The sequence below is a fragment of the Amblyomma americanum genome, chromosome 5, assembly GCF_052857255.1.
Source record: "Amblyomma americanum isolate KBUSLIRL-KWMA chromosome 5, ASM5285725v1, whole genome shotgun sequence".
In the NCBI taxonomy this organism is placed as follows: Eukaryota; Metazoa; Arthropoda; class Arachnida; order Ixodida; family Ixodidae; genus Amblyomma; species Amblyomma americanum.
In genome coordinates, this window is record NC_135501.1 from 48,932,809 (window position 1) to 49,004,897 (window position 72,089).

At 46.4% G+C, this 72,089-nt stretch overlaps 1 protein-coding gene across 1 annotated transcript; it reads right to left on the minus strand.

Moving 5' to 3' along the window:
• Nucleotides 1-14,844: 14,844 nt before the first annotated feature.
• LOC144133847 (kunitz-type serine protease inhibitor 6-like) lies at nucleotides 14,845-36,179 on the minus strand. The gene is made up of 4 exons (XM_077666924.1): nucleotides 36,127-36,179; nucleotides 29,622-29,810; nucleotides 27,900-27,962; nucleotides 14,845-15,071 (listed from the first exon to the last, which is right to left on the minus strand). Exons 1-4 carry the CDS (start codon nucleotides 36,167-36,169, stop codon nucleotides 14,845-14,847), a joined length of 522 nt encoding a protein of 173 aa, XP_077523050.1. The 5' UTR covers nucleotides 36,170-36,179.
• Between the last annotated feature and the right edge of the window lie 35,910 nt (nucleotides 36,180-72,089).

The following is a 72,089-nucleotide window of genomic DNA, read 5'->3' on the forward strand; positions in this document are numbered from 1 at the left end:
TTGTGTGAATTTTCATTCCCCTTTCCGAGATAGTAACGCATAAAACATACATTCTAGATTTATTATTATTATATTTTCTAGTTGTGTTAAATATTTGTGTACGTTTTCATGCGAGCCTCTCCAGTTAGGTGAAACATTTTTCGCTCATTAAGCACTGCATATGCAAATTTTTTCTTTGTCAATTGTCACCTAAGCTGTCCCACAAGGGTCCGTGCTCGGCCCTCTTTTATTCCTCATCTACATTATTTAACTACCAAAAAATATTGAATGATCAGTCAGACTTTTTGCAGATGATTGTGTCGTCTACCGGGCAATAATGACTACTAAGGTTATAGCTGTAATTCAAGGTGATCCTAATGTTATTTCCGAATGGTGCTCGAAATTGAATATGACATTTAACACGACAAACTGTAAACTAATTTGTTTTTCATGCCGAAGAATTGTATGCCGTACCTCTTACTGCCTTAATCATGCTTCACTAAGATCAGTAAAATCTTATAAGTTCCTCGGCGTTTTTCTAACATTAATCCTAACCCGAAATAAACACATTATTTCTATTATTGGAAACGGAACACGCATGCTATGCTACATTAAACGCAATTTTTCTATGGCACCGCCATCCGTGAAACTAATTCTTATTAGAACACTTGTTCGCTCTAAACTTTAATACGCCTCATCAGTATTGGGCCCACATACAGACGGATTAACAGATGTCCTTGAAGCCGTCCAAAATCGCTCCGCACGTTTTATTCTTGGTGACTACAGTCGTTTGTCAAGCGTAACACTCATGAAAAAAAACTTTATCAATAGCACCCTTGCCGCTGCGCAGAAAATTTTCCCATATGTGCCTTTTCTTTAAGGTTTAGCCCACAATCCAGTTCTAAAAAATTCACTGGTCACGTCATCCACATATGTACCGTCGTGTATCGATAATCCGTGGAAAGCAAGCATCCCCCACTTCCGCACTACATCCTATTAATATTCATTCATTCCTGAAACAGCAACAGAGCGGAATCGTCTGCTTGCCGCGCTAGTACTTACAAACAATATATTGTAACATGCTTCCACAGAACCTCGACGGAAGAAGCAGAAGATGAAGGACTGACCCGCGGAGAAAGAGGAAGAAAAAGAGAGAGCTGAAGGACGCTGCTAGGCTTCCTGCTTCCATCCTGCTTCGACCGGTCCCCTCTTTGAATAAACCCCCGTGCGTGCAAAGCGCGTAACAGGTTGGTGAGAGGTGCCGGGTATCGACCACGGAGCATTCCATCTACCGAAGGAGCCGTAGACTCGCAGGCTTCCCACCACTGCCATCGGACATGCCTGGAGACGACAATGATGAGCAACCCGGGCTATCCACAGCGAACAACTGGCCACATTATCGAGAGCCCCGCACATTTTTTGGAAAACCTGAAGAGGACGTTGACGAGTGGCTGAAACACTACGAGCGGGTGAGCAAATACAATCGATGGAACGCTGCTACTAAACTGGCTAACGTTGTGTTTTTCCTTGCCGCCACTGCCCTTGACTGGTTCGACAATCATGAGGATACACTGAGTTCATGGGCTACCTTTACGATCGAGATAAAGAAAAATTTTGGGGATGAATCGGCAAAGAAGAAGCGTGCGGAACAGACATTGCTTCACCGCGCGCAAGTACCCGGAGAAACTTGCACGGCATACATCGAAGCCATCTTAAAGTTATGCAAGCTAGTTAACTCCAGAATGCTTGAAGAAGACAAAGTCGGCCACCTTCTAAAAGGAATTGCGGAAGATGTTTACAATTTCCTGATTAGCAAAGAGAGCCTGAGCACCACCACTGACGTTATAGAACATTGCAGAACATTTGAAGCTCTTAAGCTGCGTCGAATCACCCCTAAATTCGGAAGATTGGCCAATGTCACCTCTATAGCCAGTGTTGAAGCCAGTCCTCCAAATTCTATGGCTGATATGATTCGAGAGATTGTGCGCGAGGAATTGTCCAGATCCCGGGATACCTTCTGCCACACACAATATCTGCGGCACAGTTCTGCACCGGAGGAAGATGTTGCCGCCCTGTCGACTCCGTGGGCTCCACCCAACGGCACTTTGCCCATGGACGATCGGAACATTGCCCAACGTTATCGCCACCAGCCGACAGAAAGGAGGCCCACCTACCCAGAAGACGTGGTTCGTCAGCAGCGAGATCCTGGCTTCAGCCAACGTCGCGACTTTGTTCGCCAGGACTCTTATGGCGGTCGCTGGCGCTCTCAACCTTTGTGCTACCGGTGTGGCATTGCAGGGCATATCGCTAGATATTGCCGCCGTCGTTTCCCAACTTCTCAAGACTGCCAACCCCCGGCGAATACTTACGGGCAACTGCACCCCGCGCAGCAGAGACCCCCAACGTCCGCTTGGGACCCGTACCGTCCGAGCAATTTGCGGAGTTCATCACCCGCATCTGACCGCAGTGTGACGCCGCCACCTCAGCGCCAACGGCGGTCACCTTCTCCTCGACGTCGTGCATCCCCTCCGCCTCCGGGAAACTAGGAGGCGCGGCCGATGGAAGTGAGGCCGCCGGCGAGTCGATGACGTCCAATCTACCTCTGCCCGTGTTTATGTTGAAGAACAAACTGGAAGTGTTTATTGATGGTGTGAAAACAATGGCTCTTGTGGACACTGGTGCTACCGTATCCGTTATGAGTTTGAGGTTTAAGAATCGTTTAGGTAGGAAAGTGATGTTTAGTGGTGACCGTGCAGCGTTATTCCGTGGTGTCGGTGGTGAACCTTTGGTTCCACTTGGTGTGTGTGCTTCGGATGTTGTTATTGGTGGTCTAACGTTTAGAACAGAATTCGCAGTGCTACCACGGTCAACGCATGATGTGATTCTTGGGATTGATTTTCTGCAAGAGTGTGGTGCAACTTTAGACTGTCGTACGGGAGAAGTTGCTTTGAATTCTTCGTTACTTTCAGCTCTTGTGGATAACTCGACACCGGATTTTGGAGCATTTGCGGTGGAAGAAGATACTATTGTACCAGCTTTCTCTGCAGCATTCGTGCGGGTTTCCTCTATTCACAATCAGTGCGAATCTTTTGAAGCTGTGGTGGAGCCTACGACACTCGCCTGCTCTAAGAAGAGTATCGTCGTGCCTCGTTGCGTCGTTCCCGTGGTGAGAGGCCGTACCGAGCTGTGGACAGTGAACCACTCTGAAGAGCCAGCTGTGTTGCCCCGGGGCCTCAAACTCGCCCGTTTCGAGGAAGGTGTGTCAGGTTTCGTCGCGGCGTTAACCAACTCTGTCAGTGAGCAGCACGTGAAAAGAGATATGGAGACCCAAGTTAAGGCTATGATTAATCAGGCTCTTTCCCCAACCGAGCGTCGCACTCTAGTGGAACTCCTTCTGAAACACGTGTTCGTGTTCGACTTTGCCAAAGACGATTCAACACCACCGCCTACCAGTCGTATTCATCACACGATCAACACCGGCTCCGCACCTCCTATACGCCAGAAGCCCTATCGAGTCTCAGCCACTGAACGTAAGTTAATAGATGACCAAGTTCAAGAGATGCTAAAGCGAGGCATAATTCGAGAATCCTCCAGTCCTTGGGCGGCTCCAGTTATCCTTGTTAAGAAAAAAGATGGCACATGGAGGTTCTGTGTTGACTACCGTCGCTTAAATACGGCCACGAAGAAGGACGTCTACCCGCTTCCACGTGTAGATGACGCAATTGATTGTCTGCACTTCGCTTCATACTTTTCTTCTATTGATTTGAGATCCGGCTACTGGCAAATCCCCGTGCACGCTGCAGATAGGGAAAAAACGGCATTCATTACACCAGACGGACTTTACGAGTTCAACGTTATGCCTTTCGGATTATGTAATGCACCTGCAACATTCGAGCGGTTCATGGATACAATCCTGCGTGGCCTCAAGTGGCAAATTTGTTTATGTTATCTGGACGACGTTGTAATTTTTGGCAACACGTTTAGTGAGCACAACCACCGTCTGGATATTGTGCTTGATTGCATGGAACGAGCTGGCTTTATCCTCAATTCCAAGAAATGTCATTTTGGGAACCGTGAAACAATTGTTCTTGGTCATTTAGTTGATAAAGAAGGTGTTCGACCAGATCCAAAGAAAATTGAAGCTGTCAAAAGTTTTACGGTGCCTCAATCAGTGAAAGAGCTGCAGAGTTTTTTAGGGCTCTGCTCGTACTTTCGACGCTTTATAGCTAGGTTTGCGGACATCGCTTACCCACTCACGTGTTTGCTGCATAAAGATGCACCGTTCAATTGGACCAGCGAATGTGACGCAGCTTTCCGGCATCTGAAATTTCTTTTGACCTCGGGCCCCATCCTACGCCACTTCTGCCCATCTTGCCCAATTGAAGTGCACACTGATGCAAGTGGTATCGGTATCGGCGCCGTACTTATACAACGCCATGGTCACGATCAGCACGTGGTAGCATATGCCAGCCGTTCGTTGAGTAAGAGCGAAAGAAATTACACGGTTACTGAGCAAGAATGTCTCGCCGTTGTTTTCGCTGTACAGCGCTTCCGCTCCTATCTGTACGGGAATGCTTTCACCGTCGTGACCGACCACCACTCGCTTTGCTGGCTAGTGAGTCTTCGTGACCCCTGTGGCCGGCTTGCTCGATGGGCTTTGCGCCTACAAGAATTTAATTTCACTGTTGTGCATAAAAGCGGCCGTAAACACTCAGATGCCGATGGTCTTTCCCGTTTGCCGCTTCTAACGACTGAGGACGACGCAGACAACTTTGATGAATACTTGTCGTCACTTTCACAAGCCTTCCCCGATCTTCAAGTTTTTCGAACTGAGCAACGCAAGGACCAAACATTAACCTCTTTGTTTGATGCCGCTCAAGATTCTGTAAAGAATACTTTTTGCATTCGCGACGGTTTGCTTTATAAGAAGAATTTCGCTTCTGGAGGAGCACGCATGCTTCTTGTCGTACCCGAAAGCCTACGCATCACAGTTCTTGAAATGATGCACGACGACGCCACGTCTGGGCACTTGGGAGTGACACGCACACTCCACCGCACACAACAACGATTTTACTGGCCTAACATGCGTTCAACCATCCAGCACTATGTAGCCAGCTGTGTGCAATGCCAGCGCTTTAAGCTGCCGACTTCAAGTCCACCGGGCAAATTGCGGCCAATCACACCTCCAACAGCCCCGTTTGAGCAAGTTGGCATTGACCTCCTTGGACCTTTCCCACGATCCTCTAAAGGAAATCGATGGATTCTTGTGTGCGTAGACCACTTAACCCGTTATTGTGAGACAGCCGCGATACCAGTTGCTACTGCGTCTGAAGTATCTAACTTCTTACTTCGATTCGTCATTCTTCGGCACGGCCCTCCTGCAGTTCTCATTAGCGATCGTGGACGTCAATTTACAGCGGACGTTGTTGAAGAACTTCTCCGCCTCAGCAGCTGCAGTTTTCGCCACTCCACGCCATATCATCCCCAAACGAACGGTGTGGTAGAACGCACTAATCGTACGCTCACCACCATGCTTGCCATGTACGTCGCTGCAGATCATAAGGACTGGGATGGCGTACTCCCGTTCATCAATCATGCGTACAACACCGCGCAACATGAGACAACTGGCTACAGCCCCTTTTACCTGCTCTATGCTCGCTCGCCTCGCTGCGGCCTTGACACCATGCTACCATTTTTCATCCACGATGAACCTTCCCTTGCGACCACACTCTGCAGAGCTGAAGAAGCTCGCCAGCTTGCCCGCGTTCGAATTTTATCTTCGCAAGAGCGTTCCAAGAACCGCTACGACGTCCAACACCAAGAAGTTTCTTATGTTCCTGGTGACATTGTGTGGTTGTGGACCCCTCTACGCAAGCGTGGTCTGTGTCAGAAACTGCTATCCCACTACACTGGACCATTTGTTGTGTTGGAGTGCATAAGTGACGTTAATTACGTTATAGCACGACTAACTGCTAGTGGTCGACGGTCACGCCAATCTCAGGTGGTGCATGTAGCCCGCCTCAAGCGATTCCATCCCAGACGGTCTGTTTAACTCGCCCGACGGGCATCGTCTGCGAGGAGGGAAATGTAACGTGCTTCCACAGAACCTCGACGGAAGAAGCAGAAGATGAAGGACTGACCCGCGGAGAAAGAGGAAGAAAAAGAGAGAGCTGAAGGACGCTGCTAGGCTTCCTGCTTCCATCCTGCTTCGACCGGTCGCCTCTTTGAATAAACCCCCGTGCGTGCAAAGCGCGTAACAATATGTTTTCAAGAAAAACCTTTGCTTGCATTTTAACGCATAGAAGTTTCTTTTTTGTAAGTCCTTTAGTTTGCAAGTTTTCAGTTGTATTGTTGTTTGGTTTATGTGGTTTCATATTGTATTGTACTTTCTTTTCTGATTTTAACGACAAACATTGACGAGTGTTGCCACTAATTAGCTATATTTCCTATGCGATGTTAGGGTTTCTTGTTTAGTTTTGACATTGTTACCCCGTGTTACCGTGTGCTTTTCAGACTAGAATAATCTCCTGTTCACGCCTGTATTCAGTTTTGGCTGTTTCTTTCTTTAGTATATGTCGCTTTTGTTCTTCATTGTTTATCCCGCTTTCCCGGAATACTGTACCCCAACTTTAGCCTCTGTTACATTTAGTTGCACTCTTTGTTGCATCTCTTGCACTCTTTTGTACTGTATCATTCCCCTCTCTAATGCCCTCTGGGCCAATAAGGTAACAGAAATAAATAAAATAAATAAATACAAACAAACCGATTTTAGGTATACTTTGATGTGCAGCAATAGAGCGAAATTTTTCATTTATGGGTGAACAAAGCGTTTACGCACGCCATTCGGAAATTGCCGTTTTCTTGTGGTAAGGAAAGAGCTGATCAATGGGCCAGAAACTCGAAAACCAGCGAAGAGATTTGAAATTACGCCAGACAACGTGGTTAGCTAAAAATCTGATGTTTAAGCATAACGTTCGGAAACATTAAAACAGTGGAATGGAGTCAAGAAAACACATTACCATCGTTTTTTTTTGACGTTGCCTTAAGTGATTGCCGGTAGATGTTAAGCGAAATAGCCAATTCAATGATCTACGCATGGTTGACAGTGCCGCTAAACTGCCTCTGAACTTACCCAAACAGCTGCAATGGCATATGGATGGTTGGGCTGATTTGTGAACAAAAAGATGTGTGCTCCGCATCACGGTCTGGGTTAGAGCCTGTGGTGTGAATTCGGTTTCCCAAGTTGGTTTTCACTGTAAGCTGGTGACCAAAAGGAACAAACCGCAGCCCTGCGCCGCTAGAGTTCTACATTTTGACCTGAAAGTAGTGTACTTGCTCTTTTGACTCGTGGACGAGTCGTGCTTCGACGAAGGAGTGCGACTTCGCAGGGTGCGGTTCTTCGTGTGGTGTCATTGGCCGTGATCTCATTTCCCGCGCCGCTCTTTCTCTTTGAGCTGTCTTTCCTCTCCATTTTGTGCGGGGCAGTCAACTTGAACACCTTTTTGGGTGAACCTTGGCCGCCGCGGCTGCGCTCTGCTTTTCAATATCAGTGCAGATTAAAAGTCCATATGGCCTAAATTAATCCGGTGCCCTCCACTATAGCACCTCTTTAGGTCTCTCTTCGTTCATACTCTTCCCATCCCTTCTCTCTAGGCATGGTCGGGTGTGCACGGAGAACTTAAACAGTTGCTTTACTTTTCATTTCCTCAAAACCAATTCAATCTCTCTGCTTTTGTTGTTTCCTCTCTCTTGCGCTTGTATAAGGTCAATATTTTTGTTTAGAAGAAAGTTAAAGATGAAAGAGAGGAGGAGGCCCAGTAGTAGAGGGCGCCGGAATACTTTCCATTACCTTGCAATCTTTAGCGGGCACTGACATGATTAGTTTTCAGGAAAGGAACGGCGCGGAAACTGTCTCACTTTGTTTCCCGTTAAGGAAACGAAGAAGATGGGAGTGAAGGAAGAAAGAGAAAGAGGTTTCATACTTGAGGGCTCTGGAATATTTTCGAGCACCTGGTTTCCTTAAAGCTGCACTAAAGAAGAATCTACACTCCTCTTTTTACCGCAGAACCTCGATCTACACGTCCCAATTATTCTTAGAAAATTCGAATTGTTGTCCGGTGCGGCCAGTGTCTGTAATTTAAGTCGGATTAAACATACCGGCTCCCGCCTTTTCTTTTAACTAAACGCTGATGACAGGAGGGGTCGTGCACCTCTTTTGATCATTTTGCTTCCACTCCTTTTTTCCTCAGTGCCTACCTTAGGTGTTCACAGAGACGTGACCCAATTACTGTGCCGTTCCTTATCCTCAAAAACCGCTAAACACGCAAATAATTCAGTCAGGGCATGGTTGAGTTCACTGCCTATAAGTGAGATAGTTACTGCTCCACGTGCTTTTATGAAAAACCTTATTTCCCTATAGCTGCGAGGAATGGGCCTGTGATCTGGACGACGAGACATGAAATAGGGGGAAACGTGGCAGCCACCGCGGTGGCTCAGCGGTTAGGGCGCTCGGCTGTTGATTCGAAGTTCCCGAATTTGAACCCGACCTCGGCGGAAGCGTTTCGATGCAGGCGAAAGGCAAAGGCGCCCGTGTGCTGTGCGATGTCAATGCAGGTTAAAGACGCCCAGGTGGTCGAAATTATACCGGAGCCCTCCATTACGGCGCCTCTTTCTTCCTTTTTTCTTTTTCTCCCTTCTATTTCCTTTCCCTTACGGCGCGGTTCAGGCGTCCGTCGATATACGAGACAGATACTGCGCCAGTTTCTTTCCCCAAAAACAAATTTTCAATTTCCAATTTCAACTGGGCTGCTGGAGCTAGTAGTACCTATACACCTGCCAAATATATACAATAAGAATTGAAAAAGAATGGAATTGCGCGGGGCATGAATCGAGAAGAGATATTCGACGGCCCCTTATGTAGTGAACTCTATTTCATGCCAAGGAAAACGTAGCAGGGGCTGTTATTATCGGCGGTGCAGATAATATAAAACCCTATTGCAGAGATGCTGTGAGAGAGGGTTGCAGATAGATTCAAAGCACCTGGAGGTACTCATGCTGGGCTGACATCAAGAAAGTCAGAGTCGTTTTAGTGTTTTCTCTTCATTTAAATGCGAACGCCGCGGCTGAGATGTGCTTGCGCAAATTTAGGATCAGCAGCAAATAGCCAAGGCCATTTAGTAACCGTGGGAGGTCATCAAAGACTTTGAGCACATTTTCTTGAATTGAGTGAAGTTACATGGAGCTTGGTGGCGCTAATTGTAGATATATAAATGCCTTTTTCAGTAGATATAACTTGGCTGATCACTATCATGCGGCTGCCTCGTATAGGTAGTGGTTCACGGATCGATGCTCGTAACAAGAAGATTTTTTCTTCATAAGCGCAGCTTCTGAGGAAGCTTTGTAGCTTTTGTCAGTAGCCGCCCGGTTGAGTTCATTTGGAAGCTGGTCACTAAATACTATCCAATCGAAATGTACAAGGAACTGGCTATTTCTCCTTAAGCATATGATTAACTTCTTAGGCACCTCAACGGCTCAACGGCGCCTGCATTGAGTGCTGCGGAAATGAAACCCTGTTCTGTCATACGCAATTAGATGAAAACAAAATGCGAAAACAGCCTAGTGCATTACGACATTAATGTGCAGTGAAAGAATGCAAGCGGGTGAAAGTAATCGGGAGCCTGCCGCTTCAGCGCATCCAAGAGATCGCGGACAGGTTCGCGACGAAGAGCCCATGTATTACTGGCGTACTCGTGACACTCGTGTTCTTTGGGCAGATATTCATTTCGTAGTGGCGCGTTTATTATGTGTTCTCGGAGAGACCGAGCTGCTGTGACGGACGTTGCAGCTGTTCAGGAGTAGCCAGCACCAAGAGACTGGGGCAACTTCGTCTTCAGGCGCAGTTGGAGTCGGCGCATGCCGGGTGCGCAACCCGTCACAGTTGGTACACTACCATCTCACCCCGGTGAAAAAGGCTCCATCTTGGCGACTGATCGGGAAGAACGAACAGAGGAGTCGTAATACGGCTTAAGTCGGTTGACGAGGACGGTTTCGCGGCCCCGCCGACGCAAGTCAGCAGAGGGTGCAACGGGCTCAACGATGTAATTGACAGGAAAGGTTTGCTCGGGAACCAGGTAGGGACCATGATATCGAGCAAGCAATTCCCGCGAAACGCCAGGAGTTGTGGGCGGCGGCGGGATAGGATGTAGTGGCCTCGCAGGTATCGCGGTCATGTTTTTGCTGCCACTGGTTCTGCGTGGTAAAAGGGCGGGCAAGCTGACTGCATTCTTCGGCGTACGTGGCGGCGTTGGAAACTGGCGTAGATTCGGATATGTTGGGGTGGTAGCGAATAAGAGAGAGAAGGATGGATATAAAGGCAGGAAGGTAACTTAGGCGACGCTAAGTATCAATCGTGCAGAAGGGCTCGCGGCCGTAAAGCAAAACAAAGAGAGAGAATCCAGTGGTGGGTTGCGTTGCAGTGTAAAACGCGTCAGTGACGAAGGGAAGAACCTGGTGCCAATTGGTGTGGTCGGCCTTGGCGTACTATCGGGCCGGAATGAAACGCAAGCACGGTAACGCGTGGCTTTTGGTTAATTCTGGTACAGCGTGCGCCGTCTAGCAGCGTGCGCGATAAGCTGCTGACGTGTGCACTGGGTTTGTGGCTCTGTCCCTAGCCGCACTGTGTGGAGCCCTCGCTCGATTTGACACCAAATATCTGTGATGCAGAAAATTAGTAACAGACATCACGCCCAAGCGGCCGTCCATTGCACACCGATAACTGAGTGCATTCGGCAGTCGAAGCTTTGTCATCGCACAGGGAGATAACGTGGCCATCGAAAGGAAAGAAACCGCAACGCCATCCCGCTCGCCCGGACCACGGACATGGCGAGGTCGGTATCAAAGCGAAGCGGCTAGCGCCGTGCAGGCGCTAGATGAAGATTGTCATATTGCGGCAAATCGATCGAGGGCTCCCCACAGGGCGGCTAGAGACAGAGCCACAAACCCAGTGCACACGTCAGCAGCTTATCGCGGGCTCTGCTGGACAGCGCATGCTGTACCATAATTAACCAACGGCCACGTTTTCACGTGTTCGCGTTTCATTCCGGTGCGAGAGTACATGGCCAACATTTCCCTCAGGGCTCGGCTAAACCCTCTGTCTGTCCGTTAGTTTAACGGTGGTAAGTCGAAGGGGTTCGGTGGACACTCCTTGAAGAGGGCCTGAAGCTTAGGAAGGTCGAAAGAGCGGAAGCACTGCGGGAGGGCGACGAGTTGATCACGTTAAGAACGTCTTGGGGGTGCGGATTGGTCGCAACATCAGAAGAGCACGTCGACATCAAAGGAAGCGGCGGTATAAATAACAAGGTAGGGAAGGCAGCAATCAAATTCTTCACCACGCCCGAGGCATTCACCTAGGAGCACGGCTGGCGGACATGAAGATGGGCTTGAGGCGTACATTGCACTTTGTTCATTGTGGATCGTGAGAGGAGCAAAGCAAAACAGGGAGCAGGGATGGCGAGAAGCGGCTGCGGTAGGCGTGAAGAAAACATTTGAATCAGTGGCCCCCGCACAGGAGAGTGGTACGTGTGCAACAGAAAACGGATGAATGTCGGTATCAGCGCCAGCAAGAAATTTGGCAAACTGGGTAGGTACTATCGCGGTGTAAAGAAACGCGAACAACGCGACGCTTTACGCGCTACGCTGTTCAAATTTCTCTTCATCGCGCTCTTACTATTGTGGTAAGAAACAGACGTTAGAGTCGTCATGGAATGTATCATGGACGACTCCGACGACTTGTTGCTAACACCGAACTAATAAGTGATGAAAAGAATTGCAAACGTCGAAGCGTGTAGGCGCCGCGTTGTCCGCATTTCTTTGAGTCATCGCTGTAGATGCACAAGGGGGCGTCACAAAGCGCAGGAAAGGAAATTTCCGCTCTGGCGCAGTCAATAACGGCATGATCATTGGAAAGAAAGTAGCATCCCAGGATGATGTCGCGTGAGCAGTGAGACACAATAATAAACTAGATGGTGTACAAAGCATCTTGAATGAGAACACGGGACTTATGCGCGGCTGAGGGATGAATACTTTGTGTGACGGCGGTGTGGAGAAAAAAGTCAGAAAGCGGTGTGGTCACTTTACGGAGTCGACGGCATCGAGCTTCTTTGATGAGGCATACTGCAGCGCCCGTGTGGACGAAAGCGAGAAATGCGGCGCCTTCCAGGAACCCTCGATTACATTAGCGAGACGACACGGATGATTTTTTTTAAATTGCGCAAATATGCCCTTCGGCATTAGAGAGTTATATGCCCATGCGTAGGACGGTGTCGGCTATGAATGCCAACAAGGCCAGGTATTGGGGCCCATGGGTCCAGATTCGAGTGTCCGGTGGACGGCTGGGGTGCCAACCCTGAATGCCGAGGAGTTGGAAACAAGCGCAGTTCTTGCTAGTTCTTGTCCCCGGAACTGCCACTAATAGTCAGTGCCGTCAAGAGCGCTGTTTGAACTGCGCAGCATCGGAGAACGGGAATGACGACAAGGGGAAGGCGATCGGCGAGTGGCGTAAAATGGTTCGGCATCGTGGGGGTAGCAGCGCAGATCAGGTCTAGAGGGCGGAAGGCGCTGGCGGCAAAGCAGCGCGACATAGCCGGGCAGACCACAGGCACAGAAGATCGTTTGGTGGTTCGCAGTGCGCTAAGGGTTCGTAGGATGTGGGCGGGCTCTTGAGAACGGAGCATGAGACGGGGACTCGGAGGGCGGCAGAGGACGGAAAGAAGGATGGCTGCTAGGAATCAAGCGGTGGCCGAAGTCGTGGCCTGACCACCGCTTGGGCGTTCGTCAGGGGTGCTCTCACAGGCGGAAGCGCAGGGCTAGACAACAGCACATCAGCGACGTGGTGCTGCACGACACTGCGTATGGTAGGGACCAAGGACGAGTTTGAGTGAGGAACATGGCCGGTGGGGTCTTAAAAATGTGAAATGAGGGACAGCTGGCGATTACCTCCTCGCCAACGAAGGCTTTTACTTGGTGCAGAAGAAGGGGAGTCCTCAGCAGTAGGACAGCCCGGGGCCAGTGTGGAGAGGGTGTCGTCGGAGACACCGGAGCGCCGTGCAGAAGCGCTCTGCTTGTGGATGTCGTTGTTGCTCTGGCAAAGCTTAACGACCTCACTGCGGTAATATGATTCTTCATGAGGTGCACCTGAAATTCGTCGTCAGCAATGCCGTTGAGGATGTGATGAATCTTGTCCGCTTCGGGCATGGCGGGGTTGACATGTTTACAGAGATCAACGATGTCCTCAATGTAATGCCTGTTTCACATGCAAGCGAACCGCTCGCGAACTCCGCCGCGGCGGCGAGTACACCCTCTCTCAATCGGCGGAGAAAGCCCCAGCGGCTGGAGCGGCGAGGTTCGGGCAAGTCGGAAATTTTCGCGGCGGCGACGCGGCAGCACCGCATCTCAACCAATGACGGCCCGGCGTTGCCACGCGAGTTTGTACGCCGCACGTACGAACTTTTGTTTAAAAAATAAATTGTATAAAGTGCTGTTTAATGCCTAAAACGCAAGAATTCTATTTTTTAAAGAAACTGTGAAAATAAATTACAAAACAATGCTTTTATATTACGCTTTTTTGTGTTTGCAGGCCAACAATACCCGTTGCAGGCGCATATCTTTTGCCAGCAACGTTGGTTTTCGCAGCGGTGGGAAACGCGCAGCGGCGATGCATGTGAAACGAAAGCTCGCGAACCGCTCCGCAGCACCGCGCCGCTGTTCGCCCTGTTCGCCAATTCGCTTGCATGTGAACCGCCCTTAACTAGTGAAGGTCTCTTCGGTGTGTTGAGCATGGTCACTTAAATGTTGTTCGGCACGGAAATTGTGCCCTGCTGGGCAGCCGAACACTTACGCAAAACTCTTCTTAACTACGGGCTAGTTGGTAGGTCCGCCTCATGGCTGCGAGACCAGATGTTCGCGGCGCCCGTAAGGTAAAAGATGACGTTACTTAGCTTGACGGAGTCTGCTCACTTGTTGTAGCTGCTGACTCGTTCGTACGAAGACAGGCAGTCGTGAATATCTTGGTCGCCTGTGCCATTAAAGGAGGAAGGGTTATGCTGCCAGGTGACGCCAGAAAAAAGGACCATGTTGGAAATGGCCGCCGGTGTAATGGCAGCCTCGTCTGGCATGGCTGACGCAGGGGGCAACGTACGGCTCCGGAGCTGCGGGTTGGTACGGGGGAAGGGGTGCTCGGCACCTCCACCATTTGTAGGGGTGCGTTTATTGTGTCCTCGGAGAGACCGAGCCACTGTGACGGACCTTGCAGCGTATTCAGGCGTAGCCAGCTCCAAGAGAGCGGTTAAACTACTTAGTCTTCCGGCAGAACATAGTGTTTGGGGATGCCGGTTGAGGAACCTGTGAGGCGCATTACACTTTCAATAATGAAATAAATATAGCAACAACACCCTCAGGTGATTGAAAATGTGCGTAGTTATTGAAAGGAAACGTGATGAAATATATAAGAAATATTTTGTGTCCAAACGACAGGCTGCATTCGCTATGCCTGAAACAACTTGCCGTCATCTCTTCCCGCAATGCGGATGCGTCGAATACTCAACATGTCGTTTCAGAGCTATGCAGTTGCGTTAAGTGGCCCAGATTTTCGGTTTTGTCACCTTGTGCATTTATGAAAGAATTTATACCAGGACACTCAGTGCGCCATGCGTCAGCTTTTTAGTTATGAAACAAGGAAAATGTGGAGCAGGCTTACTCTCGACATCGGTCGATATGTTTACGCGTAAGACGGCTGTATTAGATATTTTCTTTTTCGCCTACGTTTTACCAGTTCCCAAACTTATATGGCATAAAAAATGGCACACTGCATTAGTCTTCTTTGTGCTCTTCTTGAAGCGGCATGGGACCTTCGGGCACTCGACCCCCGCAAACCTGCATGCAGTCACGTTGGGTTTCGAAGTTGTTGCCGTTGCTCTCGCAGCCACCGTAGGTGAACTGGCGGCAAGTCTTGCTGCTGGCGTCGTAGTAGAATCGGAGGAACCTCGCCTTGCAAGGGCCAGTGTATGGCGGCCGCGTGCATACACCTTCGCCGGATCCTGAAAGTCATGAATGTTTCCGTAATTTATTTGCATAAGTAAACAGTGAACTATGAGTAATCTTAGAAGTAAGCATTGAAGCATAACGTTTAGAAGTCATTGATGACTACGATTTTCGGACATCAATATGAATTGTGAGGCAACTTTGGAATATTGCAAGGTTTTGTAATAGAAGTCTTAAAACATTGGGTCACTCAAGCGATGTGCTGGTAATTATTTCGTTTAAAACTTGTCCATCGCTCGGATGAAGTAAATACTACAGCAGAACACGAATGGGGAAAGTTTCTGACAAAATTGAGACCGTTAATATAAAATATGCAAGCCTCACGAGCAAAGTTCTGCACATATACTGATAGTTATATCTTACAAAACACCAAAAATTTCGTTCAGAAAGAATTTCATATAAAAAATACGCACGGTAACAATATCTACGTATGACTTCGCTCATAAAAATATGACTAATACCAGCGACCAGCGGTAAATTCCAAGCTCCAATCAGGCGTCTATATAATCATCATCATCAATCCAGCTGTGTCCGCTGCTGAAAAAATATTCACATGGACACCCATTTACATTATATGTTGGCAATAAGTTAGCATTGGAAACTGTCGGTGTCTTTAGATCGAGTTCTTTGTTATTCTTTGACGGTTGTGCTTGCGGGTCCCTATATATCTGCCTGCACAAAAGGAAACATCACGTTTGGTCAGCTGGCAGATGGTTAGCTGTTTCCTTGCAGAAGATCTGAGGTGGCGACAGAGACGCAAAGCAACACCGAATTGTACGGTTGTCACTTCTGATTAGATATTATCACTTCGGATACTCTGATACTCATCATTATCATCATCAGCCTGACTACAACCACTGCAAGGCAAATGACTCTCCCATGTCTCTCCAAATAACGCTCTCCTTTGCCAGCTGCACCCACCGTGTGCCCGCAGACTTCTTAATCTCATTCTGCCACCTAACTTTCTACCACCCCGTACTACGCTTGCGTTCTATTAGAATCCGCTGCGTTACCCTGAAGGAACAGCGGTTACCTTGCCTACGTATTACATGCCCGGCCCATGCCCGTTTCTTCCTCTTGATTTCGACTAGGATGTCATTAATCCGCGTTTGTTCCCTAACCCACTCTGCCCGCTTCTGGTTTATTAACGTTACACCTATCATTTTTTCGCATAGCTCGCTGCGTTGTCGTTAACTTGAGCTGATCCCTTTCCGTAAGCGTGCACGTTTGGGCCCCGTAGGTGAGTACCGGTAATACACAGCTGTTGTATACTTTTCTCTGGAGGGATATTGATAAACTGCCATTCATAATCTGAGAGAATCTGCCATATGCACTCCACCCTGTTCTTATTCTTCTAGTTATTTCCCTCTCATGATCCGGATCAGCGGTCACTACCTGCTCTAAGTAGACTAAGGAATCCCTTGCACAGAAAGAACAAGCCCTACAGGAAGCGGCATCGATTGTCGGAACATTTGCTGCTAGTAGTGGCCTTCGCTGTGCACCGGAGAAGTCAGAAGTAATCAGGGTGCACGGTCAAAATTACAAAAACTCTGGACCAATAGATCTCTATGTAGAAGACCAACCGATTCGAGAGGTCTCGGTCATTTGAATTCTCGGGCTTTGGATTCAAAGTAACCTACGCGCTGGACATACCATAAAAACTCTCAAAACAACCACCCACCAAATTACACGTATGATTCGTCGTATAACACGCCACAAGAAAGGCATGCGCGAGGAAGACACTCTTCGTCTTGTACAGTCCTTGGTTATCTGCAGAATAGAATACGGCCTTCCTTATCATCATCTCACAAAGGGAGAACTTAAGCAGGCCGACACTGTCATTCGCAGCGCGTACAAAACAGCTATCGCCCTTCCTCCAAGCACCTTGACCGAACGTCTAATCGAGCTTGGAGTCCACAACACCTTTGAGGAGATCAGAGATGAGGTCTTAGCATCGCAGAGAGCCCGACTCCAACAGACCACCACCGGAAGAGCCATTCTTCAGCGCATTGGTACACCACGAGATCTACAAGAGCTCTGGCGACACACTTCCCTACCTGCAAGCATAAGAAGAGAAATCTCGGTGGCACCGCTCCCAAAACATATGCATCCAGAAATCCACAAAAGCAGACGGGAGGCTAGGGTCACTCATCTACGACGGCGTCTAGAGTCAGATCACAAAGCAGTCTATGTAGACGTGGCGGCGCACACTGAACCGAGCGTCTTTGTTGCAGTCGCCCTTGACCACAATTTTCAACTACTGACGAGTGTTTCACTCCGGACTGAGGATCCTGCCGCGGCGGAAGCCTCCGCCATCGCCCTTGCCATAAGCCATTGTGATCTGGCGGACAAATCAGCTCACATAATAACTGACTCGAAGTGAGCCTGTCAATATTACATTACAAGGAGAGTCCCAAAAATGACAGCGGCTCTACTTATACAGTCGGGCCTCTCACCTACACTTCAACGCCCCCATAACATTACTTGGACCCCGGGCCATTCAGGCGGCAAACGATCTAGCTTGTGAGCTAACAAACCGAGCGGATCCTTGCCCGTACCTCACCCCTCTACCATCAAACTATAGGGAACGGCTGGAGATGCTTAGATTAGATCGTAGAATATATCCCCCTCCCCATATTAAACTCACCACAGAAGAAGCCACATTTTGGAGGTGAATACAAACGAATACTTTCCCTAACCTGTACTTGTACAGCTTCATTCACCCTTCCAAATACATCCTCTTCTGTCCATGGTGCGGCGAAAAGCCTACGCTGTTTTACATTTCCTGGAATTGTCCCCAAAAACCACCTCATATAAAAACATTACAGACATCATACGAGCAGTGGGAGGCAGCCCTGACCAGCAATGGTCTGGAGGACCAGTGTCGCATCATCAGACTGGTCCAGGCATCCGCCCAAGCCACCGGTGTCCTGAACTGAGGAGTCCGCCTACCTGACTCGTAGAACACTTCAATGAAATAATAAATGTTTTATCTCTCTCTCTCTCTAAGTAGACATATTCCTTTTCCGCTTCCAGCTTCTCGCTACCAACTGTGAACCGCTTTACTCTAACTAGACTGTTGAACATTAATTTTCTGCATGTTAATTTTTAGACCCATCTTCTTGCACTGCCTGTCTAACTTATTGATCATTCTTTGAAATTCATCTCCATAGTGACTCAGCAAGGCAATGTCATCAGCAGATCGCATAGTATTTAGGTATTCTCCATTAACTGTTATCTCTAACTGTTCCCAATTGAGGCCTCGTAATACCTCCTGTAAACAAGCAACGAATAGCATTGGCGAGACCTTGTCTCCCTGCCTGACGCCCCTTCTTATTGGAATTTTATTTCTGCTTTTATGGAGGACTATTGTAGCTGTGGAGTTGTTACAGACATCTTCCGGTGTTTTCACATTAGGTTGTTCTACAACCTGATTCCGCGATGCCAGCATGACTGTCGAGCTTTCCACTGAGCCGAATGCTTTCTAGTAATCAATGAAACCTATATATAGGGGTTGGTTATATTCTGCTCATTTCTCTAGCACCTGACTGATAGCGTGAATGTTGTCTATTCTGGAATATCCTTTACGAAAGCCTGCTTGATCTTTTGGTTGATTGAAGTCTAAGGTTGCCCTCACTCTATTAGCGATTACCTTAGGAAATGCCTTGCAGGCAACGGACAGTACGCTGATCGGACTGCAATTTTTCGACTCCTTGGCGTCTCCTTTCTTATCAATTAAGATTATATTTGCGTTCTTCCAAGCTTCTGGTACAGTCGAGGTCATAAGGAATTGCGGATACAGGGTGGCTAGTTTTTCTAGCACAATTTCCCCTCCGTCATCCGTCAGATCTGCTGTTACCTGATCCTCATCTGGGATCCTGGGATACTACGAGGCACATTTTTCCGATGAGGCTTTTAATTTTTTCGCATTCAAAATATGACCAAAAACGTCAGGTTATCCTTTCCTGGCGCAAGCCTTGATCGACGTTTTTCAATTTTCCTACGCCTAAGCACTCCGATGTGCTTTTGGCTGCTGCTGTCATTTTTTTCCTTCACTTACAATCGTCTCTTTTACGTTAATGGACAAACTGTTAGTGGTCTTTCGCAGATTATGCTAAATCTAAACATCCACGCTTGAAGTGGGCTTGAGTATAATTTTTTCTGAGCACTTTGGTTGTATTTTGGACTCCATTTATATATGTCAATACTCTCGTGCCCCGGAATGGGGTTATAGACGGCGTGGGTACAAAAATATAAAAACACATATATGTAAAAAGTGCAGATTTGACAAAAAATAATAATGGTGCTGTTGCAAAAGGTACTAAGTACTGACTTCAAATTTGGCGCAGCACCGCCGCGGTAGCTCAGTGGTTACGGCGCTTGGCTGTTGACCGAAAACACGCGGGTTCGATCCCAGCCGCGTTGGACGAATATCAATGGCGGAAAAATTCTAGAGGCCCGTGTTCTGTACGATGCCAGTGCACTTTAAAGAACCCCAGATGTCGAAATTTGCGAAGCCATTCACAAGTGCTCTCTTATATCCTGAGGCAGCTTTGCGACTTTAAACCCCCTTGAACCCAAAAACAATTTAGGCAAAAGAAAGGGGAAGGTGGTTACACACTCTGTGTAAGCTTTTGGAACAAATGAAGTGCGATGTCTCAAGAAAGGCTGGGTTCTTTGCAATAGGAACCAGGAGAAAACTTATTTGTTCTGTTTTTTCTTCTATGAAGCTGATTATGCGGCCACGAATTTATTGTAAGGCTTTTGTTAACCTTGAGGTGTAACCATTACAGATCAACGCTAGCACGCTGAGAGAAAAAACCTGTAGCTTTGGGCCGAACACTGCCTGCCAAATGAGCGCGCAGTGATTGTTTTTTGCCACTAATTATTTTCATGTGCCAGATACGTGATTGCTAGTTTACATGGCAAGAGTACTGCGCTCAAGCTTCAATATAGTAAAGTCTTATTCCATTCTCTGGCAAGAAAATTTATTGCTTTTATCTTCATTCTATTTTTTTTTCAGCTTAAACTCGCACTTGTAAGCTGGAAGCTCTGAAGATGAGCAGTATTTTTGTATGTTACCCAGCTGGGCACTTGCATAGAAAAAATTAAAACCGGCTAAGCAGTTTTATAATCTTCAATACGTGTGGCTGCCGCAAGCGCCGTCCAGTCGTAAATACATAGCGGACAACGCCAAAGCGAATATTTCACCTTGCCTCAAGGTTAGGCTATATATATATATATATATATATATATATATATATATATATATATATATATATATATATATATATATATATATATATATATATATATATATATATTTAGTTTCCGCCCTCGCCGTTAGATGACGTTCTACGTCACACTCGCGGTATTACAGGTCGTGCTACGCCCACCGCTATGGCCGAGGGTGGCGCTGGTGAACACTCTCAAGGTTCGCTTACACGCAGTAAACATAAATACCCACGAAAGCAGCACATTGGACTGCCATCGCCGTAGCTCAGTTGGTAAGAGCACCAGACGCGATATTCGGAGGTCGTGGGTTCGGATCCCGCCGGCGGCATGGTTGTTTTTTCTGCTGCTTTATAAGTAATCTTCTTTAAAATGATTGATTGGCACTAAAAATAAAAAAAGATTAAAAACATTCCCCTATGCCCCTTGGTTTCGGTGACTGTTGGCTTCCTTAGTATGTTTGTCAAACGGGCCCCTCATTTCCTATATATATATATACGTGAAGGATGCCAGCAGTCACCGAAACCATGTATGTAGGAAGCCACCTGTCACCGAATCAAGTTATTTTCTTTAAACGAACTGATGGGCACTAAAAGTTGAAAGAAAAATATAGAAACGTTCCTCTGTGCACCTTGGTTTTGGTGACTGTTGGCTTCCTTCATGTTTGTCAAACGAGACCCTCATTTTCTTTTTATTTATTTATTTATTTATTTCCTCAAAGGTCTCGGTTGAGACATTACATGAGGGAGTGGACGGTATCTGGCAAACAGGGCCTCGGTTCCGGCAGTGTTGATGCCATAGGTAGCATAAGAGAGTTCTCGCGCAGTTTCCGCCATTGCCGTTAGATGACGTTGTACGTCGCAATCAGGGTATTACAGGAGCGTACAAATTTCAGCCATTTAACGAACACGGAGACCTCCCATCATCATGCTCTCTTTTTTTATTCACAAAGTATCAACATATTAAAACCTTGATTTACGTTAATGTTACTGAACACTACAACTGTGACCGAACCTGTTTGGAATGTCGAGAAGAGTGCTAGTCAAAATGATATTTGAGCCCTACGTTAAAACCGTTTTTTCAACTCATTAATAGAATTGACATTTTCACTAGTTACTGCAATAATTATATGAAATTATTTTACTTGAGCACCCAGTGGCTTAATTGTAAGCCCTCAGGTAAAGTTTAATGTATTTAGGTTAGAGGTTTTATTAAACTAAGACGTAACTGATCATACGGAAACCGCAAATTTGTGTTCCCCTTAAGACACCTAGGTGTTCCAGGTGGTGTAAGGTAGCCAAGTAACGAACGTTTAACCTCAGAGCATTTTTTTTGCAGAAAAAGTTGAATCTCGATTTGGGAAACCCAAAGGTATAGAGCTAAAAATTTCTGATTTTACAACACTTTGTATGTTAGAACGTACCGTTGAACTTTTCCAACCTGACTCATTCAATGTCTCGAGCTAGTTCCTTTTTTATGACACAAGACGTTGTTGTAACAATAAAAGAAAAAACAATAAGTGGCTCATATTGTGTTTAGTGACAAGCGTTGCGTGCGCGCTGTACTGCAACGCTTGCTTGAGATGGTGAAAACGTGATAATAACAGAGGAAGTGCACATCACCATGAGTAGCCACTGCCGGGCGTAGTTTCCCTAAAAGTACAGATAAATACACATAATGTCATCGCTCTTCGAAATTTCCCTTTTTATATTCAACATCAAAGCAAGCAGTTCCCATCCTGTCACAGCAATTCTTTTTGTGGGAATGTATGGAATATATCAATCAGCCGGAATTCGTGAGCGCTTAGTGCGTGGAAATTACTGTATATTATCAAATGGAGTAAAATGAAAAAAATGGTATCCATTCGGAATATTCCACTGTAACTATTTCCTGTTTTGATATTGTGTACTATGTGTAACGGATACTGTGTGATTTCAATTATCTAAGATTAAGAAGTATTATATATGAGACGATTTCTAATGCGATATAATAAATATTAGTGCATAGTCGCTATACTCATTAAAAATCAAATCTGCTGAGTTCTCACAGAATGCGTGTCTTCGGTCAAATGTGTACGGGAATCCCCCAAGGTGGAGTAAATATGTAATAAGGAAGTAATTACTCATTGGCATCCACCCAAGCGAAGCCTTACGGCTACAAAGGAAAGCTATACAGCTTTCTCAGAAACTTCCTAAAGAAAATTTGTCCCGGTTACGGGTTTCGATGTAGCCGTAAGGCTGCGCTTGGGTGGATGCCAATGAGTAATTTGTTACTCCTTTATTACATTGTGTCCTTGGTAAAGAAATTATCTTTGTGGTTTTTTGCCTATACGACACTTTGAATCCACAGCACTGACGCCGCACAATCAGCAGATTGGGCCGTACGCTGGTTTATGTAGCACGAGGGAGATGCAGTGCTTGTCAATACGCAAGAACGGGTATAATGAGGCTGTAAGTGGCGAGAAAGCACTTGTAGCAGAAAATTTTATTGGCCTTGGTTCGTTTTGAATTTTTTTAGATTACATTTGATTTATTTGTTTTCGCTCTGATACAGAAAGGGGAGCAAGAGCAAAAGGCGAAAAGCCTGACGATGGCTATAGCCCCGCATACAGATTGGCACAAACGGTTTTTAACGTAGCTTTAAGCGACAGGTTCCACTCTAGACTTCTGAGGGAAATAAAAAAAAATTTCACACAGCACTGAGGGAAAAAAAGGTAAACAAATCATGTAACAAAAAAATAAGCGTAAGCAGCTAACAATGAACCGTATATGCTAAAACAAAATACTTAGTACAAAGGTCAAAATATAACACAAATCTGAATATAGTCGTTGCTAGCTTAGCAACAACATAATAGCAACATACAACAGCAAGATTCAAAATAATAATGGACTCTTAAAAATTACAAATTAGGAACAGAAACACGGAGGATAATGTGAGTTTTAAGTTATTTTCGATCAGCAGAACTCTAAGCTTGTTCTTAGAGACATTGGCACTCAGATCTGTTAATTCTTGCATTTCATTTAGAAGGTTAGCTGTTTTATATTCAATATGTTGTGCATAATTTGTCCTTATATGGGGTGGCCGTAAAGTTTCCTTACAGAGTGTGTGTGCTGGAGCTGCATTGGATTTTTGTACACTGTAAAGCTTCCCCTTTTTTATGTACTGAAGCAATTTAAAATAATAAATATGATCGGCCTTTAACTTTTTATATTTCAGCAAAAGCGCACTTTTAAGCAGTAATACCGGTGGGTTTTTATATGGCTCAAATATTCTTAGCCCTTTTTTTTCTGACTAATTTATCTTTTGTAATTGTGACTTGTAGTGGTACCCAAGATTAAAGCGCAGTAGAAGAGCTTAGAAGAAAAGAGCGAGCAACAAAGAACAGTTCATAACCGTCGAGGAGGAATGAGTGGACAAATCTTAAAGAGGCAGCCAACTGTTTTACTAAGCTTAGCTATGAGGCTGGTTATATGAAAATAACGATAAAAATAAATAGTGATAACACACCTAAACATTTTTGGGGCTTGACTTGAGCTATTCCTTTGCAATCAAACAAAATTTCTGTTGCAGATTCCCTAGGCTTGTTTAGCGGCGCAAACAGTATGTATTTCGTTGTGTCAACGTTCAAGCATAATTTGTGTTTAACCAAGTAGACAGGTGGAGCGTAAAGTTATTGACAGCATGTTCAATATCCAGGGGTGAATGGATAGAGACAAAGACATAGGTATCATCTGGATACATGATTAGTTCCGGGGTGTTTGGAATAGAGCATAAAACATTTATTTATGTTATGAACAGCAAAGGCCAGCGAATAGATCCCACTAGAATGGCTTTTTTACTGGCAGAACTGGAGATGTATATATAACGAATCTGACCATTTTTTTTCTCCTGCCTAGGCTATATATTTTGCCTAGGCAAATAGGCAATATTTTTCATTGAACCTTCTGTGATGTGAGGTTGGGGGGGGGGGGGGGGGGGGCGAGATTACGAACGCTTGCAGTGCAGGAAGTAAAAAGGGTAAATTTAAAGCATTGTCTGCTGTGAGGTTGTTACCAATGTTAACGAACACAGCATGAATTGTTATTTTCAGCACGTTGTTTTCAGCAGCGATATCTCAAGACCCAAATGTTTTCAAAAATGCCTCAAAGCCTGTGGAAGGACAAGTTTTTTGTGCTGTCAAGTCTTCTTGTAAAAGGTACACTCCCAACGAAGAGAACTTGAGTCTCTCGACAAGGAATCGCGTTCTAATCACAAAAGGAACTACAATTAAAGAAACTAGCTTTGATAAGTTAAAAAATATCAAGACAACAAAAATAGATGAGTCGCCATGGCCGGCTTATTTCGCAAGTAAAATTCGTGAATCGACACTTGCTTTTCGGCGGGACTCTCAGACGCTATGTTAAACTGCTATTCACTTCAGTTCGACAGTTTCAGAACACTGTATGGACTAATGGCAAGATGTGTATGCCAAGAATTATGTAGAAAAATGCGTCTTTTGCTTCTAACTAAATGTTAGCATAACCAAGACAAGACAGATATATAGTTTCTGTGGCAACAATAATCAGGGGCAGTTCTCTGTGTCCCTATAATAGGCCTTCTTAGCTATATAAATTGACCCCTTCATCATTACCATCAGCCAGAGCACTCCCACTCCAGCGAAAGCCCCCCCCCCCCCCCCCCCCAAATGTTTCTAAATAACCCTTTCCTGTTCATGCTTGCGACCAACCTAACCCTGAAACCTTCGTAATATTATCAGCTCACCTACTTCCGCCTCCTGCTAAGCTTGCCTTCTCTTAGAATGCAGTGTGTTACCCTTAACGACCACTGGTCATCTTGCCTTTACATCACATCCCCTGCCCAGGCCTATTTCCTTCACTTGATTTCGACTATGATGTCAATAACTCTCGTTTGTTTCCTGACCTACTCTGCCCTTTTCTTGTCTCTAAACATTACACCTATGATTTTCTTTTCTATAGCTTACTGCGTTTTCCTCAATTTAAGCTGAATCCTTTCCGTTACCACGTTCCTGCACATTAGGTGAGTACCGACAAGATACATTCGTTGTATTCTTTGCTGTTGAGGAATATTGGAAAACTACCATTCATGACATGAGGAAACATTTCATTTGCGCCCCAACACATTCTTATTCTATTAGTTAATTCACTCTTGTGATCCGTATCTGCAGTCACTACCTGCGACAACTATGAGTATATCCTACCCACTTCCCGCACCTCGCTACCAACTGTAAACTGTAGTTCCCTTCCAAAACTGTTGAACGTCATTTTGTTTTCAACATACTGATTTTTGGCCAACTGTTCTCCTCTGGCTGTGCAAAATATTGATCATGGTTTGCAGTTTATCTCCTGAGTAACTTCGCATGGCAATGTCATCAGCAGAATGCAGATTACTAAGGTGTTCTTTATTAACTGTTATCCCCAACTGTTCCCATTCCAGTTATCCGAATACCTCCCGTAAACAGACGGTGATTAGCGTTGTCGATATTACGTCTCTGTGTCTGCCATCCTTCCTTATTCGAATTTTACTGCTGACTTTATGAAGCACTATCGTGGCTGGCCAACTATTATATATATATCTTACAGTATATTGGAATAAGGCTCTTCTACAGCCTGATTCCGCTATGCCATCTACACTGCTGAGGCTTCGAATGAGGTAGATACTCTCTCTTAATAAAATAAGGCTATATATATAGGGTTTGCTTATATACTGCACATTTATCTAGCACATGATCGATATGTTGAATGTGGTTTTTTTTCGAGGAATCGTTACGAAAGACGGCCTAATCATTTGACAGATTAAAGTCTAAGGTTCTCCGTCCTCTTTCGGTTATTATATAGGTAACAACATTATTGGAAAAGGTGCGAACTGCAGACTACTTCACAAATAACAGTGGTCATATTAAAAATTTCTTAAGTGCTGAATTCAAGCACGACGCATCCACAATTGAGGCAACGGCGAGGAGCAGCTTGTTGCGCTATGTATAAGTTTTTGAAAGAAATTGATTGAAGCGCGAAATTTCGAGAAAAGCTGGCTTTGCAATGGGGAAAAGAAGAAAACTTATTACTTGTGTTAATTTCGTATTTCAAGCTGGCTATGCTGCCATGAAATTTTTCTAAGTTTTTTGTTACCCTTGAACCCTAGTCGTTTCAGATGAACGCTCGCACGCTGAGAGAACAAACTTGTAGCTTTGGACCGAAGAGTGCCTCCGATATGAGGGCCCAGTCATTGTTTTTGGCCGGTAATTCTTTTCGTGTGCCGCATACGTGGCTGCTAGTTCACTTGGCAAGAGTACTGCGCTCAAGTTTCAATATAGTAAAGTCTTATTCTCTTCCCTAGCAAGAAAAGTTATTTTTTATCTCCATTGTGTTTTTCCGCTTACACTCGCACTTGTAACCTGAAGTCTTTGTAAGATGAGCAGTATTTTCTTATATGTTACATTGCTGGGCACTTTCATAAACAAATAAACATTTTCTGAGCAGTTTTTATAATCTTTAATAGGTCCCGCTTCGGCAAGCACCGTCCCTTGAAATTTTATTAAACACATAGTAGACAGCTTCAAAAAGAATGTTTCACTTTCCTTCGCGCATATGCTTATTTATGTTATTCACTTTATAAATTCAGAGCATGAATGGTGCGAAGTTCACTGTGTTTTTACGGAACTCGTCATACTCCGTAACTCTTCCCATATTACGCAAAGCTACCATGAACTGTAACTGTTCAAAAATTTAAATAAACTACAAGATTACATCTATAAAGCCCAGATAAGAGTTTAACACAGCAGACATCTCCGCAATCAGGCTAAGTATTAGATTTTGTATGTTTGTTCATTAAATATTTCAGAAAGCAGCTCTTTCCTGAAGATATTGAAGTATGATGAAGTGATTGCATTTCATTACGAACTTCACAGTTAAGCAGCAGCTAAGTCACGCCCGGTAATTTTTCTTTAAGGTAAAGTAGATACGCGCCCTGGCAGTGCAGTCCTGCCATTACTCCATCCTCTTGGAATGTCTGATATCACGAGACATTCATTGCGCAAGGTTGCAGTGTTTTCTGGAGCGCTAAATCCAAGCATTTTAATGCACCGCCATTTATCTGCGGCTCCTCCCAGCTGCACTGCACAATATACTTCTCTACATCCGATTTTCAACCTTGTTTTCCGTTAGGTGAAGCGTAGTTGATTACGCTCATGGATTGGTGTGGTCTACTCGTCCTTGTTTAGAATTTAAGTACCGGATTGTGCTGACGTTGTCGTAGCATTGCCGAAAGCAAAACTGTGCTTGGATAAGAGAAATTTGTTTTACATTACTGGCTACAAGCTGAGAATCTCTACTTACGCCCAGTCACCTACAGATAGCAGCCAAAGTGACTAAGGTGCGGCTAAACCGTTGTGCTATACGCTTAAGCATTTGGGATATATATTTACCAGCAAATAAAACAAACAAGCACGTGTGAGACATCAAGTCCATTTTCGTTACAGAGTTTGTTGAAGAGAAGGAATCTTACACTTATAGCACTTGCTCATTGTATTTTCGTAGGTGTTTAAATTAGGGTGTAGCTTAAAGACAGCCACTTACCGAGTACTTGGCCCTTCTTATCATGGAATGTGGCTCTCTTGACGCTGTGAGTTGTTTGGTTGACTGCAAAGGATAGAAATGTTACTGCGATTGCCAATTTGAACAAACCTTGGAGTGATTTTTGGGGCAAGGATAGCGAAACCAAAGGGTCTGCCATATATTCGTTCTTGCGATGTCAATCATTCAGCTAATATCGATGAAAGATATACTCGTTCTCTGAAATGTAATATTTTAATAAAGACAGCAATCAAGCAAACGTTAGGAAATGACGTGTGCATAATATTGTTACAAACAGGAAATGAAGCTCAGCTGTTCGAATAGCACAGGCTCTCTTATACCTATGCTAGCTGTTTTATTCAGAAAGTTTCAACAGTTGGAATTGTACTTTACGAAAGTTATCTTGATCACTAGAGTAACTGTGATCAAACCTCTTTTTAGAATGTTTAGTAATTTTGCAGAGTGCAAGCCGAAAACATTTTTTCCAGTCCTGCGTGAAAAAAAGCCATTTTTTATACACTATTGAACAGGATGAATAGTTTGATGATTAAGTGCTCCATTTGTTATTTCAATTTACTTGTCTGTAAGGCCCTATGGTTTGTTTTAAGCCAGGAAGTAAAGATAAATGTATTTAGGTTGGTGGTGTTTTTCACTATGACAAGCAATCAAACGGAAATCGGAGATTTTTCTTGACCTCAGACTTCAATAAGATATTGCAGTAAGGTTTATGGTAGCCAAGTACGGACGGTTTAACTCTGAGCTCTAGTTTGCAGTGAAAGCTGCAGCCGTACCTGCGGAACCGTAAGATAGAGATCTAATTCCTTATTTTAAAATGCATTCTAACTTAGAACTCAGAGTTGAACTTTTCACAATACGCCTCCTTCAATGCGTAGAGCTGGTTTCTTTTTTTATGACGAAATACGTTGCTCCAGTCAAAAGCGGAAAAAATCTAATTGTGCCTGAAACCTGTTGGGCGACATGCGTTGTGTGTAACACGTTGTGTCGCGCTCGTGTGGGGTGGTGAGAACGTGATAATCACAAAGGAAATGCATGATGAGTAGCCAATGCTGTACATCGCTTTCCTAAAGGTCCAGCATCGCCATTTGAAACTTGCCATAAACATATTTCCTGAGAACAAGCAGTTGCTTCCTGTTTCTCTTGAGAGGGAGAGAGAAAAACGTCATTATCAGGAAAATGGTGATCTTCCTGGGTTGCTTGAACAATCCTTAATATGGGAATGCATAGACAATGTCAAGCAGCCGGGATTCATTTGCCTGTAGAGCGTAAAAAGCAGTGTAAAATGCAGTAACAATAAAAAATCTGGTCTTCATTCGGCTTATGCACTCTAGGATAACAAATTTTCTTGCGAGCGAGAAAAATTGTGCTCAGCTATTTATTCTTTTGAAATTATTATATGTAATGGATACTGTGTGATTTGAATTATTTATGCTTAGGAAGCATTATATATGAGACTCTTTCTAATGCAAAATTTTAGATGTTAGTCAATAGTCTCTGAATTCATTTTAAGCCAAATCTGCTGAGTTCTCACAGACTGTCAGTCAGTACTACTGGCAAGTATCCTTTGGTGCTTAAAGTTTTTGTCACTTGCTACCTATAGCAGGTTAAGCAAGTTGTTCAAGAGTATCCTACAACACGCTGTCCACTTTAACGCTATATATCAGGGCTACGCGTTAAACATTTGTGCAATTACGGGCAGAAACTCACGTGTCAGTGGAGCGCATGTCTTTTCGCACTGCTCCTTGTAGAGGTATCTGTTCTTGTTGCCACCGCAGCCGCCGTAATAGAAGGGCTCGCACTTGCCAGACTCCGTATTGAGCCACCACCTCGGAAGCTTAGCCTTGCAGGGCCCAACTTCCGCCGTTGGAGTGCATTGTTTCTCAAAATCTGTCGCCGCTGCGGAGGTAAAGTAAAATGAAAAGATTAAGGCAGTGGAGCACAATACATAGTTAAAACGAATTTTAGCCTTGCAGTACCCAGAAAATGTTACCTTCTTGTCTCATACAAGTTCCGCCGCCAATATTAATATTAATATTATTAATTAGTTTTAGGGAAAGGAAATGAGGAAGTATCAGTCTCATATATCGGTGGACGTCTGAACCGCTCCGTAAGGGAAGCGATATAGGAGGGAGTGAAAGAAGAAAGAGGTGCCGCAGTGGAGGGTTCCGGAATTATTTCGACCACCTGGGGATCTTTAACGTGCACTGACATCGCACAGCACACGGGCGCCTTAGCGTTTTGCCTCCGCTAAGGCGCCCGTGTGCTTTGCGATGGCAGAGAGTCATTATGTCTTTTAGAACCGAATGCCACCTATAAAATTTAGGAATATAACAGAAAGAATGCTGTGCTCTTGATGTATAGAAACCAAGCGCAATATTCTCCAGGCTCTTTCGAAAAGTATCCTTACACAAAAAGAACTAGAAAATGGTGTGGCCACGTTGCTGTACGTCAGGCTAGGCGCTTCAGGCAAAAGTTATTCGTTGGCCTTGAAAATGTATGTGGAAGTAACGTTAAGAGTGCTCATTCATGAGCAGGGTTTTATACAAGAGCCGCTGCTTCGTGTACAAGTTTGTACAATTCTTGGTGCATTTGGGTAGCATTCTCATTGGCTCGTGCGCTAACACCGGTAGTGGTTGCTCCTTCCTTCTATGCAACGTCTGCACAAACGCCATATTATCATCATGATCACCGCCATCATAATGACTATGTTTACGAAGCATGAATTCCTGTCTTATATCGGTCAAACTATGTTGCTCGTGGGCCGGCGGCAGCCGCCTTTTCCCCCAGAACTACCCAATCCGACCCGCTCATATTAATTTTTGTTGCCGCTGCCACGCTATCCTTCTCTTGGAATCCATTGCTTTATTCCAGCGCACATGTGATATGTTGCTTTTGCATTAAATGTCGTGCCCATATTTCATTCAAACAAGTATATGATCAACTCACTCTTATTCTCAGAAACGCACCGCTGTCTTTCAATCTGTTAATAGTAGCCCAGCTAATTTCCATTAACTTTGTGGTTTCCGTCTGGTTTTCGTCTCCACGAGACATTGAGTCAGCAGAATTTACAAGAACATGTCGAGCACAAGCATATATTGCACAAGGGAGAACCGGTACATGTCAGTCAGCCAAGCAAGTGTACAATGAGGCCTTAAGTGGAGAGAAGGTACATGTAGCAGAAAATTGTGATGTCCATGGTTGAAAACTTTTTGATTGACCCTTCTGGAGACTGACGTCTGTAGGTGCAAGATAAGAGGCGCGTGCAGTGCAGCAAGGAAAAAGTGTAAATATAAAGGGTCATGTACTACGAGGTTGTTTCCAAAATTAATGAATACAACATAAATTATTGTTTTTTAAGCTTGTATTGAGCCGCAATATCTTCAGACCGCAATGTTTTCACAAACTATTCATAGCCTGCTGAAGAAAAAGTCTTTTTTTCTGTTCTCGAGTCTGCTTCGAAAAGGAATACGAAGAAGAAATACAAGTTTGCCTCTGTGGATAGGGTACGGCGTCCTAATCACAAAGGAACCTTCAGAAAACAAAAAACGGAATTTTATTATTTTTCCTGTTCACATCGCGATTATTACCAACTATCTGCAGACCCTCTTTATACCGTAGAAAAGTCCAAAAATTGAAAAACGTGTGTCACCAAGGCCGGCAGATTTCGCAAAATTTATGCGTGCACACCTATTTCCCACCGGGAGTCCCGGACACTTCGTTGCACTGCCATTCACTTCAGTGAAAGGGCTTCACAAAATTATATTGACTTGCGGCATGATTTCTTAATCGAAATTTTTCGCCGATAAATGTTTTGTTTGCTGATGAATAAACATCAACTTAGCCAGGAAGAGCCGGAGATTTAAGTTTACTGCAATATTTAGAGACAATTGTTTTAAGGGCCGCTGTCATAACGTTTTCTGAACTATTTCATTCCCGGTTGTTGCATAAGCATAACAAATTATCAAAATCTCCAAAGCATACCGTAAACATCTTGGGCGCTTTAACGGTACACAAAAATCGGAAGCGGAGGGCTACTCACCACCACAAACTCTATGAGATCAAAAAAGCTCGTACTGGGGAATTCAAATTCCTTCACCCTTCGACCTTGCTTCTGTAAAATTCACCTTTCCGGAACTTTGCCAGCATCGGGTAACAATTTAATGATGCGAGTGAAGGAACCATTTGACATTCCAAATATTTCTGATAAAAAAGTTTCTTCGGAAATTATTTTTGCAAAGAAAAAACCGGAAGAGGGCTATACTCATTTTTTTTCTGGAGGTTTTAGGAATCCTGCTTCTTGTTTGGCGAAGGGCGTTATTTACATTTCCGAACTTTTAGAAGTTCTCGTCAGAAAGTAATGGATTTGATCTTCTTGTCACTCGCGTGTCGCTAGACCGTCATAAGTGCAGAAATTTTTCTTTATGACCCGGAGAACTCGTTTCGGGCGCCGTATAGCTGTCAAAGAAGTGTCTTCAAGAAAGAAGCTGAGAATACGCTCTAATTAATCGCTGCCTAGAAGGTCTGAATGACAATCAGGTACGTAGCGTGCTAGCCGCTCTTTCGAGGGTTGTGGCGATTCTTAAATTTTCGGTTGCCTGCTTATACTAGAGATGGGTCGCTCAGGAGTGAGCAGGATCTTCTGAGCCGTTCTTTTAAAAGAGCGGGTGAGCCGTGGCTCAGTGAAAGTGAGCGGCGGTTCTTTTGGAGATCCGGCTCACTGATCCATAGGACCGTAGTCCTGCGTAGTGATCCCTGCCGAACGGCGAACTGTCTGTTCCGTCAGAGCTGGGTCGCTGGGTCTTCTGTCGGGTGCGATTTGCGCGCCATCTGTTCGCAGTGCGAGAAAGCTGCTTTGTCGTTCAGTTAGCCGTGTCGAACCGTCCGTCAGAGCTGCTGGGTGCGATTTGCGCGCCATCTATTAGCAGTGCGAGAAAGCTGGTTGAGTGAACGGGTCGCCCGCTCGCTGAACGAGAGATCCGGATCTCCAAAGGAGCCAATCGGCTCACTGAGCCGAAGACCCGGCTCTTCAAAAGATCCGGATCTTTTGAAGAGCCGGGTCTTTGGCTCAGTGAGCCGTTTGGCTCTTTTGGAGAGCCGCTCTTCTGGTGAACTGATTCTTTCGTTCAGTGAGCCGTTTGGCTCTTTTAGAGTGTCGCTCTTTTGGGGAACAGCTTCTCTCGTGCAGTGAGCCGCGCGACTCTTTTGTAGAGGCGCTTCTCTCGTTCAGTGAGCCGTGCGGCTCTTTTGGAGATCCGCTTCTCTCTCGTTCAGTGAGCCGTGCGGCTGTTTTGGAGGGCCGCTTCTCTCTCTTTCAGTGAGCCGTTCGAAGAACCGTTCAATCAGAGCCGGGTCTTCTGGCAAAGTGCGTATTTCTGGGCGAGTTGGTTGAGATACATTCCGAGCAAAAGAGCGCTCACAGAGCTTGTCCTCGCTTTCTGTTGTCCTGCGGTGTTGTGTCTTCCTTGTTATCGTCCGTTGTATGCGAGCGCTGTTTCGCTCAGAACGTGTCTTCTGGCAAATCATTGGCAAAGGATGGCGCCGTTCGTTGACAGCTGTTGTTCGAGCGATGTCTCACGACTCTCACCGATCGTGCATCGTGAGCTGGTGCAACATTTCGAAGGTATTAGTAAAAATACCTATAACACGGTTATTCTACTAATGCACATATCGTTTTTTTTAAAGCCAAACAACTAAACTCTATAGCAGATGTTACAGTGTAACCTGCTAGTTATTTGGCTTTCATGAAAACAAAACGATGTTTGCATCAGTAAAATAGCCGTGTAGTAAATTCAGGCATGGTCTCTTCCTTTTCTTGAGAAGAACAGGGCCTCTCCAGGCAGTGTTGGAAGATGGGGATGATTGTCGAATTCGGATGATGAAGAGAGGAAATATATCTACATAAATGTACAAAGGCAAACTGAGTTACAGAAGCAGATCTGACAAAGACGGCCGAACTAACTGTAACTAAAAAAAGGTAATTCTCACACAGAGAACATACACTACAAGAACTTACTTATCGACCCACGTGTTAAAGCTTAGGTATATTTGCAGAATTACAAGCCACTGCACGGAGCCTCTAGCTAAACTAGACAATACCGACTTGTTATTTGTAATGCATTTGCTTGCGTTTATGTAAGTTTTATAAACAAAGAAGTCAGAGCGGCCGTAATTCGAGGCCCGTCCTAAGTTTAGATAACCAATGAAGGTAGCCGCGTCGCAGGGGAGAGGGGGTTAGAGTGAGAGAATGAGGCGGGGTAGCAAGGGAGAGAAAAAAATAGAGCTAGAGACGCGCTTGAAGGAGCCGGTAGCATGCGGAAGGAAAAGAAAAAAAAGTGATGGTCCCTGCGCCGCACTTGTGGAGAGAGGGAGTGGAAAGGAAAGAACCACGGCTCACTCGTTCTTTAAAGGAGTTGCTCAAAAGACCCGGCTCTTTCCTGAGCGACCCAAGTGAGCGGGTGAGCCGTTCAAATGATCCGGCTCACTTCAGTGAGCGGAGCCGTTCTGAGCCGCTCACTGAAGTGAGCCGTTTTGCCCATCTCTAGCTTATACCCCCTTACCACACCTTCATTTCAGTAGTGTCTAACCACAGAAGCGGCCTATTAGTTTGAGGATCCGCCCGTATGCGGGAGGTGCGGCGTTCGATCCATGCAGCCGCCGGGCACCCACCGGTGATGCAACGGGTACAAGCTTTCCCTTAGCCCGATGCCTCGCTTATTAAGAGTGATATGGTCGGAAAATGAGCCTTTGACCCACCTTGAACATACTAAACAACGTTGTGCCTTGGCGCTATTTGGCCACAGATGCCCTTTTGCACAAAAATCATCATTATCAGTTATATCCTTTCAAACAAATCTCCCTCCTATAAATAACCATATAAATATGTGTTGCCCTAGGTGCAACGCCCTTTTGTTCGCAATTCTGCCTTTGCCAGCCTAATTGTTGGACTCCGCATCGTGCACTTTCTTTTCTTGAAGAAAAACCACTTACCCTAAGAGTCTATCTTCTGTACACATCAATAAAAGCCGTGCCCGTGCTTATTGCCTCTTCTTTATTTCACTACATTACCATTATGTTGGTTCTCTTCCGTTATGATATCCTATTTGTTAAAGTTACATCTACCATTTTCTTTTCTGTTTCTCAATATGGTGCCCTAAAATAATTTGGCGCATCTGCATTACACTCCTGCTCTTTGTCATTGTAGTGAAAACACAGAAGAGATTACGTGTTATACTTTCTTCTTTAAGGATAATGGTAAGCTGATAATCCTGACGCGTATGGGCCTGCCGTTCGCTATCGGCACGGCTATTATTCTCCGAGCCATTTTTTCTTTCGCGTTACGGATCTCCAGCGAGAATTTTCCTTACAAAATTGTGCACTTGTGCCCACTTATAGCTGGCGCACCTGTGAGGAATGTTGGTTCATAACGAACACTGTTGAAAGCAAAACCATCAACTCTTTATCACCTCATTGAAGAGCTTGGAAGGACCTTTCATCAAGTATGGATTGGGGAAGGAAATGCGCATAGCGCAATTTTCCGTTTAAAGATGTGCCACTGCTGCCTGAATGTGATTATGGCTTAAACCCTAGAAGTGCAATTACTATGAATTTTAGATACAGCGAACGGAACCCGTGCGACCCTCGCTATAAGTGGGTTCGACTGCATTGACTTACTACACCCAATGCCCTGTCGCCTGTCATAAACTTTTCCCCTTTCTCACACTGTTACATATTACCCTATTTTCTTATTGATGTTGAGCCACATGCTGTTGCTTTCCGTTTTAAAACCAAGAATCATGCGCTGTGCCTCGTCCCTAAGTTACTTATCAAGACAACGTCATCAGAAAATCAGGACAGGGTGAGGTGGTCTCTATTAAATTGTTTAGCAAGCTCCTCTCAATTCCAACCTCTGAATGCCTCTTATAAAATCACCATTAACACTCCTTTTGTTATACTTTGGACGAGTCGGTTTCTCTCGTGGTTGCCGAGTACTAAGAGCATTTGCTGGCGTCGGCATTCTGAAAAATGTACTTCAAGTACATAAAAGTAGTGTTTATAGAGGAGGTGCATTTTACGCAGTTGGTAAAGTTTAAAAAAGGGATTTTTTTTATCTTGAGAACTTTGTACATCGCATCGCAACACGAGCTTACAAAATGCAATAACCATCCCGCATAAATGTGTTGGAGAAGTTAACAAGTGTCTTCACGAGGCTCACCACAAGCGGCGCCGATGATAACCAGGAGCAAGCAGGCCCTCATACTTGAAATGAACAGCGGGAACGGAATGTATCCCGCTGGCCAATCCGGTCTTTTATATCGCAGAGAAATATATGGTATGTGGATGTCCAGAACCATTATCTTACGCTAGGCGGTTGGAAGATAGACGACCGCATCACACGCATGTGGAATACAAGTGCAACTGGGGCTTATCAGGCGTTCTGGTTCTCGCAAAAGCTAGAAAAAAAGATTTACGCATAGGCCCTGGCGACGCTAAAGTAAATAAATAAAACGTCTATGTTCTCCACTGTTTACGAAATCTCTTATTTTTTTCCACATTGCATGATCAGCTTTATATCTGTAATAAACACTATTGTGTACAACTTCATTTTGAAAACAGAAGCAGAAATCTGTATTTTCAGCAATACGGTATATTACAGGCTACAAAAGAGATTACACGCATTTTCAATCTATACTTTAGCTCAATATGCAGCCAAAACAACAGCATTAATAGAGGAATATATTTGCGCCTAAAAAAAAATATAAAAGTAAACGATGTGTCAGGCAAAATTAACTCATCATAATTTACCTGTGAAATGGAAAACTTTGCAGCTGTGTTCCGTAGTGCGCTATAGTCAAGAAGTCTTCTACAGTATGTTTGTGCTGTGCAGATTATTTCACGTTCCGGTTCTCTGGTGTAGCCTGGTACGGTCACAGACTAGGGAATGTTTTGGCTAGTGCGTTTGTTGGCTTTGTATCAACTTGTGCTGCTTGCGATCTACATGCCTCGCGTCGGCGCCTGTCACCTTTGGGCTAGGTACAAAGCTCGAGAGGCCTTTCGAAATATTTGGCAGGGCTTCATTTATCCGCTCTTCTCGCAGGACGACAAAACGTTCTGCGCGTCGTAAGGCTCGGCGTGCGTGCAGTGGGTGGTCACGAGCAAACGCCAGCGCCCCCCGAGGGCACTAAAGTGAAGTGAGGCGCTACTCCTCTCGCCTCCTTGAAGAGCGCAGTGTGATCCTCGGCTGAAGGTACCAGGTAAAAAGCTCTCGCTGTAAAAGTTCAAAGTGCACGTTTGATTTAAAAAGTGAGAAAGATTGATGCCAGTAGTGTGTAAACATGTGTATAGGCATGTACTTTAAAAACCAAGGATTATAAACAAACCAAAGAATGTAACTTAATGCAACAAGGTGCTAGCGGGGGGGGTCTCATGGTCAGTTTCGTCGTAGAGGTGAGCTGGCCGGTACGTATTGGCTTTCGAATGCATCACCCGCGTATTCTTTCAATTCAACTTACGACGTGCAGTGACTGCAGTAGTGCACAGATTGCAACAATATCATCCTCTTGACACGGAGTAATAAAGGAGACACAAAAAAGCTCGTTTTGTGACCAGTCCAAGCATGCAGCGTGCCTTAAATTGTTTGCACTTCACTTCTTTGCGGGAACTACATATGCACCCCTGAAGAAGGGAAAGAAGAGACATTTTCCGAAATTAGATATCAGCTTACTAAAGACAGGTCACAGCCTTCCCGGTATTCGCAGACACTGGTAACGCTAAGCCACAAAAGCCATAATTCTAACCCCAAAAACTTATTTTTGAAAATAATTAAGGTCTTCTCTACAAAACCTGGTGTTTATAGCCCAGGCGTCATAGGCAGCCGAACACCGAGTTGCAGAAATTGTGTTCCCAGGTAAAGAGAAGAATTTTGCAGCATAGTAATACAGGTGTGGCGGACGTCTGCAAAATTCAAACGACGTTAACTAAGAAAGTGATCAGCTAACTTCTAATAGTTGACTTTTTATCTACCAGCGATCGGGACCTGACTGCAATTAGAGATTTCTAGTGGGTCGTTAGCAATAGCCGCATCCGTTTCTAGAGTTTAAATGACGCAATTACCCTAAACTAATTTGGCCCATTTATCAAGCCATTCGAAAGCAGCGCTTGCGGGACGGGGCAGGTGCAAAGCAACGTCAAACAGCGACACTCTGTGACGCACGTTACACGCGACAATCTCATCCCGGTCCGTTCTGGAGTGTTCTCTTCTCCTCGCAACTTCGCCTCTCCAGTGTGGGCGAAGCATAGAAAGTAACGTTTTACGTGCGTCACAGAATGTAGCGATTATATTGATGTCGCTTCCCTCTGTGCTGCAAACGCGCTGTTTTCGTATCGCCTTAGAAATGGCCCACATTAGTTAAGGCACCGTGCCGAGGAAATCTATATTCTGAACAGTTATGTGGATTTTACTAATGGCCGGCTACACATCGCTAATTGGAAAATGATTGCCATATTAATCACAAAGGTGAACACCACAAAATAAAAGAAATAAACTCATTCTCTAAGCTCCTTGGTTTCGGTAACTGTTGGGTTTATCATGTATGTTATAACGAGCCCCTCTTAATCCTTCCTTGTCGGCTAATAGCTAACGACAACCTCGATTCTGGCAGCCTTGATGCCGTAGGTAGCAAAAGAGGGTTCTCACAGAGCCTCCCGCCTCACCGTTCAGTCACTTTCCTACGTTGCACTCGCGGTAATTCAGGACGCACTACGTCCGCCGCTATGGACGTTGGTGGCGCTAATTAACACTCTCATGGTTCAGTACACTACAAATAAATACCCACGAAAGCAGAAGATTGGACAGCCATTATCGTAGCTCAGTTGGTAGAGCACCAGGCTCGAAATCGTGGGATCGGATCCCTCCGGAAGGATGCGGTTGTTTTCCTTCGGCTTTCTAATTAATATCCTTGAAAATAATTATCCTATTAATCTCCCACTGAGGAACATCACAAATTAATTTCAAAAACATCGCCTATGCTCCTTGGGTTTGGTGTCTGCTGGCAGCCGCCATGTCAAGTAAATGATGCGGAACAAACAGATACACAAACCATATGGAAGAAAATACCGTCATCATATACAGAATGCAATTAGTTGATTTTACAGTTTGGAAGCGTTTTATGAACTCATAAGGTGAATACTCCTAGCAATATTATCCTGAAATGAAAGGAAGCAGCCACTGTTTCCAAGAATATGTCCCGCAAAACGTTTCTGATATACATGATTTCCACGGAACATAAAGCAGCCAGAGTACATGTACTTTTCCGGAAAGTAATAGATCCCATTTGAAGACATTGTGCTAGCCAACAAGGTCTGCAAAAAGTTTCTATCTGGCATCTTCGACATGATTCAGGATTGGATGATATTGCACCACAAAGTATTAACCAATTTCCCCACGCCGAGCAATATTTCACAGGTTTAGAGACTTTTCATGAGACTTCAGATGTTTTTCTCTTTTCAGTAATATGTTGCCGTAAGTATTTGAGTGCTATTTTATTAGCTATTAGATTTTCTATTGATCTTTGACATAAAAGAATCTGAATGTGAGGATAATGCCGGGGAACGTTAACTTTCCACTATAAACACAGAACTTTTCTGATAAGGCTCGCCTCAACGCTGAAATATGGTGTTGCAACATATTTAAACAAGAATACTTGCATAAATTTTAATGTAGGCCACACAATTGATCTTTCAAAAATTTGAACAGTTTTTCAGCCAGAAGTCAGTTATCTGGCAAAAATTGCGGCCACTTTATGACCTGCTATATTTCGGATCTAATAATCCATGTAATAATCGCTCAGTTACTTTCGGGATGGATTGCTACAGCCTATAAAATAGAAAGACACGCCGAAAACTTCAGGCTATTGATGCACAATCACATTGCTCTTTGTTTTGAACTGCGGCCTAAGCTCAGAAGTACGGCTCCGTGCAGCCACTCGTGACACCACATTTCCGGTGTTGCAAGAGAAGCAGCAAAAAGACGTACTTTTTGCCTCAGAGGGTCCGTTAGCAGCCTGTGATCTCGGTCACGCCAACAAAAGATTGCGTGGAACCTGGGAAATCCAACACAAAAGGGATGTTAGGACACCTCTTTCTGCTGTTTTTCGTTAAGCTTCTTTTCTGCGCGACTTATCAACAGGACAGAGCGATAAACCGATAAACCGTGGCCTGAGTCTTATGCTAACAACGAAGTCAATTTCCGCTCCTGAAGAGAGGGTTGTGAAAGAAGAATCTCCTAACAGCGTCTTTTTCGTGGCTTCCACATAATTAAACTCCAGCCAAGCAAATCTTGAAATTTCTTGTTAATACTAATATAAACTTAGGATACAAAAATTAAATACTTAGCTTCAAAACACGCCAGTGGCAGCGCAGATTTAAAAGTAGATATGCACGACATTGCAGTGATTTCGAACATTAAATGCATTTAACCAAGAGAACTGTTTAATGGCGTTGAGGTCGTAAATACCTAATTACCACAAAGACTGTTCTCAGAACTTGGTGCTATAGAAGTCCCTTGGGACCAATGCAGTAAGAAAAGTTACGTTCTCAGTATATCAAAAACACTGGCTGGATCGTTTCCTGTACTTTTCTTTATTTCTAACAATAAATGTGTGTGGTACTACTATGCGTTTTTGTTGAGTTATGCGAGCGCTTTTGGTTATTTCAAAGATGGCCTTGCTATAAATTACGCCCAGGCCGGGTGCAGGTGCCGTCTACTGGTATTAACCGGTCAAAGATAAACGTCTTCACTGGCGGAACAGAAGCCATGATTCACAGGGTATTTGTGCGTGTCACTGCCTCTCACTGTTTGAGCTCTTCCTCTTTTCTGCAGTATTTTGCTTTTGTGCGTGAACTGTGGCCTCGTCATCCTTCGGGATGGCGGGAGTACAACCCCTGCGTCCACCCGTGGTCACCGTTGACAAGACTGCGGCTCTACCAGGTGGCAACTCTAGTGCTGATGTGGAGCTTCCAGATTCGTTTGATGAATCCACGGTGACAGCGATGGATTCTGACAGCAGCAGCTTCACGCTTGTTGAGTCGCGCCGCCTGAAAAGGAAGTTGCGCCGGACATCGACAGCGGGTGAGTTGCCTACGAGGAATGTTGACCAGCCAGGTGTCTTCTCAGTGGCCTTCGTTCCTACAACGCAGACGGCTAATCTGAACACCATTAGCAGACAGAGGCTAACCCAGTTTTTCGACCGGGTTGTTCCGGAACAAGTCTGTGAAGTCAGAATTAATGCATGGAAGAATGTCCTGAGAGTAGATGTTACGTCTCAGGCATCAGTAGACAAGCTGAAAGAAATTAGCGTCCTCGGTGGCATGGCGGTCCGCTCCTACGTTGCTTACGGGAAGCGGACAACCACTGGAGTTATCACTGATGTTGACCCGGAGATAGCTGACAAGGACCTCTGGTCGCTGATTAAATCTACGGCCCGGATTTTTGACATTCATCGCTTCGGGCGCTCCAAGTGTGTCAAACTAGTTTTTGAAACTGACGCTCTGCCATCCCACGTCAAGGTGGGCTATGTGAGGCATCCTGTCCGCCTGTATGTTCCCAAACCTGTTCAGTGCCACAAGTGCAACAACATAGGTCATGTGAGTGCTGTTTGCACGAATGAGGTATCCTGCCGTCGATGCGGCGGGATGCACCAGCATGACACCTGCACGACGTAGACTATAAAGTGCACAAACTGCTCGGGTGCCCATGAAGCCACAGCTAAGGACTGCCCTAAGCTGCAAAACGAAAGACTCATCCTGAAAAAGATGGTGATGGACAATTCGAACCACCAAGAAGCGGCGGCGTGTATTCGTCGCCGCAAACATCGTTCCCGGCGGCGTAGTCCGGTTCCACACAATTCTAGTCCACCTGCACCACAGTCGCAGGAAGTATCAGCTCAGCCGGCACAGCAGCATGAGCCTAACAACGATAACAAGACGTCTGCGGCCGTGTCCCATGTTACCGCAGTAGCTCAGTCCGATGCGTTTGTGTTACCTTCTTCCTCTGATGCTGAATGGCCTGCTCTGCCATCCAAAGAGATCGCCATGGCAAGACGAAGACCGGTTGCCACTCCAGCTGACACTGTTGGCAAGCCCGAAGGTCAGGATATGAGCATAATGTTAAAAACGCTTCTGTGTTCAATGCGCGCGCTGCTTTCAGGCATTAACACGCCAATAGCAAAGATTGTTGTGCAGTTTTTGGATGCACTTGAGCCGCTCTTGGCGGCGTTGCAGTAATTCATTATGGCACAACCAAAACCCACCTCATCTGTGCCAATGCACGTGCGCCGTAGTGTAGTGGTGCAATGGAATGCCCGAGGCCTACGAGGTCGTATTAGTGACCTCCGGCAACGCGTCCACAAGTACCGCTTTCTTGTGCTGGTTATATGTGAGCCCAACATGCCGTCGCCTTTCCTCCTTTCTGGATACGTGCTGCTGTGGTCTCGCACAGAAGACGAAACTAGCAAAGTGTTAGCCTGCATACGCCAAGACATTGCGCACGTCCGCCAAGTTCTACAGCCACACAACACAAACCATTACATCTGTTTGACAGTCACGCTAAAAGGACGGGTCTTTTCGATAATCGGTGCCTACATTCCACCTAGAAATGCCATTGATACTTCTTACCTATATTCAGCCATCCAGAGTTGTCCAGCTCCTCATATCATAGTGGGCGATATTAATGTTCATCACCCTCAGTGGTGCAGTGCTGTTATGAATAACCGAGGCAGGAACCTGTTTGACTTTATGCACTCCCAGAACTTCATCAATATCAACGATGATTCACCTACGTTTCTGCGTGGCACGTCGTACAGCAGCTGCTTGGATCTGGCGTTTGTTTCAGCAAGTCTTCACTTTTACGTCAGCTGGTGCAGTGACGTGGAAACACATGGGAGTGACCGCATTCCAACGTATGTTTGCGTCAAGTGGTACGCACCTACTACTCCGTCTCGCGTGCTATATACAGACTGGCCTGCCTTTAGGTCGTCCGTGGAGATTTCCTGTGTGGACCTCTCAACCCCATCTAAAATAGAAGGACTTATTACGTCCTCTCTCAGTGAGACCACGCGGTATATATGTGCGCCTACGCCAGGGTATACTATTGACGTGGAATTCGAAAGACTACGCGCAGTCCGTCGGCGCGCCGAAAGAAAATACAGAAGAACCAAGTCCACGTATGATCTTGCCCTTTGTCGCCGAGCTCAACGACAAATAAAGCGCCACCTAGCGAGACTAGGGAGACAACGTTGGAGGCAGTTCTGTTCATCGCTGGACCCTCGCAAACCACTGTCGCGTATTTGGCATGTAGCCAGGAGCTTGCGTTCACCCCCGCAGGAACGCTATCCTTTCCATGCCCTGTCTATTTACCAACGCCGTAATAATGTAGAGGTAGCAGAAGAATTCTGCAAAATGGTTGTGGGCACAACTATGGTACCATCAACCAGTCTGGAGGCTTTTGTACCACCTTCACCAGATGACCACTACGACATGCTATTCACGATACCTGAACTAGAAGCTGCTCTTTCCTCGTGTAGGCGTTCATCTGCACCTGGTCCTGACGGGATTTCGTACGCGTCCCTCTCTCACCTTGGCATGGAAGGCCGAACTGTGCTGCTCAGTAAATACAATGATACATGGGCTTCCGGAATCGTTCCAAAACACTGGAAGATCAGCCGCCTGGTTGCACTTTTGAAGCCTGGCAAACCTCCTTATGAGCTTACCTCATACCGGCCATTTGCACTAGCAAGCTGCGTCGGCAAAATTATGAAGCGAATGGTGCTGGCGCGGCTCGAATGGTTTTTAGAGCAGAATGCTCTCTATCCGGATATGATGACCGGGTTCCGGAGGGGACGTTCTTCGATTGACAGCGTAATCGACCTCATATCGACAGTGGAACATGAAAAACGTAGTCGCCGACTCGTCGCTTCTGTCCTTCTTCTTGGACATCAAGGGGGCCTACGATAATATACTTCATGACGCCATCCTTGATGCCTTTGACGACATTGGCGTTGGCGGCCGGATGTATTCGTGGATTGCGAGCTACCTCAACGGCCGGTCTGTTTATATTGTCTACGCCTGATGGGGAGACTACCCGTCATCAGGTTTGCCGCGGAGTTCCTCAGGGAGGAGCTCTTAGCCCAACCCTATTTAACGTGGCATTGATTGGACTGGTGAATGAACTTCCCACTAACATTCACATCAGTGCCTATGCTGATGATATCTGCATCTGGGCGTCGGGTTCGACACGTCCGCAAATGCGTGCGAGATTACAACGTGCCGTGTCATCTGCTTCAAGGTACCTACGGCGTCAGGGTTTGCACTTGGCAGCTGAAAAATGTGCTGTGGTCGCATTCACGCGCAAGTCTGTCTGCCACTACCCGGTAACTCTTCAAGGGGTTGCAATACCATACGTCTCCCACCACAGATTTTTGGGCATTATCATTGACCGCGAACTGTCATGGTCGAGGCATATAAACATGCTAAAGAAAAGACTCACTGTTTTTTGCCATGTGCTTCGCTTTGTGCAAGGCATTAAATGGGGCCCAACGGAGCGCTCCTTGCTTCGACTTTACTATACCCTCTTTATTGGCTACATTCGTTACAGCCTTCCTGTACTCTCTAACATGAGTATTTCCTGCTTGCGGACATTAGCGAGTGTCCAAGCACAGGCGCTCAAGATATGCCTCGGATTACCACGTTGTGCCTCGAACAAAGGCACGATTGAGGAATCTCGTGCGTGCCCAATATCGGTCTACCTGTCACACGAACCACTTCGTGTATATTTACGTGCGCTTACAGGGCACCGCTGTCACCGGCTGAAGAAGATTTTTGATGAGCGACCGGACAGCAGTTTTGCACGCGCATTGCGCTTCCATCGCTCCGAATTGCCATCAGACTATGCCCTGCCGCATCATTCCTTGCAGCCCCCATGGGTAATGGCTCAGCCTTCAGTCTGCCTGCATGTCCCTGGCATAATCAAGAAGTCTGCGATGCCGGTTAGCGGACTGAAGCAACTCGCACTTGCCTACATCTGGTCAGAATACCACAAGTGTGTGCACGTCTACACGGATGGATCTGTGTCTCCAAATGCATCAACAGCAGCTTTCGCAATCCCTGCACAACAGACGACCCGCGGATTCATTTTGGGACACAAGTGTACTTCAACCGCTGCAGGGCTTGTATGTCTTCGGGAATCGATTCGCAACATCTGCGGAGAACCGCCTCAGGAGTGGTGCATTTTCACCGACTGTAAACCTGCGCTACACATTTTAGGATGCTTCCTACGCCACACAGCCTACCAAGCTCTGGCTCTTGATATCATTAGTCTCGTATCATTTGCTCAGGGAAACGGCCACCGTATAGTGTTTCAGTGGATCCCCGGACACTGCGGACTCGATGGAAATGAGACCACCGACGCTGAAGCAAGGAGCGCCTTCAGCAGTGGCCTGCGTACAGCTGTACCGTTCACTATAGTGGACACAACTTATCTCCTTTCGGAATTGATGAGGAGGGCGACGGCTAGGTACTGGGCCCTGCCAGACACTCGCCACATCCGCCTTAAACGGCTAGATCCGACGATGACCTTTTCAGTTCCTCGCGGAATACCTCGCCCTATTGCATGCGTTATCCGTAGACTACGTTTAAATGTGAAAGACTCGTACTCGCATCTGCTCTGAAGCCTATGGACACATCGCTTCTCTCTGAGGATTTGATCCTCGGCGCTTGGCCAGATAGTTTTAGAACTGTAAAGGCAACGCTTTTTGAGCGACACGTACCTTGTCTCGCGTTTGTGATGTCAGAAAGTGTGCCTTTTTTTTAAGTAGTTTTTCATCTGCCTCCTCCCATCATCATCGTCCCCCATCGTGACCTTCTTTATCTCCTCTTCCCGTCCCCCAGAGCAGAGTAGCAGGCCAGATATTTATTTTTCAGGCCAACATCTCTGCCTTTCTTATCAATAAACACTCTCTCTCTCTCTCTCTCACTGCCTCTCAAGCGGATAGCTGAAGGAACTTTTTCTTTCTTATCCTTAAGGAATACTTAGGCAATCGGTGCTCTGCAAATTGAACAGCTTTCCGTGTACCCAATAGGAAGCATTGAGAGCAGGACAGTGTCTGAAGCAATTACAGAATGACCATCCTTTGGGGAAGTTTTCTCTTTTGCGACAGAGCGACGTTAACAAAAATGAGGCAATCAAACAAAATTTTGCTAAGAAAACTGAAATCGATCACAATGCCAGATGTTCGAGAAAGCACAATTTTTTACATGATTTTGGTATATAGTAATGGGTCGTTCAGACGACGCGGGTCGAAGGCACAATGGGGGACCAGGACAACAGTAGTAGGCGCCAGGGACAGGCCAAGCGGTTGCGGCCGGAAGGAAGGAAGGCCTCAGACGTTGCTGGCACATACCCACTACGGGGGAGTGGCCAAGACACAGGCGGTTAATTGCTGGATACAGGAAATTCTTGACAGGAAAAGGAGTGGTAATAGGATGTAGCCTGATAGATTGGAAGACGGAAGGACAGGGGTCCTGTTAACTTGGAGATCGAAGACGGGGCAATGGCTTAATGTGCATAATAGTATACAATTCCTGTAATGTTTAAATGTCATACTGACTGAGAGCGGGAAGACGAAATTAGAATGGGAGGCGCTGCGTTTCTTGAAGAAAATTTTGCACAGCAGAGCGCACACTCTTGTCACTTCGACCAAGCAAAGAAGCGCCAATTGAAAGAACAACCGCGGAAGACACAGGCAAGCCCAGTTGATGAAATGGAATTTGCAAAAGACGCTTCCTGAAATGAGAGAAGCGGCGGCAGAACAGCAGGAAGTGATCTATTGTCTCAGGTTCGGCACAAAAAGGGCACAATGGGGGAAGCCGCTAGGCCAGATCTGTGAAGGTAGAAATTTAGAAGGGGAACCCGGCAACGCAAGCGCGTGAAAGAGACCTCTAGTCTGCGTGAGCGCCAGTCTTTGCTACTCCAAGGATGCAGAAGATGCTGATATTCGGGAGATGATGTAAGAGCCGAGGCAGCAAATTCCGGAAATATTGTGTAGCTGCGAAACCTCACCGCAGCTGTATATGCACACGTTGGCCGGACAGCAACAATTGGGCCGCAGAGAGAGGCTCTTGCTAAGGAATCTGCAACCTCATTTAAGTGAAAACCCATGTGACCTGGTACCCAAAGCAACCTTACCGAATTTAGATGGAGCGGAATCAGAAACTTAAAGAGACGTAATGCCCGAGACTGAGTGGGTGAGGATAAGGAAGAGCAAATGGACAGAGAGTCTGTCATAACCACAACCTGGGAAACAGTAGTTTCTAATTTTCGTAAGGCTAATATTACTGCTAATAATTCAGCCAGAAAATTGGGAGTGAAGACAGGAAGACGGAGAGAAAAAGACTAATGCAGTGAAGGCTAAAAAATTCCCACACCTGCCTTCTCGCGATCCTGCGAGGCATCGGTAGCAATAAGAACATGAGAGGGAAAGGACCTTAGGTGGTCCTGCAACAGACCCTGAAGAAGCGGGAAGGGCTGCAGCTTTGCATTCGATGGGAAAATGTTATCGAATTCAATCTGGACAGATGATGAGTTGTTATACAATTGGCGGACATCTGTGAAATGAATATTTATGGGATCAAGCAGGGACTGCACGCAACATATCTGCGGGGTATGAAAACGAGACCAGGCAGCACTAAAAAAGGCGGAAGGTTGACTAAGAAATATTATACTGGAAGCGTGAAGAGGTGAGTCGCACAATTTAAAAAATGTTTGAACTGTTAAAAGGCGAAACCTAGCTGATAACGATGGCATTCGCGCCTCAAGGTGCAGAAAAGCATTGGCGACATATTTAGGAAGCCCAAGACAAAGGCGCAACGCCTCACGCTCCAACCGCACAAGAGGGCGAAGTTTATAGGCAGGAGCTCCTGAGAATAAGACAGACCCGAACTCCAAAATTGGGCGGACGTACATTTTATAAATCATCAGAAGTGTATGCTTTCTCATGCCTGAGCTAGCACTACAAAGCCTACGCAGGATGCCAATGGCCCGAACTCCTTTTGCAGAAAATTGCTCAATGTGTGGCCGCCAGGAAAGAGTAGAGTCGTATATTACTCCGAGATACTTCACCGTCTGAAATTGAGGTATTATGTTATTTCTATAGACCAGGCAAATATTTACAGGAAGAGAAACTGGAGATACTAACAATTCGCATTTCTTCACATTAAGGGAGAGATGATTTCTTCCTAAGCAGTTGTCAAGAACATTGAGGTAATTTTGCAGGGTTCGATAAAGAGTGTGAATGTCACCTGTGGTTGCAAAAAATGCAATATCGTCGGCGTACACATAAGTTTTCACATTTTGAATGCATGGAATTGAGCTTAGAAAAATGTTAAAAAGAACAGGTGAGAGAACTGATCCTTGCGGTACACCTCTTGTCTGTGGAAATCTCCTTGAGGAAACACCATTTTGGCAGCAGTAAAATTCTCTATTTTCCAAAAAAGTAGAAATCCAGGCTACAAAATAGCTTGGGAAGTTCAGTTCCTGTAATCTTAGTAATAGAGTCGAGGGCTCAAAGCTGTCGTATGCTTTACTGACATCCAAGGTGAAGCGCAGCAAACTGTTTTCTATTGCGGGCTAATTTAATACGACTCTCTAGGTCAGTATGAGTACACCAAATTGAACAACCCGGCCTGAAACCAATTTTACATAGGTTCAATATAGCATTTTGCGAAATGAATGACATGACACGGCTGAGAAGGACCCTTTCCACCAATTTCACTAGGTTCGATGTTAAGGAAATAGGGCGTATATTGTCTAAAGTTAAGCCCTCCCCTTGCTTTTAAGCAGGGGAACTATTTCAGCAAGATGCCACTCATGCGGTATCCAAGGAGCTTTAATAGAATGGTTAATTACAGCCAACAGGTCTGCAGGAGATTCATTGAACAATATTTTGATCATAGATGAAGTGACCTTATCGGGGCCAGGAGCCGCTTGGGATAAGCGCAGAACAATTTGCGACAGCTCAGGCATAGAGACCTCAGTGAAATCACTTGAGGTGCATGTGAATATAGTAGGAGAAGGTAAAGCAGATGTAAAGCGAAGCTCTAGGCCGCACGCAATATCTTCTAAGGCCTTTGCGATGTCGGCAGGGGACTGAACGAGGGATTAGATGTTGGCAGCCGGTGGAATCACATTGTTGCGCCTCATGAAATTAAACAAAGCTCGTTTATTTCCTGATTGTGAAAGAAAATCGTAATGATTTGTATTATACTCCTCCTTTGCGCGGGCGACGGTGCGCTTATATGTTGCTGCAACATATTTGTAATCCAACCAATTTTTTGGGCATTGATTCATGAGAAGTTTCTTCCAAGCTGCTTTCCGTCGTCTATATGCAGGCGTGCACTCAGCATTCCACCAATTGTTCGCGATAGCGTCCTTGGTTCTCTTAACCAAAAATTCAGACTTTTGCCTTGCATGGTCCATTACTGAACATAGATGTGCAGCCTTGCTTTCGGCACTTGTCTGAGCGCAAGTGTCTGAAGTGATTTGGAGGGCTGATTTTAGCGTGTCTTTAAACCAACTGTAATTTATTAACGTGCGCTGATGTCGCTCAGGAAGAGTTAATTTACAGGCAAACTTGAAACTAATCGGTAGACGATCACTGTTTGTTGCATTGTCCACAGGCGCCCAAGACATAACAGAGACTCCTGGGGAGGAAAAAGTTAAATCCAAGGCAGAGCGGCATTTGCTCCGAACAAACGTAGGCAATCCGGAATTGTTGCAAATCAAGTTGTTGTCAGAAGCTCAATCAAATAGTCTAGAACCAAAGCTGTCTGTTTTAAACCTCCACGTTACATGGTGCGAATTGAAGTCTCCAAGTAATAGAACCTGAGATCGGCTACTAGACATGAGTGAGTCAAGGGGCCGAGTGTCACGCACACTAGGCGGGAAATATGCATTAGCTACCGTAAAGGGCTGTTGACCTGGGACGCTGAGGTCAACCGCAAGGATTTCACATTCATTGCCCGTATATTGGAAAGGAATGCATGCCCTGTGGCAAAGCTTTGTAGAGATGAGCACTAACAACCCTCCCCCTCGTGATGACCGGTCCAGCCGGAACGGACGGTAATTCTTCAGATTATAATTGAACTTTGAAGTTAGCCATGTTTCCTGTAAAGCAACTAAATCCGGTAGAAGCTGATTGCATAGGCAATTTAAATCTGTTGAAGCTGAGAATATAAATCGGCAATTCCACAGTAGTACACTTAAGAACCCTATCTTGGCGGGAGTGCCGCAGCCGCGACTGCCTTTTCTAGAATCCTGGTCTTAGCATTTTGACTTGCGCTACTTTTCTTTGTCTTTGACTGGGGGCAAGATGGGCTTGCAATATTCAGAGGAGACCCACTTCGTTTCTGGGCGCGGAGATCAGACTCCATATCCATACAGTCCATAGAGGATGCGTCCATAAGGCTGTTCGGAGGAGAGGCCTGAGGGGTCTTTTGTTGCTCACATTGTTTTTGGCTGGGCTCACGAGCGAGTTCTGCCGAGCTTCGACCTCTTCACCGTCGATCGGCACGCCGCTGGTTGAAGATGACGTTAAGAGCAAAATGAGGGAATAATAATAACACACATGACACTGCTCCCTTCCCGAAAGGCGCATCGTCCCGATGCGCAGAGAGGCAAAATTAAGGCTCAAAAACATGTGTAGAGTGCGAAGAGTTAGGTCACGTGCTCCGAGCGGTCACAGTACGCTTTCAGGCGAGCTACGTGAACAACTTCGGAGGCAGGCGGGCGGCGGGACGCACGCGTTACGATCGGCAGCACTTCATAATTTATCTCGCCTATCCGGCGAATCACTTCGTACAGGCCAAAGTATCGTATACCACGATGGGTTTATCACTGGTACTGAGCGTAGAAAAAACGGTATGAGAAACGCCTGAAAAGGACATGTAAAACGCTTTACTACGGCCGCAATACGGTACGACACTAAGCGATAAATGGAAACAAAGCTTCATATCTGAGCTTACAAAAGCGATGTCTTCCTACGGCAATTTGAGAGATGTACTTCACCTATATTCTCGCACTGCGGGAGTGGAATGATGGCTTGAGCATCCGCCTCGGAAATTGAGTGGGTGCAAGCTATCTCCTAGCCGGGTGTTCGGGCTCTCTGACGTGAAATCCTTGAAAAATAAGCCTTTGATCGTACCTTGAATACATTGTAACAATCTTGTGCTTTGGAGCTATTTGCCCGAAGCTACCCTGTGCCATTAAAACTCATTCAATATGTATTCATTTTTATAGACACACCCCTACTTAACTTTCCTTTATGTAATGAAAGTGAATTTTACTGAAAGAAAAACGTTTCATGCAGGTGGATCTGCGGGAAATTGGTTGATACTGGCCCGAGGCAGGTGCAAGCGGCTTCGTTTCAGCGCTCATGCTCCTTTTTCATGCTCATGATCACACCCTTTTCTTGCCTTTGACGGTTGACTAATTCCAGTCTTGCGTTCGTACGGCTTAATTGGACCTTTTGAGTGCATAAACAGATTTTCATCGTGTCTGGTTAATCGCTAATAATGGAAAGACCGGAACATTTCTATGTTTAAATACTTTTACAGTGCTGAGCATAGCATACATGCCGTATGCACCTGGCTAGGATTTATTGCGGACCGCGAAGACACATCGTTAATGTTCCAAGCACGGAGGTGCAAAGGCACCTTCAGACGGATTGGTCGACGTAAAGGCATACCTTTGTAAGCGGGATTGGGGAATACTGGTAACGCTAATAAAGGCAAGAAAGCATGTTTTCATCTGCAATGCGTAATATATCATAAACAATAACAGAAACACAGCTAGGACGACCTAAGTTGACACGGGTAGCCTCATAGTAGCAACGTTATAGTCGAAGCAGCTACAGCGAAGGCGCTATCGTTCTGCGTCGGCCTAGTGGATGCAGCAATGAAAACAGTGAAGCGTGGAAAAGAAACGGCTAGCAAGAGGTGAACCATGCACTGTGGAAAATAGGTGAACACAAGGCCCGCTGGCAGAGGCGCAGCAGAAAAGACAACAGATTCTTCCGGTTGCTTTTGATGATGTAGTTCTTAATGTTGTTACCTGACGAGAAGCCGTAGAACAAGACGTGATGACAGATGGCGATGATATGATTGGACGGCGGTGGGCCTAGCGCGAGCGCTTTGTACCGCACAACTGACCACTTTGTCGTCTTCTAGTCTTTAACAATATGGACCAGCCAGGCTGTCGTTCGTTAAAAGCTTCATGCGTGTTTAACGCTATAAAGAATAAATTCGAAGTGCATAATCTGCGTTGATGGTTCGCTGGCCTCATGTGAAGCTAAAGACGGATTATATGAGGAATATGAGACAGATTGCTTTGTATGTAGAAAGTATTAGATTCCTTTAATGAGGATAACAAGCAGCCAGCATTGAGAAACGTTCAGTATTGTGAGGTGTTTCTATCTAAACCGATGCTTATTTCGCATTTTGGATAGCAGTCGAACCTCCTGATAGCCTTGTCAAAAGATTCAGAACACTAAAAAAGAAATCCTAAACTACGACTGCAGTATCCACAATGATCAAAAAACGTAATTAAACATTGCAGTTACAATGAAAATGAAAAATAATACACCTAGATCGAGTCCTTGCCAAAGCATATGCAATAACAAATTACACGTAGCGTACGTCTACAGAGCCATCACGATAGATAACGTGCACTGCAAAATGATTAGCAAAGTTTTATTATATTGTATTAAATTTAATACAATATAAATTTATTATATTATATTAAAAAATACGCGATGTCTGGTTCATTTGCCCTTATCAGATCAAGAATTGTCGAAAATTGCTCCTGCTTTCGTGAGTAGTTTGCTTCTCTTCCGATCGACCTTGCGGATGCATTTCATCGCGTGCGCCATTCGTTAAGTTTTTTCTTCCACAATGTATCGAATTTTGGTAAAATGTACCTAAAGGCCATTATCAATCATTAATATAGGCTCTTGATAATTACTGGCTATAACTAAGCGCTTTAAAAATCCGGATTTTATAAAGCAAGGCTGTCCGCATGGCCCGGTATCCCTTGTCCTTTACAGTGAACTGTATTCTTTCAATGTTCTACGAACTGTTAATAACAAGGGTAAAATTTTTTTTCGGAATTGAAGGCACTGTTCTTGCGCATGATGAGCATCATTCTTTTTTTTTGCATTCTTAAGCCCAGGATAGACATAACAGTATCCACGATAGGCCTGTTTGCACTATCTTTGGCACTTAAATAAATTGTTCGAAATATTCGGGCCTTTGTTTCGCCTCATGGTGATCAATACAGCATTGATATGCAGGAAAAGTGTGGTCTAATATTCCTCCTATATACCTTACAGTTACGCTTCGCATTCAAATCAAGCGCCCATTACTGGAAGAAGCGCGTCCCTGTCCCTCAAATTTATGCTCAGACTTTTCTTCTGCATCGGCTTTCAATTTTTGGTGCTTTCTAGGCCTGCAACGTATTTCTGCGGAGCCAATATAGATTATGTACTTGAGCTACTCCAGTGCGCTAACCACTACAACCATAGCTTTTACTGGTAATCAGCGGCTTTTATATGGTCCAGCAGTTTAGGGACCATGTGGCGCCATAACCTTTTCAGGCCTATATCTGCTCAACGCCTCCTCTAACTATATGCCAGTCAACGGGCGGCGAGAGCACTGCCGAAACCTCTCCTACCACCCTCTCAGGGCGGCCGCCTGCGGCGCTGATGTCTGACACTACGTTTCCTCGTGGTGCTGCGGTGTGCTTATTTTGTGCGCTTGCTTGTTCCCAGTTTTTCGAGGCCTCTCTAACGGTAAACACTGCAGTTATGCGGTATTGCTGCGTGCCATTGTGCTCGGAGAGTCAGCGTAAAAAGGAGCCGGGTGTCTCGTTTCACGAGATACTTGCCGACCTCCACGCACGTGCACGGTGGCTCAAAGCGAGTTCCAGGAAGGACTCGCAGCCAAATTCTACTTTCAATTATTCTGGTTGTGCAGCCTGCATTTCAACGCATCGGACTTCAACGATAATTGTAAGAACCGGCAGATAAAACCAGGCGTTGTGCCGAGTATTTTCTCTGGCTACTCTTCGCACATGATAAAGGCTCTCGCAACCGCAAGAAGTGATGCCAGCATTTGGAAACGTAAGCGAGAGCCTTCAATAGACGGTTCATCAAAGCTGTGCTCGGTCAACCGGAGTACTAGCGGAACGGCTACCTCAAGCATTGCCTTTCTAAGCATCAAGTGGACGTACTCCGTACAACGGAAGGCAAGTTGGATATGAGCGTGCCTTGACCAGAGGAGATGAAAGTGCAGCTTTAAAAGAAAAATCTTCAAAAACTCAAAGAGCAAAGCTACGTGAACGCATTTTTAGAAGTTGCATCAGTTGCGGAAGAGGGAAATATGAAAGCGACGTTTCTTCTGGACCAGATAAATAACTACAAGAAGAAACGGCCAGCGTGGTCAGTGCAAACAGTGAGGTATTGCATCATTCCAAGAAACTTGTCTGCCAATGCTTATGTAACATCTAAGGTCCGAGCAGGTACTGAAGCTTTCATGTCGAAATACCGTGCAGAAATATATTGGCACAATATCTGGAGAAATCGGATTTAGTGAATTCGTGCGCTATCGGCTACAAGCAGAAATTGAATCGCTACATAGTCCGGAGGCTAAAACATGTGAACTTGTTGTGGATGAAATGAGAATCCCACAAAAGCTGGAATATCATAGGCAAGAGACGCTTTTGTTGGGGAAATTTATTTCAGTTCTGATCTATAACACCTTGTCCCTGAATCAGAAAACTGCACTCTGGCTAACACTCTCTTGTGCTTCGTGCTTTGCGACCTGTACGGGAATTTCAAAATACCAGTTGCTTACTTTCTTACAAAGGGATGCACCGGCGAACAGCTCACCACTTGCATTCGCCATGTCCGAAGAGTAGAAGATGCGGGATTTGATGTCTTGCGTGTGGTCACCGACAACCACCGGATCAATGTCGTTGCGATGGATATAATGTGCAAAGAGGCGAAAGCACTTGCTCATCATCCCTCTAATCCTACGAAACCTCTATTCCTTGCCTTCGACCAGAGTCACATTGTGAAAAATATAAGATCACAGTTCCTGGCGAAAGATATTGGTGGCTCGCAAGAAATATCTTCCAAGTATTTGAAGACATTGTACAGAATGCAACAGCACTCGACAATCCGGCCGATACGGTTCCTTACGCGCAAGCACTTGTATCCCTCAAGCATTGAAAAAATGAACGTGCTGTCAGCCGTGCAGTTGTTCAGCGCTCCAGTAACAGCAGCGTTAGGCTACCTGAAGGACGAGGCTGGCCGTACTTGTGACGCAGAGTTCGCTACAGCAGGGCCAACAATATACTTCATAAAAGTCATACAGAAGTGGTTTACTCTCATAGATGGGAGGAACTGTGAGAAACACATTCATCGAAATGATCTTGACGCACGTCAATTTATATCAGTTGATGATGAGAGACTGAGATGGCTTCAATTCCAATTTCTTGCTTACATGGAGGAACTCAGAAAGAAGAGCAAACCTGAGAGCTTTCTCACAAAGAAAACCTACCATGCACTCGTGATAACAACGGAGTCGAATGTCGAGGGCGTTCGACATCTGCTTCTTGTCAGAAAGTTCGAGTTGTGTTGACGAGAAAAATGTCAAGTGACCCAATTGAATCCTTGTTTGGATACCTGCGCAGAAGTGCCGGGTGCAATGACGCGCTGGATCTGAAAAGTGCTGTATATGGGCTGGAGAAGATGCGCAAGACTGGAATTATTGCTGCTTCGAGTGATAGCAACGTGCAGAGTTCATGCTCTCTCTCAGCCAAAAAAAAAAAAAAACTAATTCCACGTAACTAGCACTACCACCCGCTCAATGAAGCGATGGAGAAGATTCTTAATGTAGCAGAGGAGAAACTGCATGACCAATGCGTCAGTACAATGCCGCTCGTTTCAAACCCGGACGTGACCAGTGCAGCTTTAATAGGAGGGTTCATCGTTCGCGCAGCAGTTTAGCGAATCCCATGCGGAAATTGCATTTCGCTCCTGCCGGCGCCTAAAAGCAACATCCTCATACACAGTCTCATCGCTCATCAGGACCGAGGAGGACTTAACTACCCGAGCGAGGAGCTGGTAAATGTTCTGAGAGGGCTTCGGAGATTTGCTGATACCGTGTTCAACAACAGAAACTCTATTGCTAAGCCGCTAGAAGTCTGCGTCGAAAGAATCGTCCGCGCTTTCTTGGAACTCCCTGTGCTCCGTTGCGAAAAGTGCGACGAAAAGCAAACAAAGATGGTTCTGTATCTCATCGCAAAGAAGTTTATGAAGCCCATTTTCACGAACTATACCGTTGGAGTGACGGACAGAAAAAGGGCGACAAAGCTTCTTGAGCGGAAATCATTGTCCCGCAAAGTGTTGAAGCTATAGCTCGGTCAACTCTGTGAAGCCGTGATGTTGTTCTTCATGACGAAGTAGACAATGCGTAATCGTTTGACTTGCCCACAGTAAGGGTGAATTAAATGCAGCGTATACGCGTGCTTGAGTCTCTACTACGCGGCGTGCTTCATTTATGCATGTTTATCGAACCAGACTGCTCGCTCTTCTTCCTGCATGGTGCCGCGCCGGTAGTGAAAGCTCTTTATAATTTACTTGGCACTGATGCGAAATATATTTAACATCTGCATATGATAATCTGCTAGCAGCCACAGCAAGTGGTTTAATTTTAATACCCGAAATGTTGAACGAGAAGTCGCTGCTGCGCCCCGCCCACTGGAACGGCCCTTCCCGACCCATAGAAGCGCCGCGGGAGACAGTGTGAGAGCGTGGCGCCACCCCTTCGGTGAAAGCGCGCAACTCCGCGGCGGAACGCCAACAATGGGAGAGCGAGCCGCCTGCCTCGCATTCAGTTAAAGGAGGCATTGATCTGCTGATGAGCTAGATTTGGTGCACCTCTGAAAGATGCACCTGTTGCTTTTTTCTTCAGTTTTTGTGACAGCTCCCTTCCAGTTACTGGAGCATTATTGCCTTAACTTTGTAAACCTGCTTCCCAAAGCAGTGGTGTCCTTAGTTTTGCCGAACGCCCCTCTTTACTGCGATTTATGCAGGAGCTAGTGATTCGGTCTTCTTTTTGACACATCGTCATTTTATTGAATACTTATATCCTGTTTCGCGGGAAAATCTATACAATTAATTGGCATCAAAGCTAAACGCAGCTCCAGTGATGTTTTCACTCGAGTGCGTAAAATGCCGATCTCTCCTTTCATAAAAACGCGGTACTTTAAAGGCCACACAGAAGGTTTATTTGCCTAAGCTTTGCACCATGAAGACTATATTGTAGTTTTTCTTTTTAATTTTTATCTGTGGAATGCTGTGGAACCTTTTGTGAACTACTTTATATGCTGCAAAGATGCAATTTTGTTTTCAATCGCTGTATCAAGGACACTTGAAAGAAAATTCGGTTTTGAATTCCCACAAAATGCGCGTCAGTTTATAAGCAAAGAAATTGACAATGAACCACATGACATGATTCCGCTACATGGACTCCACAGCCTGTGGAGAACATAAATGTGCCACAGGAATGCTAAGTTTGTGGCTTCCCCCTGAGCGCAATTTGGGCAAATGATGTTCCATCTCAGGGACCCGTACGATGAAAGCAGCAGTTGCCGGATTGGCATCCGTGGCTGATGGGTTGGCTTGTCTAATTAATATTTTTATAAATATTACATCAGAGCGCTGACTTCCATAAAAATGACGGTTCATAAATTTCATGAGAGTGACTTTATGCCGCGTTGAGGGGTGTAACTTGATACAAAAAGAAACATTTACCTGATGCGTATGTGTGCTTGTGAGCTGAGGTTCAAGCCAGAGCGAGCACTTCTCTAACGAGAGAATATTACCTTCTAGGATTTCTTACAAGCGAAGCATTGCTAACGCTAATTGGACCAGATTGCAAACGCAGGGACAGCGCGCACTGATTTCCGACGGGAAGGCAATGCGTAAGACCGCAGAGAGAAGCGAACCTAGCGGTTATACCGTCGGCCCACCCGCCTGTGCCTCAAGTGACGAAAACTGCAAGGCGAAGCGGTCGACTTTAGACACGCTCGATGCGACGTGCTACGGTCTAAATTTGTCTACCAAGGTCACATTATTTTGCGTAGTAACACACGCTACAAATTTGTAGAAGTTTTTGCTGCAAACAAAATATGCGCCATAAAAATTTCAAAACGTAAAAATGTATATAATTCATTACGAATCTAATTGAAGCATTCCATATCATACCTGGTTATAGCCCTAGACCCCCATTTAACCCCGAGCTAAAATAACGAGAAAGCAAGTTAGCTTCTTTTTGGAATTTGGGAACCCATAATTAGGAAGCAGCGGTACATGCATAGCACGTGTTTCAGGGATGCGCACCACTAAAATGGGGTTTTTGAGGTAAAGAAAACCATTTTCCGGTACTCTAAACAGGCGAATGATGTATATCTAACAATGAAACTAAATTCTACTAATTAATTTTTACCTATTTTATATAGGCGCTTGATATCAATTCAGATTTGTAGCCGTTTCTTAGCAATAGCCACATGAGTTTTGACAATTTAGAAAATGCTATTATCCTCTCCGCAGTGGCTCAACTAAATTGGGCACGTTATCACGCCATTCGAATACCGCGCACCTGCGGGGAGAGTGGCAATCTCTGCCGCGCCACTGCTGCATGGAGCAGCGAAGTTGCAGACCAGAGATTGTCGCGCGGTATGTCCGTCGCGGGGTGGAGCGATTTAGTGATGTCGTTTTGTGCCTTCTATAAGGAGCGCAGAATTCAAACGGTGCGAGATATAGCTCAAATTATTTGAGGCACAGCGACGAGGATAATAGCATTTATGAAGCTCTAAAAACTGATATGGTTATTATTATGGGCCGGCCGAACATTTTTATTTGCAAGCCGGCGCATATAGTTAATAGTTAAAAATTACTAATAACTGATAGGTAAACGCTTATATGAAACCGGTGGGCCTGATGATGTACTGGACGTCTTTTTGGTTGGTCCGAAACCCACCGCCGGACACCCACCGGTAAAAATGAGTACAAGCCACCTCTGGCACGGCGCCCGGCTTCTTCAGGGGTGTGTGCTTGGAGGAGGCTCCGCCAACCCCGCTGCGCCCCTTCGGGGGCAAACCCAGTTTCGAACAACTCAGTCTGCAAAGGTGGTTCGTGTTTCACTCCCCAGTGAAGAGTTCGACTGAAGACTCGTACGCTCTAACCAGCGTCAGGTTCAAACACTATGGTCCTTCGTCAGAAGCGATTCAGAGTATCACTACGGTCATGGGCTAGTCCGGTTTTTCGGCTGCCCGACTTTGTCAAGGTGGGGTCAAAGACCCATTTCCCAAGCATTTCACCCTAAAGAAGCCGAGCACCAGGCCTGGAGAAAACTTGTGCCCATTGTATCACCGGTGGGTACCCGGCGGCACTGGGGATCGAACCGATAAAGCGATATGCGGTATACTCCACATATAGATAGGTGCACTGTTCCGCAAGACCTTCTCGTCGTCAAGACTCCCAGATGACTGGAAGATGGGAAAAATGATTCCAATTATTAAAGTTGAGAATGTCACGAGTGCATCAAACTTCAATGGAATGTAATAACAGCGTGTGTCTTTGTCTTTCTCGGAAGTTTCGTGAGTGTCTCTTTCTGCGCTAATATTTCTTTGCAAGGAAGTTATGTACCCTCTAGCTCATCTACAAGTTTTGCTAAGCTACCAAACTTCAGGCCAATTCCACTCAATAGCACTGCATGAAAGGGTTCGTTACAGGCTCCTGGTTTGCAACTCATGTGAAATTGCCAGTAGGCACCCATAAATACGGGGGCTCTCTCAAGAATTTCAGCGACAGGAAGAAGTTTTTCTTTTCTGAAAAAAGCAAACGCTCATCCGCAACTTCACGATATTGAAGCAAATGCACAGACTACGCGTCTTCTCCTGTAAAAAAAAAAACAGAACAAAAGTGAAAGTAAAACTTTCACTCTTCTTACAGGTGTCAGCACTGGTGCCAACTACCCAACTACTGTTTTTCAAGTTTAGGGCAGAGACAGCTGTCAAGCTATCACATCCTGTTTGATAAAATGTTTACATAACCTATAAGCCCCAAGGCATTACTGAAGTTCAGTGCCAAAGTTTGGCCATTCTGAGATGTCATATTGAAATGCGATACACTATAATACTCGAAGGCACCACCTTCAATGTGCAAAAACGAAGTTCGCTCGCTAACGCGACAGTCAAAAAGAACAAAAAAATCGCACATGGATGTCAAACTGTTGCCCCAAGTGCATTTTTGTCTTCAGTAATTTCTACTTAAGATATATATATATATATATATATATATATATATATATATATATATATATATATATATATATATATATATATATATATATATATATATATATATATATATATATATATATATATATATATATATATGCCAATAAACCGTCATATATTTGGTGGAGGTTGCTGCGTTCCCCTTTTGACCATCACTGTGGACCTTCACAGCCGCACCATCTCGATGTCAAAGACCAAGGCGAGACATTAGCCCGCCGCCCCGTCGCAGCCAATCACCTGCTCCGGTGCCGTCCGGCAGCGGGATCCCGCTGTTTTGTCCCGATGGCTGAGTCCGACCATCCTAAAACGGCGTTCTGCACCCCCGATGGAGTCTATGAGTTCACCGTGATGCCATTCGGCCCCTCTAACGCTCCCGCAACGTTTGAGCGAATGATTGACAATATCTTGGGCGCCCTCAAGTGGAACGTTTGTCTCACTTATTTTGATGATGTCGTGTTTTCTCTCGATTTGCCGGTGCATCTCAAGCTCTTGCGCAAGATACTGACCTGCCTCACCAGTGCTGGTCTTGAACTTAATCTAAAAAAAATATCACTTTGGCGCCCAACAGCTGACAATACTCGGCCACCTCGTCTCCAAAGACGGCGTCCTGCCACATTCTGGCAAACTCCGTGCTATGGCTGACTTCCCTAAACCGGCTTCGACAAAACAGGTGCGCCAATTTGTTGTTCTCTGCTCCTATTTTCGGTGATATGTCCCAATTTCGCCTTTATTCGCGCCCCTTACGAAACTCGTGAATGGTCCCGCCGACCTGTCTACGTGGGACTCGGCCTGCGATGAAGCTTTTGCTGCGCTCCGTCGTTTTCTAACTTCACCACCTATCCTTCGAAACTACGACAACAGTGCCCCTATGATGTGGAAACCGACGCAAGCAGAATCGGCCTCGGTGCTGTCCTTGCCCAGCGAGAGCCTGAATTCGGTGAATACGTCGTTGCTTACGGTGCCCTCACCACAACTAAGTCAAACTACTGCCTGAGAGAAAAGGACTGTCTCGCTGTAGTGTGGCGTCTCACGAAATTCCGCTCATACTGATATTGCCGCCCGTACACCGTCGTTTTTGATCACCACGCCTTGTTCTGGTTGGCCTCACTCTCAATTCTCTCAGGGCGCCTTGGCCTCTCTGCCCTCCGTATTCAGGAATTCTATATTACCGTATTTTACCGGTCGAGCCGCAAACACTCCGACGCCGACACCTTGTGACGCTTGCCACAGCCCTCTCCTACGCCCTCTTCGCCAATATCTGATTCCCTGCTCGTAGCGCGCACTACGATGGACATGCCCCTTCAACAACGCCAAGATCCATGGATTTCATCCTTGCTCGACGCACTTCGTGCACACTCTACAGCCTCCTTCCCTCGGGCCCTTCGTCGCCAAGCCCACATTTTGCCCTCCCCACGATCTTGTCTACCGCCGCAACGATCGTCCAGATTGCCGAAAGTCTCTCCTCGTGATTCTTCGACATCTCCGATCTGAGATTTGTGTACACCACCATCCCCGCCCTCAGAGCGCTCGCGCTGGCTCGCTGAAAACCTACGAGCGACTACGCCAGTGGTACTCTTGGCGGGGCATGTACAACTTCGTTCGTCGCTACGTTCTCTCCTGCACCGCCTGTCATCAGTGGATGTTGACACCTCGTCCTTCGACTACCCCGTTACAGCCATTACAGTGCCCGTCTCAGCCTTTCAATCGTGTGGGCATCGACCTTTAAGGGCGACTTTCCTTCAGGACCGCTAGGCATCGATGGATCATAGTCGCCGTGGACCACCTCACTTGGTACGCTGAGAACGCAGCCCTACCTACGGCTACTGCTCGCGATGTAGCCTTCTTCCTTCTTCATCCCTTTGTCCTGCGTCACGGCACTCCTCGCATCTCAAGCAATCACTGGCTTTTCCTTATTCTTTATTGGGGCGCGAACCTTCTTCTATGTTGGATACAATCCTTCCCTACACCTCCCACAGCTCGGAACATAGTTCCCTTTCTGACATTACCTGCCATGCTGAGCAGTGCCGCCAGTTGGCTCGCTCCTTCACCACGCAACGTGACGGCCTCCGCAAAAATAAGTCCGATAAATACACGCCCGCTGTTCACTTCTCCACTAGCTCACTGGTCTGGCTCTCTGTTCCGGCTACGTCCTTTTTTCGCCAAGCACATCGACCATTACCGCATCTTGGAGCGTACGTCGCCTGTAAACTACATCATCGAACCGGTGGCACCTTCTTCGGGCCATTGACGCCGTGGCCGCGGCGTCGTTGACGTCAGCCGCTTGAAGCCCTTCTACAGCCCCCTCGTCGTCTCCTCGCCTTGAGTCGCCAGGATGGCTCCCTTTTTCCGCCGTATTATTTGTAATGAATAAGATGGTCTAGCACTGACGCCAACGACGACGAAGCACTTGTCCCGCCCGTCGGATGCTCGGGCTGGAACGCTGCCGCTTGTGTCCCGGTCTCTCGCCTTGCTGGCTCTTTAGATTCCTTGTGCTGTGGTCTTCGTCGCCGGCGCTTTCATCGTGCCAATAAACCGCCTTTCTCTCTCTCTCTCTCTCTCTCTCTCTCTCTCTCTATATATATATATATATATATATATATATATATATATATATATATATATATATATATATATATATATATATATATATATATATATATATATATATATATATATATATATATATATATATATTGTAACGGAAAACAGGGAGACAGGTCGCTAACCAGCAGAATACAGCAAGCAGCCAGCCAGCCAGCGAGAGACACTTCAACGTCTTCGAAGACACTTCAGCGCCACCTGAGAACACCAGGTGGCATTACTCCCCCTCCAAAAAAAAAAGAAAAACAAAAGCGGGGTTGCAGTATGGGCAGTAGAAAGAGAAAAAAAACAGCACAAGCACACAAAAATGTACAAGGGAGGTGGGCGAAGGTGTCCCACGCGAAAACTAGCAGAACACTGAGCGTACTATCCATTACCGCGTGAAGTAGGGTTTCATGCGGATAACGTGCACAACCTCAGAGCGGGGTGGACGACGCTGAGGCTGCACAGTCCCGTCAGGAAGAACTTCGTAGGTCACTTCGGTGACGCGGCGCAAAACTCGGTACGGTCCAAAGTAACGGCACATCAGTTTTTCAGACAAGCCTGGGCGGCGTACCGGGGTCCACACCCAAACTTGGTCTCCCGGATGGTATTCGACGTGCCGATGACGGAGGTTGTAGCGGCGTGCATCCGTGCCTTGCTGCCGCTGAATGTGAAGACGGGCAAGTTGACGTGCTTCCTCGGCGCGCTGAGCGAACTGCTCGGCGTCTGGCGTGAGTGGGTGGTCATCAGTGCTGCATGGAAGCATTGCATCCAGCATCGTCTGAACGTCACGTCCGTAGACCAGACGAAATGGTGTAAATCGGGTCGTCTCCTGGGTGGCCGTGTTGTAAGCGTATGTGACGTACGGGAGAATCTCGTCCCAGGTTTTGTGCTGCGAGTCTATGTACATTGCGATCATGTCGGCGATCGTTCTGTTGAGTCTCTCTGTGAGCCCGTTCGTCTGTGGGTGATAGGCAGTAGTTTTGCGATGGTTCGTGTGACTGAGCTCGAACACGTCGCGCATGAGCTGTGCCGTAAACGCCGTACCTCGATCAGTGATTACGTGGGACGGTGCGCCATGACGCAGCACGATTTGTTGCATAAAAAACTGGGCGATCTCAGATGACGTACCGCGCTGCACCGCTTTAGTTTCCGCATACCTTGTTAAATAGTCGGTCGCGACTATGATCCATTTATGACCGGCCGATGACACAGGGAATGGGCCCAGAAGATCGATGCCGACTTGATCAAAAGGCGTCCGAGGGGGTTCAATAGGTTGGAGCAAGCCCGCTGGCTTGAGAGGAGGCGCCTTACGACGTTGGCAATCGCGGCAGCCTCTGACGTAACGCTGGACGGCGTGAGAAAGTTTGGGCCAATAATACGCCTGGCGCACGCGTGCAAGTGTGCGGGCAAAGCCCAAGTGGCCGGAGGTCGGCTCATCGTGACAAGCAAGAAGGATATCGGCGCGGAGATCTGCCGGAACGACGAGGAGGTGCGCTCGGTCAACAGTGCTGGAGTTTTTCTTAAACAAAATGCCGTTCCGGAGACAGAAGGCCGGCAGGTTTCTAGAAAATTGTCGGGGTACGACAGAAGCTCGGCCCTCCAGATAATCAATGATAGGTCGCAGGTCTGGGTCAGCTCGCTGGCGGGTCATTAGGTCTAAGGCGCTGACAACTCCAATAAAACCACTCTCGTCCTCTATGCTATCATCCGCTAACCCGACGGGCGCGCGAGAGAGTGCGTCAGCGTCTTCGTGCGTCTGGCCAGATTTGTGCACAATGGTGTAATCGAATTCTTGGAGGCGGAGGCTCCATCGGGCTAGGCGCCCCGATGGGTCGCGAAGATTTGCAAGCCAGCACAACGAATGGTGGTCGGTAACTACTTTGAACGGGCGGCCGTAGAGGTACGGACGAAATTTCATGGTTGCCCACATAACCGCAAGGCATTCTTTTTCTGTGGTCGAATAGTTTGTTTCAGCGCGAGAAAGCGTGCGGCTTGCATACGCGATGACCCTTTCCACGCCACCTTGGTGTTGGACGAGTACGGCGCCGAGGCCGACGTTGCTCGCGTCGGTGTGGACTTCGGTTTCAGCCTCTTCATCAAAGTGCGCAAGAACAGGGGATGTTAGCAGTCGTCTGCGCAGCTCGGCAAAAGCCTCCTGCAGCTCGGCAGCCCACACGAACTGTGTATCATTGCGCGTGAGGTGGTACAGGGGTGCGGCAATCTTTGAAAAGTCGGCGATGAAGCGGCGGTAATACGCGCACAGACCCAAAAAACGTTGCACACTTTTCTTTGTTGCAGGAACAGGAAAGTTGGCGACGGCAGCAGTTTTCTCGGGGTCGGGATTAACGCCATCGGCACTCACGAGGTGACCGAGAAACTTCAACTCTTTGTACCCAAAGTGGCACTTCTCGGGCTTTAGCGTTAAGTCGGCCGATCGGAGGGCATCTAATACTGTCCTCAGGCGTTCAAGGTGTTCGGCAAAGGTTTCGGAAAATACGACGACATCATCGAGATAAACCAAACAAGTTTGCCATTTTAGTCCAGCGAGAACGGTATCCATCATCCGCTGGAAAGTTGCCGGCGCTGAACATAGCCCAAAAGGTAGCACTTTAAATTCGTACAGTCCGTCGGGTGTCAAGAACGCCGTTTTTTCGCGGTCCCGCTCGTCGACCTCTATCTGCCAGTACCCACTCTTTAAATCAATGGAGGAGAAGTACTGGGCGCGACGAAGTCTGTCGAGCGAGTCGTCGATACGAGGCAGCGGGTAGACGTCTTTTTTGGTGATGTTGTTCAGTTTCCGATAATCCACGCAGAAGCGGAGTGTCCCATCCTTTTTCTTCACCAGCACGACAGGTGAAGACCAGGGGCTGCTGGAAGGTTGAATGATTCCATCTGAAAGCATCTCCTTCACCTGCGTTTGGATCGCCTCACGCTCCTTCGGTGAGATACGGTACGGCTGCTGATGGATGGGGCGGGCATCGTCGGGCGTAATGATGCGGTGCTTGAGAAGAGCCGTTTGCCGGACTTTCGACGAAGAAGCGAAACAGGAGGAGTATTCAAGTAGGAGGGCACGTAGTTCTCGCTGTTGAGTCACCGAAAGGTCCGGGCTGATGTCAAGGGATGGGCGCACAGGTCTAACAGCTTCGAACGCGAAACATTCAGAAACCTCCGCTAAGGGGTCGGCGAATGCGATGGCAGTAGCACGAAAAAGGTGCCGGGGCTCGTTAGAGAAGTTAGTCACCAGGAGCTCAGAGCAGCCGTCGCGGAGATGGATGAGACCTCGCGCTGAGCAGATGCCGTGGGTGAGCAAAAGGGACAGGTTGCCCTCTGCGACCGCTGTCCCTTCACGTAGACCGTCGCAGTGAACACTCACAAAAACGCTGGCGCGTGGCGGAATCCAAACGCTCTCGGCGGATATTCTAAGGGCGGCGCGGCGTGGACAGTCCTCGGAGTAAACATCAGCTTTCTCGGTAGAAAATGTGACAGTGCGCTTTCGGAGGTCAATAATAGCTCCATACTCTCGGAGAAAATCAACGTCAAGGATACAGTCACGGGAGCAGTTCGGTAGAACTAGGCAGCTGACAACAAATGTGGAGCTGCGAATTTGGACTCTTGCTGTGCATAGGCCAAGCGGAGTTACGACATGTCCGCCAGCCGTGCGAATCTGCGTGCCGGACCATGGTGTCATTACTTTTTTAAGAAGCGCCGCTAGCTTTCCGCTTAAAATCGAGAAATCAGCGCCAGTGTCCACCAAAGCACTAACCTTATAGCCATCGAGAAGCACGGGTATATCCAACGAGAATCGATCTCCGAGTTCAGGTACTGCAGTCGTTGCCTTTAAATCGCGGTCGGTCGCTGTTCGCGTTGTCGGGGGGTCTTGTTCGTATCGATTGCCAGCGGCCTCGCCCCCTGAGGTCGCTCTCTTTAGTTTTCCCGGCGGGGACTTGGCGACCGTCTCTGCGCCATCCAGGAGGAGCTTTGGGGCTGTGGCGAAGGTCGGCGTGGTGATGGAGACCGAGACTGCCGCTGGGGAATTGTCGCCATGCGCTGCTGGGCTACGTAGTCCTCGATCTCCCGGGGTCGTTGACCTCTTGGTGGACGGGGCATGTCGATAGGGAACCCCTGCAGCCCAAGCTGTCGATACGGGCACTGGCGATACAGATGACCGGGTTCCCCGCAGTGAAAGCAGAGACGCCGCCGATCCGGAGCACGCCACAGGTCCGTCTTCCGCTGGGGTGATCGTCGATTGTCGATGTAGTACGTGTCGGGGTGTGCGGAAAACAGCGAGCCTTGATTGGACGGAGGAAACTGCGCCGAAGAGGGCGCAGGACGTTGCAAGGCCTCAGCGTACGTTGGACGACGGCACTCCGTTGGTAAAGGCGGCGGGTCAACGGACGGGAACGAAGGTCTCAAGGCTTGAACCTCTTCGAGGACCGGGCTAGCGAGAGAGCCGGCCGTCGGCAGGGGAGCACCGAAAAGCGCCTGGAGCTCTTCGCGCACAACGGAGCGGATCAGGTCGCGGAGAAGACCAGGGTTAGCCCCGAAGGCAGGAAGCGGCTCTGTAAGTGAAGCGGCGAGTACCGGCCGGTCGTAGGTGGTAGACCGCCGCAAGAGCATCTTCTCCATCGTGACCGCCTCCGAGAGAAACTCAGCAACAGTCCCAGGTGGACTGCGCACGAGGCCAGCGAAAAGTTGCTCTTTAACGCCGCGCATGAGATGGCGCACATTTTTATCTTCGGGCATGGCCGGGTCAGCTCGCCGGAAGAGCCGAGTCATATCCTCCACGTACATGCTTACAGTCTCATTCGGCATCTGAATGCGAGACTGCAAAGCCCGTTCAGCCCGTTCTCGACGATCCGTGCTGGTGTAGGTCTCCAGCAGGCGTCGGCGGAACTCGTGCCATGATGTTAGGGCGTCTTCTCGGTTTTCGTACCAGGTACGTGCACCATCCTCGAGACTAAAGAAGACGTTTCGAAGTTTAGCGGCGTCGTCCCACTGGTTGAATGAGGCCACGCGTTCAAACTCGAGAAGCCAGTCCTCTACGTCTTCGAGCTGACTGCCGTGGAATGGTTTGGGCAGTCGCGGATTCTGCAAGGTGTAGTAGGCAGCAGCTGGCATGACAGGTCGATGGGTGGGTGCTCTGGCAGACTCCAAAAGCCCGTGTTCGGGAGGTAGGCCTTGATTTCTCCGGCTAGCACGGTGCACGGGGGTGTCCACTAGCGAAGGACTGGAGCCCAGGGTATCCGGAGGAGTATGAGACATATACAGGGATCTTTACCCAGCGCCTACACCAAAATATGTAACGGAAAACAGGGAGACAGGTCGCTAACCAGCAGAATACAGCAAGCAGCCAGCCAGCCAGCGAGAGACACTTCAACGTCTTCGAAGACACTTCAGCGCCACCTGAGAACACCAAATGGCAATATATATATATATATATATATATATATATATATATATATATATATATATATATATATATATATATATATATATATATATATATATATATATATATATATATATATATAGCAGACAAGTTAAAGGAAATGAGGGGCCCATTTGACAAATTAATGAAGAGAGCCAACAGTGGCCGAAACCAAGGTGCATAGGGGAACGTTAATTTTTTTTTTTAAATGTGTTATGCTTATCAGTGGGATAATTACTTAGATTAATAAATCGCTTAAAGAAAATTGCTTATAAGCAATTTTCTTTAAGCGATTTATTAATCTAAGTAATTATCCCACTGATAAGCATAACACATTTAAAAAAAAAAATTAACGTTCCCCTATGCACCTTGGTTTCGGCCACTGTTGGCTCTCTTCATTAATATATATATATATATATATATATATATATATATATATATATATATATATATATATATATATATATACATATATATATATATATTAGCAGACAAGTTAAAGGAAATGAGGGGCCCGTTTGAGAAATTTATGAATGGAGCAAACAGTCACCGAAACCAAGGTGCATAGGGGAACGTTAATTTTTTTTTAATAATGTGTTCTTCTTATTAGTGGGATAATAATACTTAGATTCATAAATCGCTTAAAGAAAATTACTTTTAAAGCAGCAGAAAAAACAACCATGCCGCCGGTGGGATCCGAACCCACGACCTCCGAATATCGCGTCCGGTGCTCTTACCAACTGAGCTACGGCGACCGCTGTCCAATCTGCTGCTCTCGTGGGTATTTATGTTTACTGGGTGTAAGCGAGCCTTAAGAGTGTTCACCAGCGCCCCCTCGACCATAGCGGCGGACGTAGCACGTCCTGTTATACCGCGCGCGTGACGTAGAACGTCATCTAACGGCGAGGGCGGAAACTGTGCGAGAGCCCTCTTATGCTACCTATGGCATCAAGACTGCCAGAACCGAGACCCTCTTTAAGCTATTAGCAGACAAGTTAAAGGAAATGAGGGGCACGTTTGACAAATTTATGAATGGAGCCAACAGTCACCGAAACCAAGGTGCATAGGGGAACGTTAATTTTTTTTTTAAATAATGTGTTCTGCTTATTATAGGGATAATAATACTTAGATTAATAAATCGCTTAAAGAAAATTACTTATAAAGCAGCAGAAAAAACAACCATGCCGCCGGTGGGATCCGAACCCACGACCTCCGAATATCGCGTCCGGTGCTCTTACCAACTGAGCTACGGCGACGGCTGTCCAATCTGCTGCTCTCGTGGGTATTTATGTTTACTGGGTGTAAGCGAGCCTTGAGAGTGTTCACCAGCGCCACCCTCGGTTTTTTTCTGCTGCTTTATAAGTAATTTTCTTTAAGCGATTTATTAATCTAAGTATTATTATCCCACTAATAAGCAGAACACATTATTAAAAAAAATTAACGTTCCCCTATGCACCTTGGTTTCGGTGACTCTTGGCTCCTATATATATATATATATATATATATATATATATATATATATATATATATATATATATATATATATATATATATATATATATATATATATATATATATATATATATATATATATCTTTTGATTAACTTTTCTGTGCATTCGCTGGCTTGTTTTCTTTGCTCTGCACTTGCTTCTGCTTTTTTTCATCTTGATAAAGAAAGAACGGAGGGAAAGGCAAGCACACCTGCTTGAGTGAACACCCTATAGTGGATACATCTCAGGAATGAAGGGCAGATGGCCTTGTGAGGATTCCCTTCGGCCAGTGCATAAACCATAAGCGGTGGTTAGTCCCCATCTATTTTTCATGCCCTGCAAAACCCTTGCTATAAGTTCCAAACGGATTATCCTTCAGGTCATTAGAATCCAAGATGGAAAACCAACTAGCCGCTCTTCTCGCACTGCTGGCGACATGCTGAGAAGTGGGGGGCGGGGCGAAGTAATGTGGGGCCACTTTGGTAGTCACAGGCGACGCGTTGGTGTGAGCCGCCTTGGCTAGGGCGTCGGCCTCATCCTTTCCTTGAATGCCGGAATCATCCCGCAGGCAATACAAAGACTCCTGGTCGCCTGCATCCCCCACAGTATGGAGGTGGGCCTGAAAGACGGAAATCGAGGTCTGGGGGACGTGGGGCTGGGTGAGGAGCTGCAGGGATGACCTGGAGTCGCCAAGGACAAGAACGAGGCCAAGAAGGTTGTCCCTATGAAGCCGACTTCCAACCGGAGCCCCGCCAGATTTGCTGCTGCGGAATGGCCTAGGAAGGACAGCCTGAAAACCTGGGTCAGCTCCAGCTGCAGTGCCGCCAGTTCCGCCGCCGCCTATGCCCCGGCTGGCGGCACCCAACCGACAGTGAAGGGGAGGTTGAATCCTTCGAGGAGTCGGTGCTGGTATGGCTGACAGCAACAGCAGGGGAGCGACGTTTCGGCACCCCTTCAAAGCCCCGTGTAACCTTCAGGGATGAGACATTGGAGAGAGAGGGAGGGCCCTGGCGATGGGCAGGGGATCTTCATCTAGGCTGAAACAGCTTCCTCATCCTTCTGTTGGGGTTGCTGCGCAGACGCTCAATGAGAAGCCTGCCATATGAGTCAGCCCACCCTGAAGGAGCAGGAGGTTCAAGAGATAAACGCCAGCTTCCGCCTGTGTGGCTTGGATCTGCGACCGCTGTGCGGTGCCGAAGAGACGACATACCCTTCTCCTGCGGACAGTTTCGAGGCGATTTAATTGGGTTGGCTGGAGCCTGACGAGGAGCATGGTGTAGAAGTTGGCTGACGTGGCCGCTTCGTCGTACAGCAGGATGTACCACGTGGTGGTGCAGCCGTTGCCTTCAGAAAGGAGGCGTTGAGATGCTCGGCCAACGCGGCCTAAGTGGGCAAGCAGGGCCTTTTTATCAGGAATCCAGATAAATGGATGATGATGGTGAGACCTAGGTACTTCACCCTGGGTTCCCGTGGCAGACTGGTGGCATCCATTTACAGGGTAGCGATGCGAGCCGCTGCTTGTGCTCCGCTCGGATGGACAAGTAGCGCCTCGGACGTTGCAGTCGAAACGCACAGGCCTTCGGTTGTTAGGAAGTGTTGGGCCGCATTACGGGCACGCTTAAAGGCCCGCCTCACTGAAGTTATATCCCTCCTCGGGCCACAGACCCAGAAGGCCACTTCGTTCGTGTATACAGAGCAGGAAACCTTGTCGTTATGATCCTGCTGAGCAAAGCAGAGAGGCCTGCCATGACCAGGTTGAACAAGCAGGGACTGAGGACAGATCCCTGAGGTACTCCAGAAGTAATGGGGCGGAGAGAGCTCAGATTGCCGCTTACCTGCACCTGCATGGAGCGGTTAGAATAGAAGGCGGTGATGAAGTGTCGCATGTTTCCCGCCACTCCCAGTGCGTACAGTGCCTGCTTCAGGGAGGATGTGTGGCAGGCTTTGGAAGGCTGACTAGACATGCAGGATGACCAGGAGGCGATGTCTCCGTGATGTTTCGCTTCCACCCGGGTGAAGCCCACGTACGCAATATAGTATGCGGTACAGGAATGCCTGCAGAGCCCTGTCTGGTTCTCGGGGTGGCCAATAAGTGATATCAAGGTGAGACTCTCGAGGGCCACTGATTCTATGGTTTTGAAGGCCGCCTAGGTCAGGTTAGTGAGAATGGGCCGTAGGAGGTGAGCTCTCTGGATGACT

Coding starts and splice junctions, on each gene's coding strand:
- LOC144133847 (XM_077666924.1), bottom strand. CDS start 36,169: ATGAGGGCCTGCTTGCTCCTGGTTATCATCGGCGCCGCTTGTG. Junction 27,963..29,621: donor GACATGCGCTCCACTGACAC/GTGAGTTTCTGC, acceptor TATCCTTTGCAG/TCAACCAAACAACTCACAGC. Junction 15,072..27,899: donor TAAGAAGGGCCAAGTACTCG/GTAAGTGGCTGT, acceptor CATGACTTTCAG/GATCCGGCGAAGGTGTATGC.